The sequence below is a fragment of the Quercus robur genome, chromosome 11 (assembly GCF_932294415.1).
Source record: "Quercus robur chromosome 11, dhQueRobu3.1, whole genome shotgun sequence".
Lineage (NCBI taxonomy): Eukaryota > Viridiplantae > Streptophyta > Magnoliopsida > Fagales > Fagaceae > Quercus > Quercus robur.
This window is the reverse complement of record NC_065544.1, coordinates 38,893,057-38,965,145: the sequence shown is the minus strand read 5'-3', so window position 1 is coordinate 38,965,145 and position 72,089 is coordinate 38,893,057. Positions and strand designations below refer to the sequence as shown.

Below are 72,089 nucleotides of genomic sequence, written 5' to 3'. Positions count from 1 at the left end.
ACTTTGCCATTAGGGCACTGACAGAAATAACTAAAATGGAAGGCGTTTTTCTAAATAGGGAGTAAAAGCAGTGAAAATAAAAGATAGGAACCAAAGTGGGAATCGCATGAAAATGTAGAGACGAAAATGTGGTTTTCACCCTTTTGCTAATTAATGCTCCCTTAAACTCCCCTATAAAAGCCTAAGCATACCAGCCCACAAGACAAACCAACCCCTCTGAAATTTCTGATCTTCTTGTAACCTTGCTTGTGGTTCAACTCTCCCCAAGCTCATAAATCATTCTCCTTAGCCCACACTCACTTAACCTTAGACATTCCCTTTCTTTTTCTGCATATTCACATCCCATAAATGTTTCCTAATCAGTCATAAACATCTCTTTACCTATAAAAGCCTTAGCCTCAACATTAACTCCAACACACCACCACAAACTTAAATACCCACTCACTCAAAAATAGCCTACACTACACCATTCATGACCCACATATAGATATTCCAAAAATATTAGTTCAATATGAGTTGCACTGAGCTAGAATCTCTCTCTCCCTTCATTCCATTCTATTTTTTCCTCTTTTACTTGTAATTATGAAGCCTCATTTATAGATTAATCAGACATCACCGTTGGAGGTCTGTCATATTCACTGCTGGACCGTTTTTTCTCTTATGTACTTGTTATAATGGGCCAACTTCTATATTAAACAACTATGGAGGAAATGCATAATTTTTACCATGCAAATACATTTATTGATTTTCCAAACATCTACTGTTGGACGTTTCTCTTACTTACCGCTAGACTATTATTTAAGCACTTGTTGTGGTGGGCCATCCTTTGTGCTAGCTTATCTTTGCAAGGAGTATTTTGGGGCCTAATTATAATATTTGTTGGATGCAACCTAGACCTTGAGCAAAATGGGCCTTTACACTTCACTAATAGCCTTTAGGCCATATTCCAAGCCTAAAGTCAAGTCTTGGTCTTGACTGCCCTAACATCATATGGGCAACCAAAAAAAAAAACTCCCAGTCAAAATTTGTAAAAGTAGTATTAATAAATAATAATGTTAAGAGTCTTATAGCTTAGCTGATACCTCTCTGTATTTCTAATAAAGATATTCATGATTCAAATTTTGTCCCCCTATTGTAATTATCAAATAATAATAATAATAATATTATAATAATAAAATTGATCAAAGTTCAGTAGCAAGTCGTTGTTATACTTTTGTTTTTACAAAAACAAACACGCATACAAGAGAAAGGGAAAACGGTTCTAACATAGTCACACCACAAGTTCATTGTTATACTTGATCAATGAAAACGACACAATGTATTTTATTATTCATTGGAATATACTTTAGAGAGATTTTAAAAATCTTTCTTTTTCGATTAGCAAAGAACCACTCAAGCAGAAACAGTCCGAACATTGATGTCAAAGAAATACACATGGAAGGACATTCATGGCATTTTCCTTTGAGTAATGAGTAGGACCAATATTAGTTAGACGACTTCTGCGTTGCGTGTAACTCTAACTCATGTTAGATGCAATGATTTTTTTTTTTTTTTTTTTTTTTTTTTGAGAAATAGATGCAATGCACTTTAGAATTTAGAGGTTTTGTAGCCTGGTTTTTTTTTTTTTTTAATAGTTAAATCCATTTACAAAAAACCCTAAACTCCAAATCCATAAAAATTTAATACTCCCTCACAAGGACGGACCCAGTAGGAGGCCCAAGGGGACCTGGGCCCCCTGGCCCAAAAGAAAAAATTTATTATGTTTATTTTGTCTTTTTAATAGCTGACCCCTCTCTTTCAAAGCGTTAACCCTATTAGCCAACCCCTTTTAGCCAACACAGAGCTTAGCTCAATGCAAAAAAATAAAAAACTAAAAACTCATTAAACCCACAAAGCATCCACATCAGTGGATGCAAAAATTTTGTAAATTTGCACATTTAAAACCTACTTTTTTTATTTTACACATCTATTTTTACAAAACACCCATGTAGAGTTAAGAGCCCAACTCATGTATTAGGCCTTGAGCCTTGACCGAGAACATGAGCAATCTGAGGATGAGTGAATGGTAATGAATGGTTCAGACCCAGGACTCAATGAGCGAAATATAGATAGGAGGATAGTCCAAGGAGGAATATCTCCTCGGAAATGATAAGTACGTCTCAAATATGTTTTCCAACAATCACGATGACCTTCTAGGAAACTCCAATGATAAAGATGTGTATCATGAACATCTAAGGATGATGGGACCTCAGAAATATCTTAGGGAAAGCTACTACCACCGCATTGAATGCACTACAACTACTTTCATGGCGGCATTTATGTTGAGGAGACCCCTAAGCAGTGTTGTCTTGGCTACCACAACTCATAGAAAACTAGAAATGGTGTCTGATGGGACAGGCACTCAAGTGAATGCTCAAATGATCAACAAGTGTAAGATCAAGATGGTCCAGGGGGAGCTATATCATGTAAGAGACCCTCAGTGAGGTAGAGATCGGAAAAAATAGTGAGAGAACACTGTAGCAATCTAAATCGTACTTAGACCCAATTGTGATCAATTTATAAAAGTGAAACCTCCTCGGACTATAAATCCATTGATATCAAAATATCTTATTTGTGTTTGATTGTCATTTAATCCAATATTAGCCATTGTCCAACTCGCTAAGGCCTAGTTCTTTGACCCACTTTCTACAAATTCATTGTATTGGGCTCATTGGGCCAAGATCATACATCTTGGGCTTGAGCTGCAAAACGGGTCCTTACAATTGGTGCCATTTGTGGGGAGAACTTGTGTGATAGTGAGTATGACGTTTAACTATGGTAGGATCAGGTCCCCATCAAGAAGAATCCATAGGTTCCAGGTGATAGGATGACTTCCTTAACCTTGAACGCAAGCGAGATCGAGAAGGTAGCGCACACACCACACATATTGGTAAAAGTCATTCTCGAGTTGGGAGTCATATCTCTCAAGAGCAAAACGAAAGAGCCATGCAAAGGGAGATTGACAATTTAAAGAAGAAGTTGCGCCATGCACAACGGAAATGAACCCCTTCCAATTCTGACGTCTCCTTCAATGATGAAGAGGATGCTAGTTATAGGCAAAGATCGAGAACTCCACCAAGCGAGTCTTTCTCCTACGATGAGGAGCACCACCACAAGCGAAGATACAAGAGCCCGCCTTGTAAAGGTTTGGGAAACGACGCTATGAGCAAGGCGTTGAATCAAATCTCCAAATCACCTTTCACGTGCAAGATAGAGAGGGCAAAACTTCCTCGGTGATTCCATTAGCCCACATTCACCATTTACAATGGTCGAACGGACCCTGTAGAACATGTGAGCCAATTCAACCAGAGGATGGTTATCCACTTTAAGGACGAAGCTTTGATGTGCAAAGTATTTCCCTCCAGTTTGGGACCTGTGGCGATGAGATGGTTCGATGGTCTGAGGGCCAATTCCATAGATTCCTTTAAGGAGCTCACCCAGGCCGTTGGCTCTCGTTTTATCTTGTGTAGTAGGGTACCTTGGCCCTTGGACTCACTACTATCCTTATCCATGCGAGAGGGTGAGACCCTAAAAACGTACTCGGACAGATACTAGGAGATGTACAATGAGATAGATGGTGACTTTGACGATGTGGCCATCAATACTTTTAAGGTCGGCCTCCCTGCCGAGCGCGGTTTAAGGAAGTCTTTGACTGGCAAACCTGTTACTAGTGTGATCCAACTTATGGACCAGATTAATAAGTACAAGAGGGTTAAGGAAGACCAACAGTAAGGGAAAGGTAAAGCGAAGGTTATCCCTCAAGAGATGAAGGATTTCAGGTCAGACCGATTCAATAATAACCGACCTCGAAGGGATTTCACTGGACAGTCAGGGTCTGCCAACACCCAGACAGTTAATGCAGTGTTTCAAGAATCGGTGCATCACGTTCTGAAGAATATCAAGAACAAACCGTTCTTCAAATGGCTGAACAAGATGGTTAGAAACCCCATGAAGCGCAACCAAAGCCTTTATTGCCAATACCATCAGAACCAAGGACATACTACGAAGGATTACAGGAATTTGTGGGACCATTTGGACCAGCTGGTCCGAGAAAGGAAGTTGAAGCAGCTGCTGCACCATTCCCGTGGCCAAGTGGAGCAAACAAGTTCAGATCCCCGGAGAGATGCTTCTTCAAGACCTCCTCTAGGAACGATCAATGTCATCTTTGCTGCTTCCGTTAGGATCAGTTCTTGTCCCTCTAGAGTGATGTCTATGGCTCAGCTGTCCACTGAGGACAACAATTCAGAGCCAAAAAGAGCCAGAATAGAAATCCAACCGGTTATGGGCTTCTCGGACGAGGATAAGGTCAGAACCACCCAACCCTATAACAATGCTTTGGTGGTCACACTCAAGATAGGGGGTATGATGTGAAGAGAGTGTTGGTAGATCAGGGCAATGCTGTCGAGATTATGTACCCCGACTTGTACAAGAGGCTAAATTTGAAACCTGAGGACCTAACGGCCTACGATTCCCCTCTAGTAAGTTTTGAGAGGAAAATTGTCATTCTAAGAGGTCAGATTAGACTACCCATACAAATCGGTTCAAAAGTGATGGAGGTGGATTTCATTGTGGTAAACACTTATTCACCCTACACAGCTATTGTGGCCAAACCTTAGCTTCATGCCTTAGGAGCCATCTCTTCTACCCTACACCAGAAGGTGAAATATCCATCAAAAGGCCAAGTTAAAGAGATTGTGGGGAGTCAGTCCATGGCTAGGCAGTGCATGGTGGCTGCCATCTTACATCGGCCAGGAGTTGAATCCTCGGCCTTTGCTGAAAGAAGCTTATAGCAATCAAAAACTCCATTGTTGCCCAAGAATGGATCAATCGAGGAAGCGAAATGCGAAGATCTAGAAAAGGTTGTTGTTGGCGATGATCCGGAAAAGTTCTTTCAGGTCGGTTCCCAACTGCCTTCCTAAGATAGGGAAGAGCTAATTGTGTTCCTTAGAAAAAAATGTTGATGTATTCGCATGGAGTGCTTATGAAGCTCCGAGGGTGGACCCAAACTTCATTTGCCACCAATTGAATGTCAATCCATCTGTTACCCCCAAAAAAAACCTCCTTGGCGCTCATCTAGAGACCATTCTGATGCAGTCAAAGATGAGGTGACGAAGTTTAAGCAAGCAGGGGCTATCAAGGAAGTTTTCTACCCTGAGTGGCTGGCCAATACTGTGGTAATGAAGAAAAAAAAATGGGAAATGGCGAGTATGTGTGGATTTCAAGGATTTAAACAAGGCTTGCCCAAAAGATTCCTTCCCTATGTCTCAAATAGACCAACTGGTAGATGCCACTGTAGGTCATCCTCGGATGAGCTTTTTAGATGCCTTTCAAGGATACCATCAAATACCACTAGCCCTAGATGATCAATAGAAGACAACTTTTGTTACTCTTACTAGAAATTACCATTACAAAGTGATGCCCTTTGGCTTGAAAAATACGGGATCCACCTATTAAGGAATGATGACTAAGATGTTTGAACCACAGTTGGGCAAGAATATTGAGGTCTATATAGATGACATGATGGTGAAGAGCAAGGTGTTGTCTTAGTATGTGGGAGACCTCAGAAACATTTTTGAAATTTTGAGGAAACACAAGCTACGCCTTAACGCTTCCAAGTGCTTTTTTGGTGTGGGATTAGGCAAGTTTCTGGGCTATATGGTGACTCACCGGGGAATCGAGGTTAATCCTAACCAGGTTAAGGCAATAAATAGTCTACAACCACCTTGGAATCCCAAAGAAGTTCAAAAGCTAACTGGAATGACTACTGCCTTAAACCGATTTATCTCTCAGTTAGCAGATAGATGCAGACCCTTCTTCCTATTGATGAATAAATGGAAGGGATTTGAGTGGACCGAAATATGTGCTTTGGCCTTCCAGCAGCTTAAGGAATATCTATCTCATCCACCTATCATGTCTAGTCCTAAGATGGAAGAAGTTCTATTTGCTTATATTGCTATGGCCCCTCATGTTGAAAGTTTGGTGTTGATACGAGTTGATAGTGGCCTACAATGATAATGCCTTAAAATGTATACTTGTTATATATTTATGTGGGCGTTATCTCCTTATTATTATGCTTAATTTGTATAATTAGGCCATTTGCATTAGTCCCTATTATTTATCTTTACATAATTTCTTGAATAAAATGCTATTCATTGTGTGTAATTTTCTACTTTCAAGAAATTACGTGAGAAAGATGAGTTTACAGGAATTTGTAAGAGAATGGAGGCCAAAATAGAATTAAAGTGGAGCTAAAGGACCATGCTTAAATGTCTAAGGAGGTGCAGCTGGAGTGCTTGGATCGTTTACCATGATTGGAAGCTTCAAATAAGGAAAGAAATCAATGAGGCAGAATCTGAAAAGGAAAAATCTAATTTGAGTACTGATCAGTATTTTGGGCGTATCTCTCTCCTCAAAAATCCAATTGACACAAGGCCAGATGGGTTGGAACCATGATTTAAATATCTACAACTTTTTAGTTTTGAGTTTTTCGAAATTCTCAATTTTTGATGGCCGAAATTAACTCACAAATTATTACTGTAAACCTGGACGGAAATTAAAATAGTAAATGTTTTATTTTCTTTGGACACTTAGACATTAGGGTTTTGAAGGGAGGCTGTGTAGAACGAATTTTGGAGAGAAAATCTTGTATTTTTCTTCCTCTAATGGTAGCCTAAACTCTTTGCTAGGGCTAAGGGTTATGTTTCTTCTATACGGTATGAATATTCAATGTAATTATTCAATGTGATTCTTTCTAGGATTTTATCAATAACATATTTGATTGTTCAATTAGATTTCTTTTGATGTATTAGTTCTTCCATCCTTTCAATAAGTTCAATCATGTTTTTCTTATTGTTCAGATGAATTTCTAATAATTTCAAATAGAAATCAGGTTTTAAAGTAAATGGGTTTTTCTGAAAACTTTTCTAACCGCATTATTAATCGAGATTATCATGCGTTCTTGAATTGTCTCAATTCAACTGAATCATAAGTTTTTAATTGTATAAGAACAATCAATTATGAAATAGATATTTTCCTAGATCAAAAAAAATCTTATATCGATATAGGGAAACACCCTGATGCCCTAGTATTTACATTATTGATTTAAATAAGTTATCATTGTTATTCTTGTTTACAATTACCAAACAAAAATTATTCTTCATCTTCACCAAAAGTTTTTTTTATTACATTGTCTTTGAATTTATCCCGCTCCTTGTGGTTCGACCTCGGTACTCCGAGAATTATATTACTATGATCTCCTGCACTTGGGAGGGAGCAAGCATACAATGGCCAGTCTACTATATAAGCAAGTCACTACATGAGGCCGAGATTCGCTATCTACCACTGGAGAAAGCCAGATGCGATAGTGCATGGTACACGAAAGCTTCCCCATTACTTCCAAGCACATACGATCGTCGTCCTGACTCAACTTCCACTCAGGGCTGTACTTCGAAGTGCCGACTACACGGGAAGGATTTCTAAATGGGGCACAGTCCTAGGGGCTTTTGACATCAAGTCCATGCCTCGTACCTCTGTCAAGGGTCCTAGCGGACCTGGTGGTCGAGTTCACTGAACCCCTATTAGAAGAAATGGCAGCGACACAAAACATGGATGGAAAATCAGTTGGCACAATCTCCCTGCAAGAACCTTCATTCTGGAAGGTATATGTTGGTGGTGCAGCAAATCAAAAGGGCTCCAGAGTAGGGCTAGTTCTGGTTTCTCCTGAACAAATTTCTATTGAAAAGTCACTAAGACTAGGCTTCTCGACTACAAATAATGAGGCTGAATATGAAGCTTTGCTGGAAGGAATGTCCATAGTTCAAAGAATGGGAGGAAAGGCAGTAAAGATGTTTTTGGACTCAAGACTGGTCGTCGGCCAGGTGAAGGGTGAATTAGAAGTAAGAGATGAGAGAACACAATGGTACTTAAGTCAAGTTAGGCATTTGCAACCAAGATTTGAATCATTCAACCTACTGCACATCCCTAGAATTGGAAACACACATGTTGATTCCCTAGCCACGCTTGCAACCTCCTTGGAGAAGAGCTTACCTCAAGTTATCCTTATAAAAGACTTGTGCAAATCCACAGAGGTTAAGGGAAAGATGGTCCATATTCACCAAGTCAGAGTAGGGCCTAGCTGGATGGATCCCATAGTACTATTCCTGAGATAGGACATCTTACCGGAGGATAAATCAGAGGCTGACAAAGTATGGAGAAAAGCGCCTCGTTTCTGGCTATCCGAGGACCAAAAACTGTATAAGCTTTTTTTTTGGGCCATACCTACTCTGCATTCACCCTGAAGCGTTGGAGCTACTCCTTAAGGAGTTACATGAAGGGATTTGTGGAAGCCATACAAGAGGAAGATCTTTGTCTCACAGAGCCATCACTCAAAGCTATTGGTGGCCAAATATGCAGAAAAAAGTACAAGAATATGTGAAGAAGTGTGATCAGTGCCAAAGATTTGCACCAAATATACATCAGCCAAGAGGAGTCCTTAACCCTCTATCCAACCCTTGGCCATTTGCTCAATGAGGCTTAGATATCGTTGGCCCTTTCCCTAAAGCAGTAGGAAACAAGAGATATTTTCTGGTCGGTATGGACTACTTCACCAAGTGGGTTGAAGCTAAACCTTTGGCAAATATCAGGGACGTGGATGCCAAGAAATTTGTTTGGAAAAACATTGTCACACGGTTCAGGGTCCCTCGTACCCTCATCTCAGACAATGGCCTTCAATTTGACATAAAATCTTTCAGGAGATACTGTTGTGATCATGGAATCACAAACAGGTATTCCACTCCAGCATATCCTCAAGGAAATGGACAAGCCGAGGCTGTTAACAAGGTCATAGTGAACGGACTTAAGAAAAGGCTGGATGACGCGAAGGGAAGATGGGTAAAAGAGTTGTCCCATGTCCTATGGATTTATAGAACTACACCTCGCAGGTCAACATAAGAGACCCCTTTTTCAATGACTTATGGAGCTGAGGCTGTCATTCCTTTAGAAACTGGCTTCCCAACATTAAGGACCACCTCGTTCAATCCAAGCAGTAACAATGAGTCATTGGAAAAGAGCTTAGAATTTATTGAAGAAAAACGAGAAAGTGCAAAGGTTCAATTGGCATACTACTAACACAAACTCAAGCAAGGTTATGATGCCAACGTAAAGTTGAGACCATTAGTGCCAAGTGACCTAGTGTTGAGAAAAGTTCTAGGTACGGCAAAGAATCCAGCATGGGAAAAGCTTGGACCTAATTGGGAAGGACTATATCGTATCACCTCAGTGGCTGGTATAGAAGCATATTTTCTAGAAGACTTAGATGAGCATGTAATACCACGCCCTTGGAATGTAAACAACCTAAAAATGTATTATTATTAATGAAAGTTTCATTTGTTAATATGTTCATTTATTGTATAAAGGCATTGTACTTCCCTTTATCCATCCTATATAAGTGTTTAAACAGAACCTTAGTCATGCCTGAATCCTCGGACCAGATGCTTTGGAGAAATTAACACTCAATGACATCTATATAATTGTTTAAACAGAACCTTAGTCATGCTTGGGTCCTCGGACTAGATGCTTTGGGGAAATTAACACTCAATGACATCTATATAAGTGTTTAAACAGAACCTTAGTCATGCCTAGGTCCTCGGACCAGATGCTTTGGGAAAATTAACACTCAATGACATTTATTCACTCTTTTCTAAGTGTTAAACAGAACCTAAGTTATGTCAGGCTCCTTGGACCACATACTTTGGTAAAATTAACACTCAATGACATTTATTCACTCTTTTCTAAGTGTTAAACAAAACCTAAGTTATGTCAGGATCCTCGAACCACATGCTTTGGTAAAATTAACACTCAATGACATTTACTCACTCTTTTCTAAGTGTTAAACAAAACCTAAGTTATGTCAGGATCCTCGAACCACATGCTTTGGTAAAATTAACACCCAATGACATTTATTCACTCTTTTCTAAGTGTTAAGCAGATCTTAAATTGTGTCTGGCTTTTCGGACCACATATTTTTGAGAAATCAACACTCTGTAACACCCATTTGCTTTTCACCAACTGTCAAAACAAATCCAAGGTTATGTTCAAATCCTTGAATTGAAAACTTTAAGTAAGCTGAAGTTTCTATTTATTTACATAAGTGATGAGCAAGATGCAGGTTGTTTGCCTCTTTTATTTTCCCTTACAAAGTATAAGTTTATCAATTTCAACCTTCATTATAGAAGGTTCAATTCACAAGACAAAAGTGTGATACATAACTTTGTTTTTGGCACTTGATCAAATTACTTAGATTATTAGTAGCATATTATTATTGGCCTTTATTGAAGGCACAGTAACAACAGTTCAATGCTATGTATGATAATGATAAGCTTCAAAGTACATAAAGAAAAAGAACAAGAGATAAAGAGAAAAATGTTTTCAATAAACAAGAAGGGGAATACATTATATTCAGTGACAGAGTACCACTACCAAAAAAAACAAAACTACAAGAAAATCCTAAGTGCTAAGCCTTCGACTTGGGAGCGGGAGGATCTTCCTTCTGGCTCGGTTGGGAGGTAGGAGCATCCTTGGCCTTAGGATCAGCTTCTTTGGTCTTGGCCTCCGCTTCCTTCGCCTTTGCTATAGCTTCCTTTTCCTCGGTGGCATTCTTGGCTTCTGAGGAGGGCTTTTTCTCCTTACCCTTACCCTTGTCTTTACCTCCCTCAGCCCCCTGGCTTTGATCACCAGCCTGGCTGGATCCCTTCGAAGCCTCAGGGGGAGGGAGAGCATCTTCGATAGCCAAGGGCTACTCAGAAGTGTTTAGGGGGATGGCGGTGGAAGAGGGGATGGCACTAGGGGCTTCACGGATGTCTAGATGGTAGTATATGCTCCCCAGCTGCCTTAGAGTAGAGTCTACAGGGACTCTTGCAGAGCTAAGGGCCTTATCCCATGTCACGTCACAGTAATCCCTGCATACCTCGGAGAGCTCCTCGACAAGCCAAATCTCCGTCTCTTCCACGCCAAGTTGATAGGAGGCCTTTTTCTCAACCTCAATTGCCTCCTTGGCCAGTTCAGCCGCTTCCCTGGTCTTTTGCAACCCGGCCTTGAGATCCATGACCAGCTGCCTTTCGATAGCCAGATCAATCTCGGTCAGGTGCAGCTTTTGGTGTTGATCCTTGGCCTACCATTCCACAGTCTTTAGAACCACCTCAGTACTCCGACGGGCTTGGTCCACCTCTTTGAGCTTCTCGGACAGCATAGCCTGTTCCTGTTTAAGAGCCCCCAAAAACTTCTCAACATTAGCACGAGCGAGATCCACAACGTTAGCCTCATTACGGGTGTCGCGCACCCACTCCTTGACCACAAAAATTTGTTGAGCAACCTGCACAAAAACAACGGAAGAATCATCTGAGTAAAATAGTAGGGAAAGAACAAAAGCAAAGCTTAGCATTGAAATTGAAAGATGTCATAGACTGCTTACCATAGCGAGGTCTCTCTTTAGAGACAAGAAGAGGTCGTTCTGCTTAAAGTGCCTGTACGCCTCCATATCTTTCGGGAGGAGAAGAGACTACTCCAAGGCTTCAGCAAGGTAGCCTGCTCGCCCCCATTGGAAGTCCCTGACTGAGGCATTCCAAGGAATGGCAGCCCCATCCACCCCGAGCCGAGGAGACCAGAGGCGTTGCAAGAGGCGCATATCGGCCTTATTTTGCTCCTCCCGGCTATCAACAAAAGAAGAACTCTTATCCCGAGGATCTTTGGCCACCTTCTGCTGCTTAGCCCCCTTTTGAGAGCCCACCTCTCCTTTTTCGAGCTCCTGAACTGGCCTTTTCTTTTTTAGATCGGGAATAACTTTCAGTCCAAGGTCGACAGGAAGTGAGGGAGGGGGAGGAGGAAGTGTGGGTGGAACTTGGGACTTGGTGGCTTCCTTTGAAGTTGATACTTTATTCCGGGCCGCCATGAGGTCCCTTAAGCTCTTGTTGCCCTTGTTCAATGCCATCCCGTCTTCCTCTTCTTTAGAGGAGCTGTCTGGGCGAGTAATCACCAAAATGAGGACGTGAACACCAGAGTGCTTGTCAGTTTCGCCCTCGGCGTCCGAGATGGTAACTATAGGAACCCCTGGGTTCTCTTCTTCTTCGAAGTAGAATTTGTCTATCTCCTCCTCTAGTTATAAAAGTGAAGAGGCAATTTCCTCCTTAGGTGCTGCTGCTGCTTCAAGTAGAATTCGTTGAAGTGACAGTGCAACTGGTGGAAGATCATCTCGGGCTAAGAAATTTGGCCATAAAACGTCAATCCGAGCCAACCTTGGGTCACCCGCTCTTATGGCGTTGCCGACGTCTTGATATATCTCCGAGATTGGCTGGAAGTCCAAAATTAGGTGGACGGCTCTTAGCTGTCTGTCTTCACTTACAAAGATTTCGGATCTTAGTAAGTAGTTGAGAATGGCAACGTTGGTGTGGCTGAGCTTAGGAGCTACATGCCTCTTATCTGCAAAAATAGCCGAGAGGCAAAACGTGGTTAGAAAGTTAAAATCCATCATCAAAAGAAAGCAAAGTGAAAGGGAAATAACGACATTGTTAGGGTTAAAGAATCTAAATCTCTTGCTAAGGAACCTAACTTTAAGGTACCCCACCTGGCTCTCCCTCTCGAACTGGGCAGTGAAGGCCATCATGCCATGCATTCAAAGCTATCAGATAGTCGTCTTTCATACCCTTGTTAGATTTAGGCAAGCATGATACTAGTCTGACGACATCAGATCAGGACTTGAGATAAAATCCTGCATTTTTTAAGGAGTGGCACTCATACATGTGAACCACATCATGCCAGGTGAGCCCCAAGCGCAAATGCTTGTTGAGAGCATCAACACTACCTAAGACCCTAAATAGGTTAGACGCACATTGATGGGGGCATATCCTATGGTTGATAAGGTAATCTCGTGTTATCCTACCCATGGAGAGAGTCATTCCCCCTTCTATGGAAGCTATCATAGGGATGATGACTTCCCCCACTTCTCTATGTGACACTATTTGTTCTGGGGAACAGTATCGCAGAACAACCTCCCGCGAAATGTGGTATCTATTCTTAAAGGCCTCTATTTTGGCAGGGGAGTTTACTAAATACTTGAATCTACCCATCTGGACAAGTTAAAAGGGGAACGACTAAAAATGATAAAGGGCGAACTAAGAACTAGAAGGCCGAGGAGACAAGCCGAGGAGAAAAAGAAAATTTTAAAGAAATAGAACCTTACAAGAACTAAGATGTGCGTAAATCCCTGAAACTTTTAGAAAATTTTCAAGGATTTCTCAAAGGAAAGGTATGGGAAGTCTAGTCACTTAGGAAACTTTGTGAGTTTGAATGCTTAGGATCTCTGGAGAGTTTGAAGACTTGTAAAATGAGGAAAATGATTTCCTCGTATGCTCTATTTAAAGGACGAAATTGGGTGGGAGTTATCCCACTTAAAACCCAATGAGAAATACCAGCCATTGGATTAGCATCTAACCGTTGGATAAGGGGAACAACACGCCGCCTAGTGCAATTAATGACACCTCACGAGCTTCGAAGCGTTAGTAACAATCATGGGATGCATAAATGGCACTCCCACATGTGCAAGTCAAGGGACAGAATAATATTAATGCCAGAAAAATCAAAACCCCACTTTTCTCCTCAAACGAGAGGAAACAACCGAAGTTTTGAGGGGCTATTGTAGGATTAAGAGCCCAAATCATGTATTGGGCCTTGACTGAGAACGTGAGCAATCTGAGGACGAGTGAATGATAATGAATGGTTCAAACCCAGGACGCAATGAGCGAAATACAGATAGGAGGATAGTCCAAGGAGGAATATCTCCTTGGATATGATAAGTACGTCTCAAATACGTTTTCCAACAATCACGATGACCTTCCAGGTTGCTCCAGTGATAAAGATTTGTATCATGAACATCTAAGGACAATGAGACCTCAGAAATATCTTAGGGAAAGCTAGTACCACCGCATTGAATGCACTGCAACTACTTTCCTGGCCGCATTTATGTTGAGTAGACCCCTGAACAGTGTTGTCTTCGCTACCACAACTCACAGAAAACCAGAAAGGGTGTCTGATGGGACAAGCACTCAAGTGAAGGCTCAAATGATCAACAAGTGTAGGATCAAAATGGTCCAGGGGGAACTATATAATGTAAAAGACCCTTCGTGAGGTAGAGATCGAAAAAATAGAGAGAGAACACTGTAGCAATCTAAATTGTACTTAGACCCAATTGTGATCAATTTATAAAAGTGAAACCTCCTCGGACTATAAATCCATTGATATCAAAATCTCTTATTTGTGTTTGATTGTCATTTAATCCAGTACTAGCCATTGTCCAACTCGCTAAGGCCTAGTTCTTTGACCCACTCTCTACAAATTCATTGTACTGGGCTTACTGGGCCAGGATCATACATCTTGGGCTTGGGCTGCGAAACGGGTCCTTACAACCCACATCAGTCTATCTATTCTACACATTTATTCAATAAAATATTCATTCTTTTACCATTTTTTTATTATTTTCTCACTCATGGCCTCTCTCTCTCTCTCTCTTGCCAAACAAATCTGCAACTTCATCTCTGATTATCAGTCTTTAATCTTTGTTTTGGAAAATTTTCTTTCATTACCTTCTCTCATGTTCATGCTCTATAAGTTTTTGGGATTTCAATTTGGCTAATATGGTGGGAGAGTAAGGTGAGGTGAGAGCAGAGACAATGAGAAAGTCAAGTAAGAGTAAGAGTGAAAGCAAAGACAAGGAGAGAGGAAAAAGTATTAAAATGTTAAATGCACATACTACAGTAATTGTGCATATATGCATGGTTACTGTAGCAATTGTGCATAAATACACAATTTTACACCCACTGATGTGGGTGAGTTTGAAAACTTATTGGAAAGTATCTACTTTACAAATACCCTTAAGGTCTTCGCTTATTTACAAAAATACCAAAATATATATATAATATTTTATGATCAATCTATTTTATTTTATTAAAATTTAAATAAATAAATACCTATATATATCCTGTGCGTTATTTCGGAATAGTGCACCGATATACACTAGTAATGAAATATTTTATGGAATGATCTCCAAAACGAAATTTAAAACCTTAGAATAAAGCTATAATATATAGAGAGAGAAGAGTCTGTAGAGAAAATATAATATTGTTTAGTGTTTTACACTTTGACTGTTTGGTGTCTGAATAAATAAATAAATAAATAAAAACCTATATATATCATGTGCGTTATTTCGAAGCAATGTTCCGGTATACACTAATACCAAAATATTATGTGAAATGATCTCCGGAACAAAATTCAACTCCTTAGAATAAAGCTATAATATATAGAAAGAGAAGAGTCCGTAGAGAAAATATAATATTGTTTGGTGATTGATACTTTGACTGTTTGTTAGTAGTGGGGCAACAGTAAGGAATGGGCGACAAATAGAGATACAAAAAAAAAAATAGTCTTTTGTTTTTGTTGGTAGATAATTGCATCTTAATATATTAAGAAACAATAATTTTATTACTCTGATTCCCAAAGTTAAAAATCCTAAGAGAGTAACTGAGTTTAGACCTATTAGTCTTTGTAATGTGATTTATAAGATAGTTAGTAAAGTTATTGCTAACCGTCTTAAGCCTATACTAAACTCTATTACCTTTGAAACTCAGAGTGCTTTCGTTGCTGATAGATTGATTACAGATAATATTCTTATTGTTTTTGAAACTTTGCACCACATGAAGAATAGTTGTACGGGGAAGAATGGTTTTATGGCACTAAAATTGGATATGAGTAAAGCATATGACAGGGTGGAGTGGATTTTTCTGAAGAGTATTCTGTTAAAGATGGGTTTTCAGGAGTCTTGGGTGGCTTTGATTATGGAATGTGTTAGTACAGTTTCATATTCTATACTAGTCAATGGTGAGCCAAAAGGTGTAATCCAGCCTACTAGGGGGTTGAGGCAAGGAGATCCTCTTTCGCCATATTTGTTTCTGTTTTGTGCAGAAGGTCTTAATGCCATTCTTAGAAGTGCAGCCACACATAGGGACATTCATGGTTTTTCTATATGTAGGAATGGACCTAAACTCACTCATCTCTTTTTTGCAGACGATTGTGTGTTATTTTGTAGAGCCACCTTGGAGGAGTGTGAAAAAATCCAGGATATCTTAGCTTGTTATGAAAGAGCTTCCGGTCAAGCTATCAACAAGGATAAAACTACCCTATTCTTTAGCAAGAAAACAGATGCTCAGATGCAAGAGGCAATTAAATCTTCTCTAGATGTTCCTGCGATTCAACACTATGAGAAATATTTGGGGCTTCCTTCCTTTGTTGGTAGGGCAAAGAAAGCTTGTTTTACACAAATCAAAGAGAGAATATGGGCGAGAATGCAAGGGTGGAAAAAGAAGCTTCTCTCACAAGCTGGTAAGGAGGTCATGATCAAGGCAGTGGTTCAATCCATTCCCACGTATTCCATGAGTGTTTTTAAATTGCCAGTAAGCCTGTGTAAAGATATAGAAGCCATGATTCGAAAGTTTTGGTGGGGGCAAGGGGACTCGAAGAAGATTCACTGGGTCAATTGGAGTTCTTTGTGTTCTTCTAAATCTGTTGGAGGTATGGGGTTCAGAGATATTCAGAAATTCAATAATGCTTTGTTGGCTAAATAGGTCTAATGATTATTTCACAATAAGGATACTTTGCTTTATCGAGTTTTTAGTGCTAAATATTTCCCTCATGGTAATATTTTGGATGCTTCGGTCCATCCTAATTGCTCCTTTGCATGGCGAAGTATTTTGCACGCCTGTGAGGTCATCAATAGAGGTGCTATATGAAGGGTGGGAAACGGATTATTTATTGATATATGGAACCATAGATGGCTGCCTGAACAGGGACAGAGCAAGGTTGTTTCTCCTCGGCAAGGCGCAAAGATCAGTAGAGTGCATGAATTATTCTATCTAGATACAAGAGTGTGGGATCCGGGTTTGTTGGAGAGATGCTTTCTACCATGGGAGGCAGAGATGATCAAACGGATTTATGTGCATGATGGGGATGGGAAGATGTTTTGGTGTGGCCACTTACCCCAGATGGTAACTATACTGTAAGGAGTGCGTATCGTATGTTGGCAGCAGAGGGGATTAGCCAAAACCCGAGTTCGTCTTTTCCATCTAATGCTGAGAGAGTTTGGAAGGGCATTTGGAAGATTAAAACCCCTAATAAAATTCGTCACTTCATCTGGAGAGCTGCAAAGGATTCGCTGCTAACTAAACAAAATTTGAAGGTTAGACATATTTCGTTGGATGATACCTATGTGATGTGTGATGATCATCCTGAATCTTTATTGCATTGTCTCTGGCTTTGTCCCCATGCTCAATCGGTTTGGAGGTCAGAGATCACCTTTGCTAATCTGTATACAAGGAAGCACAGGAGTTTTTTCGATTTGCTGGATGACGTAATGCAAAACAGCTCAGGCTATCGTGTGGCTCTGTTTTCCACCATTGCGTGGAGTTTGTGGCAGCGACGGAATCGACTTAGGGAGAATCAAGGAACTTGGCCACTGCATGAAGTTGGTGAAAGAGCTAAAGCTATGGTTGTAGAGTTTCTAGAAGCAAACAAACATATCAGTAACCCAGGCTCGAGATTGGTAGCACGGTGGTCGCCTCCACCTGAGAGTTGTTATTAGATCAATTTCGACGCAGCTCTATTTGATCATTTGGGCTGTGCGGGCATTGGGGTGGTTATTCGAGATCATAGAGGAGAAGTTATGGCAACCCTTAGTCAGAAAATTGCTCTCCCTTAGTCAATTGCATTGGCAGAAGCTCGGGCAGCCCATAAAGCAATCACTTTTGCTCAAGAACTGTCTTTCTTTCGTATCTAGGTTGAAGGGGATTGTTTGGGGGTTATTCGTGCTTTGCAATCCCAGGGACAGTGCAAAACCTTGTCAATTTTTTCATGTTCGAAGGGGAGGAAATAAGTTAGCTCATGAATTAGCTAGAAGAGCAGTTTTATCTGCAGATACTGATGTATGGGTAGAAGATCTACCTGATGATTTGGACACTGTGTTCCGATCTGATTTTTATTAATAAAATTTCCTTACTGTTTTCTCAAAAAAAAAAAAAAAAAAAACAATAATTTTGTATATTTGTCTTGATTTATAATTTGTTAATACTATATGAATGCTTATTTGAAGTTTTTAGTTTTTTTTTTTTTTTTTTTTTTGGCTTATAGAAATCCTAGGTCAATCCCTGTTCCCTCAATCCCAAATTATTAGATCTCTATTTTATTTCGGGATATCCCAAATATATTACTCTTTAAAAAATTAATAAATAAATTCTCATACTTACTATTTTCTATTTTATATTATAAGTCAATATTCTTCTTTTTGCTAGAGTTTAAACTAATGCAGATATTTTTGAAATTTAGTACATTTTTATTTTAAAAAAATAATGTATTAAAATATTTTATCGAAACGTTTGAATTTTCTAAACAGGATATAGCATCTTGTAGTTGGGTGGAGAAGTGCATTACAATGATTTCTACTTGCAAGTGTATAGAAAGTTTAATACATATCTAAAGTCACCATAAAAAAAAAAAAAAAAAAAAAAAAAAAAAAAAAAAAAAACTATTTATCATTCGGCCCTACCATAATTGAGTCCACACAATTTCAATTACCATTGGGGGGGTGGGGGGAACTGTTTAGGCCTAAGATAGGTAGGCCCAAGGATTGGTCAAAGGGGTTTGGTCCAAGTAAACCAAGCCTTGTTTGACCCAACCTCTTTGATCAAGTCCTTAATAGAGAGATTCTAGACTACAACTATCAACTGACCAATGGGGCATTTTATTGATCACTGTCTTTCATTCAAAACAAGACCCCGAACTTGACTCCATAATCAAAACATTCAAGTCGTCATTTTTAGTTCATACCAAACTTGTGTGTAATTACACACAAAGTACAAACCACTAAACAACCAATTCCCCGTTACATCAAACCTAATTGGAAAAATCTATTGGAAGTATGTGATTAAATGAATAAATTTATTGTATCTTAATAATTTTAAGTTTTTAAAACAATTAGTAAATTAACATGATATCAAAGGCAAAGATCAAGAATAACTCTCATCTGCTTTAAAAGAAGTGTTTGGAAAGGATATCCATCTTCACATCATGCATTTATTATGAAAAGAAGGCAAAGTGGATGAGAAGAAGAAAGATACATTTTTTGGGACTATATGTACACTCTGCTAGCTTAAACAACAGTATTTTATTAATCCAGACATGATGGTACTCTTACACCCTACTACTTGAACATAAATAATTGGAACAAAACATCAACACACATTAATGGTGTCATTAAACTCTACACACTTCTCATTTCTCTAATCACATAATGACTCAGATTAAAATGTTTCATGGCAAAGAGAATCGATAACCCAACACATAATTCCTATTGTAAAAACCATCACAATTAGCTAGCTATAGCTTAGTTAATTAGCCATGTCTTGGTTAAAGAAAGAAGCCAACCTTTTCAGCAAGATCACTGCCTTCTCACAATCTGGGTTGAACAAATGGAACACGTGCTCTTCTCCTTCTGTCTCTACAATCTGCACCTCTCCATCCCAACCACTCTTCCTTAATGTCTCACAAAAGAGCAACCCCCTCTCTTTCAACACATCCTTCTCTGCAACACAAATTAGCACCCTGGTGCACCCGAGGCTCGACAACCTTGAATCCATTGCTGGGTTTATTCTTGGATCATTGATTCCACTTGTATTAGGACACACAAAAAGCCAATAATTGTCCACTTCACAATCTTTCCTGCCAAAATAGGTATGGACTAAACAAGCCCCTAATATTTTCAAGCCAGCCAAGTCTTCAATTCCAGCTCGAGCCACCATGTTATACACTATATTGCCTCCAGCACTATCTCCAGCCAGAAAAACTCGCTGGAAATCAGCATGGTCATTCAGCCAGCCTTCTGGGCCTTCATTGTTATGATGTTTTGCTACCCACTGAAGTGCAGCCCATGAATCTTCATAAGCTATGGGTATATGGTGCTCAGGGGCTAGTCTATAATCAACAGAGACTGTGATTATATTAGCTTCAGCTACAAGTGAAGTCATATAATTATGATATGTGGGACAGAATGGTGATCCAACTAGAAAGGCCCCTCCATGATAATACACTAAGAGAGGAAGCTTTTGGCCCGATTTGATGGTGCTAGGAATGAAAATACGTGCTGATAAGCCGGTTTCTTGATCGATTAGAACGTCTTTGGAGGAAACAGCATGATCAGAATTATTTGATGAAGGAACCTTGTCGGTGCCAAAGAATCTCTCTACTCTTCCATTTTTGTATGCCCGGAAATATGGACCAAACTCGAACACAACTACTTCAGTTGGTGTTGAATCCATTCTCGAAGGCTTGAAGCTGCGGAAGAAGTTCAATGCACCCTTGATAAATAATTGTTTCAAAGAGGAGTGCGCAATGATAAAAGCTTCTTTGATTCAAGGACTCTATCTATATATATATATTAGTCTGTGAGTGTTACACCTTTTCCGACACCCAAATTCACGGCCTTCTTACGTGTCAACTCTTGATTAGATTTCAGTTTTTTCATGTAGTAGACAGTAGACTCTTGTGAAAGTTTTGAAATCCAATACCCTATGGGGATAAGAATTAGTGCCCCTAACATTTTTTTTATTTAGTAAAGTTTACTGTAACATGGCGTAAAGTAATTGTGCAGCAGGACGTGAATATACCATACACGTGATACACTTGTATACTATTTTACAAGCCTTCAGCTAAGATAAAACTTTTGTACAGATTTTTATCACTCTTGCTGAAAAGTAAATAAAGCATTACTCAGAGTCACAGCCCCTATGGATAGAAAGAAAGAAAAGGTAAGAGTGACGAAAAGCAGTGGGGTTGGTCTTGGTCATATTGCAATTATGCTGTCAAAGTACTTTGCGACGAGATAGGAGCACGATGGGAACTGGGATTTGACGCAACTTTCTGGTGCATGACCAATTTGGTCTAGAGCAATAATCCAATATGATTACTTCTCGCATTTTGGGAAGAATTTGTTTTGGAGCTCAAAGCTTCTTAAAGCCGAGTCCTCGTATCATAGACTATGAAGTCTATAATACAATCTCTGCAAGAAGAATCAATTAGTGCAGTTACCACAGAGACTGAGAAGAGAGATTAGCAATCTGCAATTTTTTTTATGAGAATCTCTATTTTAAAAATGAAATGGCATAATTAATTATCTCAATTATAAAATCTTTTGTAGTGAAATTAGTAATAGCTTTGTTATTTTTGTTGCATAGATTGTTTAGATCATGCAATACATACATAGTCTAAATGACTAGTAACCAAAATCAGTGTAATTGCCATAGGTAGTTCACTTCTAAATAGATGCTTCATCTAGATAATATTACTCATGAAAAAAGAGAAAATACTCAGATCCCTTACTTTCTTTTCCCATATTCACTCATAGTTAAAAGTAATTTACCCACCTCACTACCTATTTCCTCCTTAAGGTTGTGTTTGAATACTTGAATTTGGATTTGAATTTTAAAGTGATGGATTTTAAATGCCTTAATTCCAAATCCGTAAATATTTAAGTATGTCGTATAGATTTTTAAAATTTTATGGGTTTAGAAATTATTTCAAATTTAAGGATTAATGGTCCGTTTGATTGGAGGGGTGAAAAAGTGAGAAAATAGAAGAAATTTTGTTTTCTCTCATATATGTTTGGTTGGGAGAATGAAAAAGTGGAAAGATAAAAAAAACTCATTTGTTTTGTTTAGAAGAAAAGTGAGGATAGAAAATAGAGTTTGTATAAATTTACCATTATGTCTTATTATATAAAACAAAAAGTAACACATCCTAATTTTTATTGAAAAATTGTGTACAAATGGGCTCTTCATGTAATATATATATATATATATATATAAAATCACACACACGCAAGAAATTCAAAAACCCAAAATATAAAATAAAATAAAATAAAGTGATAAAGAAATGAATGAGACAAGATTAAAAAAAATACAAAAAAGGAAACAAGAAAAGAAGAAAGATTTTTCAAAATTGATGGTGGGGCTAGGGGTAATTTTTTCCAAAAAAGCAAAACTTGTTTATATTTTCTTCCCAATTTCAGAAGATAGAGTTTTGGTGGGCCTAAGGAGAAAATTGTCGGACCCCATTATTTTATTCCCTATTTTTCCCTCCCAACCAAACATACCTCTCCCCCATTTTTTATCCTCACCATTTTCAGGCATTAGGGTCCGTTTGGTTTAGTAGATTTTAGGGATGATGGAAGAAAAAGGAGATCAAAATGCTTTTTGGGGTGTTTGGTTTGGTGAATTTTAAAAAGGCAAAATTGGTGGGGCCTGGGTGTGCCCACCAAAATTCTATCTCCCAAAACTGGGGAGAAAATAGAAGAGAAAATTGGAACAAAAAAGAAGGACCAAAAAGCCCACTTGAACTCCTAGGCATAGTTCAAAGGGTCTTCCACTATTTCGTATTTGCATTTTCTTATTTGGCCATTTATGTGGCCCACCTTTATGAGTTTTGGTGGGCCACAAAGAAAAATGCCAAACCTATTATTTTATTCCCTATTATTTACTCCCAACCAAACACGCCTCTCCCGTATTTTCTATCCTCCTTATTTTCACTCGTAAAGGTCTGTTTGGTTTGGTGGATTTTAGGAATGATAGAAAAGAGATGAGAGGAAATGCTTTTTGAGGTGTTTGGTTGGTGTTCTCCTTAAGCCCACCAAAATGTTCTCTCACCAAATTGGGGAGAAAATAGAAGAGAAAACGGAACAAAAAGAGAAGGACCAAAAAGCCCACGTGACCTCCTATGCATAGTTCAAAGGGGTCTTCCACTATTCCGTATTTGTTTTTTCTTCTTTGGCCATTTCTTCTTCCACTAGTTCAAAGGGGTCTTCCACTATGGTTCCTAGATCATGTTCTCATATGAGTCATACCAATAATTGAACTGTTGCTTAAGTTTTGTTGAACCAATAATATATTCTCCACCGTGTACGGTTATGTTGGTAGAAAGAATTTTCCTCAAAAAAAAAAAAGTTGGTAGAAAAATGCTCTTTTATTTTTAATGGACAAAAAAAATTAAGGTAAACTAAAGTTAGGTAGAACCTTTTTTTTGTTATTAAATAAGGCAAGACTAAAAACTATCATAGGTAAATATTTCAAAAAAAAAAAATGGTGGAGCCTTGTCTTAAAAGAATGTGTCATATCATTTCTTTTGGGCACCAATGTGATTTTAATAACAAAAATGCTTTTGTACGATGGTCACTCCATAAGTATAAGTACTTGTGGGGTGTGGTGTGTGGGTGGAGGGACAAGAGTCGAAGTTCAAGTCTCTAGGAGGGAATTTCACACACATATATAAATTTAGATTAGGATAAAATAGAATTTCTATCTTGTATAAAAAAAAATAACAAAAATGCTAGTATTACACACTTTGTCACAATTGTCCTACGTGACAGGCTATAAGTGACTTGTGGTAAAATTTTTGTGAAAGCAAGTGGTACTTGTATTATTATTATTTTAAAAACCATGCTAATATCAAGTTATATTTATGCCCTTCTTATTTATGCACCTTGATATATAATATGATCCTCTAAAAATGGATTAGGAGTGGTGACTAATAATAATGCTCCTTTTAGTGTTTGTCTGGCTAGCTTATTTTTTGCCAACTTATTTTACTATTCAGCTTATTTTTGCTACTATTCATGAGTCTCACTGCACTTTTTAATACTATTCATGGATCTTATTATATTACTTCAACTAACGTTTACCTTTATCTACAATACTTTCAACAAAAATTTTCAATTTCAATAAAATAAGCGGATCCGAAATAGACCCTTAGTCTAAGTTTTTTATTTCTCACGTTAATCATACCCTTCTTTTTCTTTTCTTTTTTTTTTCTTTTTTTTGCTAAAACTAAAACATATGTTCACTAAAAAACAAAAGAACAAAGGAGCCTATGGTTCCTAGATCATGGTCTCATATGAGTCATACCAATAATTGTATTGTTGCTTAAGTTTTGTTGAACCAATAATATATTCTCCACCTCATATGGTTAGGTTGGTAGAAAAAAATTCCTCAAACAAAAAAAAAGTTGGTAGAAAAAATGTTGTTTTATTTTTTATGGAAAGAAAAAATTAAGGTAGACTAAAGTTAGGTAGAACTTTTTTTTGTTATAAAATAAGGCTTGACTAAAAACTATCCTAGGTAAATATTTCAAAAAAAAAAAAAAGTAGAGCCTTGTCTTAAAAGAATATGCACCATTATCATATCATTTATTTTGGGCACCGAGAATGTGATTTTAATATCAAAAATGCTAGTATTACACACTTTGTCACAATTGTCCTACATGATAGACAATAAGTGACTTGTGGTAAAATGTGTGTGAAAGCAAGTGGTACTAGTATAATTATTTATAAAAAAATAAATAAATAAATAAAAAACCATGTTGCTATCAAGCTATATTTATGCCTCAATCAACAATTTAATATCAACTCACCACTTTTGTGTATTCTCAACAAACAAAAAAAAACTCATCACTTTTGTGGTGACTTATAAGTTCTACTCATGATTTAAAAATCTAGACTAGGCCGTCAAGTTCTCTCTAATTTTGTTAGAGCAATCGCATCAATCCATGGATAATCTTGCAAAATACAAAAAGCAGCTCATTTTACATATTTTGACCCAAAAAACACCCATATCAGTGGGTGTGAAATTGTGCATAAATGCACAAGAGTTACAGTAACCATATGCACGGTTACTATAGCTCTTCTATACATTATTTTAATAATTTCTAATTTCACTCCTTTTTTTCTCTCTCTTCTCCATCTTCAAAACCAACGCCCTCATCATCTGCTTCTTCCTTTGATACACACACTCCCGCAAATGCAAAATCAAAAATCAACCACAAAAATCAAAAAACAACCACAAAATCAACAACAGATACCACATAACCAAACACAACCACACACGGACACACCAACAAAGACAGAGAGAGTGGATTGGCGCTTGTGACGGATCAGCGCTTGTGGATCGGCGAGTATCAGTGCTTGGATCGGCGTGCTTGGATCAGAGTTCTTCTCGCCATGCTTGGATGAAGTTTCAAAGAGAAGAGTTTCTCGCTGTGCTTGGATCAGCGTTCTTCTCGACGTGCTTGGATTAGAGTTCTCCTCGTCGTGCTTGGATCGGAGTTTCAAATGGAATAGATCGACGCCATGCTTGGATCAGAATTTTAGAGAGGAGTTTGGAATAGAGAGGAGTTTTAGAGAGGAGTGAGTTTGTTGGAATAGAGAGAGTCTCGTGAGTGGAGAGAGAGAGAGTTTGAGATAAAATAATAATAATAAAGTGAGAAAAATGATTATTTAAATAAAATAGATGATAGAATAGATAAATTGATGTAGATGTTTTGTAAAAATGGGTGTGTAAAATAGAAAAAGTAGGCTTTTAGTGTAAAATAGAAGGAAAGTTTTATACTAACTGATGCAGTTGCTCTTATATGGAACTTTATCCATGTTGGTAGAATGCAAATGTTTTGGCCCATAGTGTGGTTGTTTGGGATCCTTACTTCTTTTATCCTTAGGCCAATTTCCATCTCTTTTCTCACTGCCTCAGTTGTGGGCCTTACAGCTCTAGCAAGAAGAGATGATCCTGGCCCTTTGGGTGTTTTTGTCGAATAAATGTGGTTATCCAATGGGGGAACTATTATCAAAATGGAGGGGCTTCTATTGGAATCCCTATCTAAATTCATAGTAATAAAGCCAATTATGTATTAGGTAGTACCTACATAACTAATCAAAATTGTCACCTATACAGTTGAGCACTATTTTGCAAAAAAAAAAAAAAAAAAAAAAAAAGTCTATTTGCTTTTTATCGGGGCGAAAATGTTTTCCCTCTGATAAATGTGTTTGTAGTTGTGTTGGGGGCCAAACCAAAACTCAACAATGGACTTGAAGCACGACCTAACGGCTATCGGTGAAACTTTTGAGAGATTCACCTTTTTTTTATGCTTTGGCCTAGGTTAGGCCCGGCAAAAGATTATGGGAAGGCCCAAACCATTTCCTACAGAAAACACATCAACACAAATGTAAAAACCCACTGCAATAAAGAAACATCCCAGCAGTAAAATATTCCAATAGTAAAATGTTCTAGCGATAAAATACTCCAGCAGTAAAATAAGACAAAACTGATAAAATGTTCCAACGGTAAAATATTCCAGCAATAAAATAAAACAAAGCTGAATAAACCACCAGCCATTAGTTACTTCATAAATTAAGGAGAGTGTCTACATCTTCAAAATCGTCATCCAAGGAATCCATCGAAAAAAATTCCTCCAATATAACAACATGAAGGAAAAACTCTATAGACACAATTACATTATAGCCTTCAATGGTAAAGAATAAACAAACACTATGGGGTCCATTATAGCGAATAATGGGGAAAATTTAGTGTGAAATGAAGGAAGAGAGAGATTTTCCAGCTAGCACAGCAAGATCACTATTATGCCCAGGTATGCTCATGAAGATAGTATATGTAGTAACTAGTGAGGGTCATTTTGGTAGTTGAGTAGTGAGAGTAAGAGTATTTACTATTTAGCAATGATGCTAGTACTTTCTGCTAGGGGATGGATAAGGGCCTACAGGTAATGATATGAAGGGCATTTATTATCTAAGGGCTGAAGAACTTAGTTTCTAATTTGGAAACTAAAAACTTAGAAGCTCAGAACTTCATTAAGAGCTTAAGAAGATAATTAGAGGAAGAGAAAATAGAGAAGTTTATGAGAGATTTGTTCTTCTCTATTGGTGCGTTAATGAGGGGCTTTATTTATTATTGAGTTTAAGGGGGTATTTAGCAAAGAATCTCAGCCAAAATCTATCTCAATTAGCAAAAAAATTTCAGAAAATCCATCATAGGATTTGGCCGAAAATAGTATGGTCAACTTTAAGGGATTTTTGTTGTTTTGGGTAATATCAGTTGGGGATTATAACTTAGCATTAAATGCTAGATTGTCCTCAGCCAATGAGATTAAAGCATGAATTAAGGCTAGTGATCTTAGTAATCTGCTACTAGTATCAAAGTTCTTAGGGCAAATTGTGTCACCCCAAGCCAAGTGTCAATCTTGGAGCCCTTTGCTGGAAACTCTGTTGAAGATCTCCTTGATGCCCTCCAAACCACATTTCCCTAAGTTTCCCCATTAGGGTTTATGTGCTTGGTTCATGAACTAGAAAATACATATTTTTGACAAGGTAGTGAGCAGTACAGTAGTGATTCCAAAAGTTTCCAAGGTCTAGTTGTGGCTTCCCTTTGCTCCTTGACTGAATTTGTTGAAGAGAAGGAGAGTGGCCGACTTCAGCCTTTATACATCAACAAAACTTTATGTCTTGGCAATCATCATTAGAAATTAGCTTCGCAAGGAAGGGTTTAAGGTCAGCTTGACATGTGTCCTTCTAACTTGATTTGACAAGCTAAAGGTGATTGTAGTAGGTCCTAGCTATCAATCTAGTTGTCTTGAAACTTGAATTGTGACCAGCCTAACCATTTTAGTCAACCACATGGGCCTTAGTTGCTGAGATTTGGCACATGGGCTGGACTATTTCAACTAGTCCTTGTTATTGGGCTTCTTGGGCTTGCACATCCCTACAAAATAAATAGTCTTGCCATAGATTTGCTATATACATGGGCTTTTGTAGTTACAATTTCTTATGGAAAAAATAAGCATACTCTTCATAAATTTTGTAGAAGAAATAGTTTTAAGAGATGGGTAATATGTCATAAATAATTTATGTTTCCCATGAGTTAGCATATTTGCAAGGAAATTTAGTATATCAAAATATGTTGTTGCCAAAGGTTAATTTTGGGCTTTGAGCATAATATATTACTTTTGCCAAATAATATTTGGGATTTGATAGAGTAATTGTTTGCCCAATAGTTTGGGGGGTTTTTGATAAAATGTTGCCAAAGTAATATTGGGCTTTTTGTAAAAGTTGCCAAAATAGTATTGGGCATTTTTTTATGATTGGAAGTATAATTTCCCTAGTTAGAGTTTGATTAGTTTTAAGTTTAAATTATGTATTGTTATGTTTAATTGTTGATTATTTATTTAATTAAGTGAATGTAATGATTGATTTTATTGCACTGTAAAGTTTTAATGTCCTCTATATAGTCATCTTTATTTTAGTTTTTTACTCCTCTTGACCACTTCTTTATTTTCCATTTTTCTTGAGAAGACTTTATTTTCCAAAAATTAAAAAATGAAAAATTAAAACAAAAATATTGTCTATACATATTCATCTTGGGCGGTTTTAATAACTAATAAACACATTCAAATACATAGTCATGATTGTATTTTGATATAAATTCAAAATCTCACTTCCAAAATAACTAAATATTATGTTTAAAAAAAGCGTAATGATCATACATCTGTAATGCATTGTTTATCCCATAATAGGTCCCATTCTTCTACCCTTTCTCGAGAGTCGATGACTATTCATAGTTATTACCTTGAGACCAAAGAAGCGATCGACCCAATACTTTATTTATGTCCTAGTTGATCCCGCATTGACATTAGATATTCAATACCTTGTGAAGTTTTTTCTAATACTCATGTACATAGTATTCTAGATATTCAAGAGGAGAAAATTCTAAAAGAAAATCAAGTTTTTGAAAAAAAATTACATAATCCAAAATCTAAAGCCACAAACCCAACTATTGTTCATGTACAAAATATTATAGATAGATATTCAATAATCAAGAACCAATTAATTTCTCCATCCACACAACAATTAGCTTAAAGCTAGATACTAATGGAATTTAAAAGGAATTTAGTCCTTTGAATTTTATCACTCCTAAAATCCCAAACAATTTCTCAAAAGCTAAACAATCTACAAAGTTATTCGTCAACCAAACAAGCCAACTAAGGTCCAAAACATAAAATTCCAGCCACAAGACAACAGTCTACTTAAACTAATGTACTTTGAAGAATTTAAGTTTCATTTAAAAAATTAAGATTAAAAAAAAAATTAATTGTTAGACCCCAAATTCCATACAACAAAAAAAAAAAAAAAAAAAAATTAAGATTTAAACTCTACTCTCTTTTCTCTTCCATTTTCACAGTTTTTGGGTTACCAATTAGTCCAATTAAATAGTAAACAACAAATTATTAATATTAGAAAAAGGAAATCTAATATAACTAATGTGTATTGAACCATAAAAAGCAAATTATCAAGCACCACTCAAGAAAAACAAAATATTTTTTCCCCTTCCTTCAAAAGTTTCTAAGAAAAGAATGGTTACCAATTGATCAAGTTTTGAAAAACCATAATTTAAATAGACTATCCTAAACCCTAGGATAGTCTACCATATAGAGCTCTTCTTCTTTTTTATGAACCCATATAGAGTTCTTTATATCCTCACATTCCTTTTAAAATAAAAGACTAAGATTCTACCATATCATCAATCCACTACCATAACCATTATTTAATGCTATAAAAAAAAAAAATCAAATTTATTCACCTTATCAAAATTATGAGGAAAATATTAATGCAAGGAAATCACCACGGTGGCCCTGATGGTTTTGCAAAAGAAATCAAACACAACATTCTCTAAGTAATAAAAAAATTTCAACTAAACCCATACTATTTTTTTTTTATTGAAAATATTGTCAATGCATTGTCATCTTGCGTCATCACTTTGTTCTCCATCTCTACAAATATACCTTTCTATTATTTTGAGTTTGTTTTTTTGAAAAACTTAGGTGCATTTGATTGATATTATTCCATTATTTGTTTTGAGATAAAAGATAGAAATACTATGCTTTTTTCAAGCAATCTATATTATTCAAACTTTCGTATAGTGTGTTAAGGTTTTTTTTTTTTTTTTTCTACAACTAAAATTTTTAAGTTCCAAAATTAATTGTTTAAATTTCTCATTTTCTTAAGAAGATTATCATGATAACCAAACCTCATCACAAATTTACAATTGATATTACTCAAATAATTTATAGAGACATTCAAATACATAATCAACTCACTTCTAAAATATCTAAAAATTAACTCAAACCAAAATTATAATAGGGATAGAGAGTACATGTGATAAATAACTCAAAAAACACACCACCAAAGTGTATCATCCAAAGTTAGAGACCAAAAAAAAAAAAAAAAAAAATCATCAATCTAAAATAGAGTTGCAAGAAAGAATTAATAAGAGAGAGAGAGAGAGAGAGAGAGCAATTACCCTTTTTGGAAGAGAATGTGAGACAAATAACAAAATTATATAAAAGAAGATGAGTAGAAGAATATTTAAAAGAAAATATATAGTTGTAAATACCCAATTATCCAAGTCATGCTATATAATAGAATAACATTAAATCATTCTGTAATTTCATAGGATAACATATAACAAACAAAGAAAATAAAATATAAATATAAAAAATTAGAATATAACCAAATCATATCAACCTAAAGTACAATTAAACATAAAAACTCATTAATCTAAAGAATTAAACATCCACAAATATATATATATATATATATATATATATATAAAGAGAGAGAGAGAGAGAGAGAGAGAGAGAGAATATTCACCTTTTTGTGAAGCAAAATATGGATTGAATGGAAGAGAAAATAACAAAATTTTATAGTAAAAAAAAAAAGGGGAGAAGAAGAGTCAAAATAAAAGGAAGATGAAGGGATGTAGAAATTGTAAGGTTAAGATATAGAGTAGTGGATAGATAAAAAGGTAAAAGTAAATAAATGTTGGAGAATGTATAATTGTAAAGTGGCGCTGATGATATGACTTAACAAGAGCGCAGCAATATTAAACGCTGCACTTCAACTTTTAGAGATATATATATATATATATATATATATAGATGAATATCAAACTTCTTGTTTTATGCATACCATGTGCTTCTTTAATTACATAAGTGGTAACATAATCCAATCAAAATAAGTTTTGATATATTTATTTAGAGCATTCATGTCAACTCGTGTAAAATAACGTAAATACTAAAATTTAGCCAATACAACTCAAAAAAATACTCACGTCAATTAATTAACTAGTGAGGCAAAATGAGATTTTGCTATAGTTCTAATCCAAATTTAAGAGGCACTGTAGTTTAGGATAATCAATATTTTACATATCTTTTTTTCCTGACCACGATCTGCTCTCTCTCCCTCACTATATCATTTTCTTCTTGCTACACCAATCAACCAACAAGGATGGCTCCAATACCACCGATTCTACCAACAACAGTAAAATATTTTCAATCTAGTGGATTTGGTTAAGCTCAAGGGCAGGGACGGAGCTATAGGTTAGCATTGGGGGGCCATTCCTCCAACCCTCCCCACACACCCCCCCCCCCCCCCCCCCGGCACAGGTGCCCCCTGAGATTTTGAAAAACCAAGCCTATTGCATATATATATATATATGCAATGGGCTTAAGTTACAATTTAGGCCCAAGAAAAATTAAACCTACCCCCCCAGTCTCCAAACTCTTGGCCCCTTTAACAAAAAAAAAAAAAAAAAAAACACCACAAACAACCCAAATAAAACGACAAATCAGGCCAAACAATTTAATGTACGTGAATAGCAGACATTTCTTCTCTCTTCCTCCATACCCATTTATATTATTTGTGTCTCTGTTTGTGACTGTATTTGTTAGGTTCTAAAGACTTAGGATCTTATGTATTTAAAACTCTAATGTGTATTGTTGGAAAACCATGATCAAAACAAGATGTTTAGTCATGTTTAGACTTGCTCAAAGTTGGTTCATTTATGTAAAGTTGGAACAAGCTGATGCAGAAATCATTTATGCTTCTCGGCCTAGTTCGATTGATCAAAGCTTAGGCTCGATTAATCGAAAATCGGGTCAGATGCGTTTTCTGTAGAATTCCAACTCAGCCCTAGTTTTGTTTTGAAATGTTTAGGGTTTTCTAATTTGCCCTAGGTATATAAGACAAACTCTAGCCACGTTTTAGTATTGCTCATATTGCTATTTGTGTAAATCTCTTGTGAGATCTGTGAGGAGCTTTCCTTTACACAAGTTTAGGATTATCAAGAAGAAGATTTCTTCAAGAGCTTGATAATCATTCAATTGCTGCCATAAGAACTTAAAGAAACACAAGCGGGTGTGCTTGTACTTTCTAAAGAATCCAAAAAAGAAGAAGTCCGTGATTTCGGAGCTTGCACATGGTCGTGTCAGTAAGTTTCTACTGGTGGGTAGCAATAGGATGTTAGTGGTCTAAGTCCTGTTGAACAACTTCGATTCTTTCATAGTGGATTCAGGTTTACCTTGAGGATAGTTAGGTTAAATTCTCCCCAGGTTTTTACCCGTTTGGTTTCCTGGATGATCATATCATTGTGTTATTTATCTTTCCGCTGCTTTGCATGATATGATTGTTTGATTGTGATAACCTAGATTTAGAATTTGAACTAAGTAACAACTTGGCTAATTACCTAGGTTAATCCAATTGTGTTTTTAAGGGATCTAAAAACTATCAGTATTGTTGTTGTGTTTTTTTTTTTTTTTTTTTCTTTGTGAAATATGTTGCAAAATTGTGAAGTGTTGAGTGTGTGTGAGCGTGACCTATTATCACTTACAAAGAGAATAGATAGAGTGAGTAATTACTAAAAAGTTACATAGTAAAGTTAAAGAATGAAAATAATTGTACAATTAATAAAAAACATTTTGTTGGCTAATGGGTTGTTGAGGGAAATGCATTAGCTATAACAAGCTAATAAATTTATAAATTGAAAACTAAATTATGAATTGATAAGTAATAAATTTATAATTAATTTCTTATGCATACTGTCCACATTCTTATATTTGTCTTTATTTAGTAATAATAATTTGTCTATTTGTTCTTATAAAAAAAAAAAAATATTCATTTTGTGAGATTCAATCTTAGAAGAATTTTGCCTCCCCTAACTCGAAGCTCTAACTCCATCCCTGCTCAAGTGTCAAGACAGGCAGTGTTGCAAGAAGAACAGGCAATGGCTTCACCAACTAATCCTACCACCCGCTCATGCTCAAGTTCAAGCCACGAAGACGGAGGACTGAGGAGGTTAGGGATTGGTAGAGACAAGAGAGAGAGAGAGAGAGAGTTGATTTGGGAGAAATAATAAAAATTTGCGTAAAAAAATAATATTTCAATGAAATAGAGTATAAAATAGATAATCAAATGTGGGTGTTTTGAAAAATGATTAGCTAAAATAGACAAAAATTTATGCTAAAGTTGATTTGAATGCTCTTATGGATATAAAATCTATTATATCAAGGTTCGTCCTCACCAATACATATAGAATCCAAGTAAATCATATAATCCTTTTTAACTTATTCTAGTTGTTAAAAAATTTCATCTTTCCCTTCCATAGTTGAAAATGTATATTGTTGGGTTGAGATAACTTAACCCCGGTTAATTAATTCAATTACTCAAGTTAATTAGTTAGGTTAAATTGCATGCAAATCAATCTATGACTAGTATAAAGAATCTTACCAACTACCCTGACCTATCCCAAAATACCAACCTACAATTGAACCTTCGCTCCAATACCCAATTGGACTTGATCTTGTAGTAGCCTTCCTTCCTTTGATGCACAAATCTCCAATCTATCACTAACCATTTATACAAATCCCAGTACGTGACTAACTCCAGCAACTTGAATAATGTTGTTAGCTGCAAAGTTCTTCACTTCATCAATAATGAAGATCAAGAAGCACTTGGTTACAAAATTCTATGGCGTACAAACGTAATAGCTTCTCTTAGAGAAATTAAATCCCTTGATCTCTGTATCTGTGTGTGACGGCTCTTAAAATAAGCTTTATATATGTCTAGGGCTATGAGAAAAGAAACCGTAAACAAATACATAAGCTTGGGCCGAATTTCAAATATGGAAAACTGAAAATCGTAATTTTCAATAGATCGAGCTGTTGTCGAGCTATCTATCTAGCTCCACATTAAGTCTCGATAGCAGGCATCTGTCGAGCTATCTGTCGAAACTTAATGAACAGCTTTTCTTCACTTATTTCTTGGATCAATCCTCATGACTTTTAATACGAACACTTAATATGTTTTGAACAACATATTTCTTGATGTATTAAACTCATCTTAAATCTACCTAATTACAAGTAAAATGCATTTTGTCTAAGGATTATCCAATTACATAAAATATGACCCTAACATATATTATCTATAATATATGACATATAATAAAATTGAAATTGTTTGACTTTGTTTAGGTTGATCTTTTTTAGTGTTTATTTGAGAACAACTTATTTAATTTTTTTTCTTAAATTAAATAAAATTAACTAATTAATTTTTTTTGCTAAAAATACTATAATAAAAGGAGTTTGGCATTTTAAGCAAAAATCATAGTAAGACCCACAAATAGTTAATTAGATTTTACTTTTTCACCGAACCATAAAAATGAGGACCTGAATGGGCTCAGCTACCTATGCTAAAAAAAGCTTCTTTTTGTGGGATCCGTAAATAATAATAATAATAATAAAAATAAAAAGCTTCCATTTGTGTGATCCGTAAATAAAAATAAAAATAAAAGCTACTTAAGAGTTAAGCCAACTTTTAACCTTATTTCAAAACCACACTTCTAAACTTAGTTTCTTTCTTTCGATTTTCCAAAATAAATAATAAAAAAAGTTTCTTTCTGTCCCTGTAATTTTTTTCTTAAACTTTTTTTTTTTTTTTTATCTCTCATAAGTTTAGCCCATAACAAGGAAAAGAAGAGAGAGAGAGAAATATATAAGACTGAGTGCCCCACTAAGAGCATTCACAATAAAGTAGTCAAAATAACTAAAAATTTGGTTTAGCGCCATCACACTATAAATATCCCCAACATTGCTGTCCTTCTTTTTTCTTTTTTAAGTTTTTTGTAGTGTTCCCATAAAATAAAATAAAAATTGTAGTGTTTATTTTGTAGGATATATTATTTTATTGTATTATTTATATTATTTTAATGTGTTGTATGCTAAAATATAACATTTGATATTGGATGTATTGTAAAGTAAGTTGTTAAAATAGATAAGATAGCTTTTTGAATTGTTAAAAACTATATTTTTTAGATGTTTTATTGTGAATGCTCTAAAGAAAGAAACAATTTTTTTTTTCTTAAAATTTCTTTCTTTGGCTTTTGCTTTTGTATTTGCTTTTACTTATAATTTTGGTTTTAGGGTTTAGAGTAATTTTAACTTTTTAAGGATATTGCACATTTAGTTTCACAACATGTTTCAATAAAAAAAAATATTGCACAAATTAATTCGTGTGATTGTGAGTAATAGACATTTTTTCGAACATTCAATAAAAGGTTTGTTTAGTTAACAAATATTAACAACTTAGCAAACCACGCCCATATGTCATGATTGATGTGTTATGTGCATCTTTACATAAGTGGTAACATAATCCAATCAAAACAAGCTTTGATATATTTACTTATGGATATAAAATCTACTATATAAAAGTTTGTGATCCTCGCCAACTTGGATAAAATCCAAGTGAATCATATAATTCACTTTTATCTTATTCTAGCTACTTTAAAAAAAAAAAAAAAAAAAAAAAAAAAATCATTCTCTTCCTTAGTTGTAAAAGATATCTTATCTATAATCTATAATATATATATATATATATATATATATTAGAATAATAATGTATAAAATTGTAGGTTTTCAAAAGATTATATGGCACAATACTAGAAGGTCAACTAAAGGTGAAACGGATACAGATTTATTTATTTATTTTTACTAAGCTATGGTTTTATATATATATATATATATATATATATAATTGAATTTAAACTTTATTCTATATTTAAACCTTCCAATAGAATTTTGGTACATCATATTTTCTTTTATAGAATAATATATTACATATACAAACACAATCATGATAATAAAGGTTTTCTTAATAACAACCATTATCATTAAATTTCAGATTTACAAAAAAAAAAATATATATATATATATATATATGTGTGTGTGTGTGTGTGGGGGGCCCAATAGTTTGTGGCCCTGGCCCATTTATTCATTAGGGTCTAAAGACCCGAGCCGAGAAGGGTTATAGCCCAGAATCGGTAATGCAAGTACCAAATGGCCTTGGGATACAACCGAGGACGATTCAGTCCTCGGTATGTCCGAGATCTCACAAGAAGAAATGGCAAAAATGGTATGGAAGCAACTTGGAAAAAAATCTAAAATATCTGTGTCAATAAAAAAGGGTATGCTGGAAAGTATAACGACCAAGGAAAGCTGCCCTTACTGCCATTCAATACTCTGCACCTGACAGAGCCATACTCTCCAGCTTTTACAACCACTCCCAACCACTCTGGATATGGGTTGATGGGACAAGTATCAGTCTTGGAATGTCGATCCTACACGTGGACGAAGGATAGAAAAACACAGGCTAGTATAAAAGGAAAAGTAAGCAATCCATAGAAGGGGCTGGGAAAAATGGCCAAAAACCAGAGCCTCCCAACCCGCCTCCAGGAAAAAGACTCCTAGGGCGAAAATAACTTAACCATGTATGAACACCACGAAAAACCCACCGTTTGGTGACCAAGGCCTAGCCTTTCAAACCCATGCTCTACAAATGATATTGTTTGGGTCTTTTTACGTGCGAACCCAACACTGCTACGGTTCGTTACAAATCGTGTCCTTACAATTGGTGCCGTCTGTGGGGAAGGCTCGTGTGTTGGCATAGACGGTAGGTCGAGACGGTTTCCTTATCATTTCTAACAGCCGGTTATAGAGTTCTAGCGTAAAGTTCCACTAGGGGCTATGATTCTTAACTAGAGGCTACGCTTCGTAGCGTCAATCGCATGGATAGCTCTAGGGGCTTGGCCGAGGAGCTAATTCCCCTAAAGCCAAGGCCCCATGCCAAAAACTGAGTTTTGGACAGAACCAAGGTATTGTATGGTCCTTAGACTCAAACCTATGAAAAGGTCAGCTACCTAATAAAAATTTTAAGTTGCTCAATCCTTGGCTTAAATACCAGAAAAAGGTTAAGGCTATGAAAGTGGTTAGGAAGATGGTGAAACGCCCTATTACTCAGCAACCTAGAGGGGCTGTTCATTTTTGGGTTATATGTCTTCGGATGATTACCTCCTACACTGCGCCGAGCATTCAGTAGTCATCTCGGCTATTTTGGGGTAAGTGTTGTTTTCTTTTAGGTCGGCATCATTGTGCCAGACAACTCTATTAAATTCATGATAATATATTTTCCTTAGCAAGAGTTTTTGACCCTAAGTATCATTAGTTCAAGTCGGTATTATTGTGCTGAACAGCTCTCATAAGTTCATAATAGTACATTTTTCTTTGATAAGGGATTTCGGTCCTAAGTATTGTGCTCTCACGTCGGCGGTATTGTGCCAGACCGCCCCAATAAGCTCATCATAATATCCTGTCTTTTTCTTCTTAATATGGGTTTTAACCCTAAGTATCATTTGTTCGATTCAGTATTATTAAGTCGGATAGTTTCAATAAACACAGAGTAAGATCTTTCTATTAACTGAGATTTCGGTCTTAGAAGTCGATCAAAGTGTAAAAATAAAAATGATTCACAAGATAGTACGTCTATTCACGGCGTAACCATTTCAGAAGTAAAGAGATAGAACATGTGAAGTAAAGCAATAACGACTTTTATTAATATAAAGATGTATTACAACGTACAAAGAAGGGCTTAAACAAGCCTATACAGAGGGTGGATTACAAAAACAATAAAAAAAATAAAAATAAAATAAAAAACCACAACAATACAAACAAATAAACAGTCAGATGCCTTTTTAAACTCGTCTCCGAAATCCTTCTAAATTCTGCCTCAGTAGCGCCCATATTGAGAGGAGGACCTTCTTCAGAAGAAGAGGGAGGAGATGAAGAGAAAGAAGGAGGAGAAGAAGAGGGAGGAGATGAAAAGAAAGAAGGAGGAGAAGAAGAGGAAGAATGAAAAGCACCAGGATGGATCTGGTGGTGGAAATAAGAAGAAAGAGAGGCAAAATGAGGCACCAGTGAACGAAGAGAGGAAGAAGTAAGGGCACTTAGTCCCTACGTCAGTCCTGACTCCTAACACGCTGGTGCCATGTTAGCTATGCTCATGAGAGAGCGGCTGGTACTGATAATAGGTGACCTCAGCTCAGTCGCGTCGAAAGTTTGACGTGACGAGCCCCTGCTTCGGATTTTGGCTAAAAGGAGGGTAAGAAGGATCTTGAGTCTCCGCCATCCTTGCCCTGACCGAGCCATTTTTAGTTTCGTAAGAATGTGGTGTTTCTGGGAGGGGTATAGTTCTTTCATTACTTACTCCTATCTCGAGTGTATCACAAGTTAAGATACAACTAGTGGATAAAGTAAACTCTGGAGGAAGCTAAAGGTTTCAAATTTCAGAAGGATTAAAAGGGTCTCTGTACAAGAGAAATAACCTCTTGCCTTCCTTCTTATATGAAGGGTGGAGCGGAAGGTATTTAATCCGTCCAAATTTCCAAGAAAATCTGTAAACGAGAATGTACCCGTTCCACTTCCTCACATCGTCAACAAACCGTCGAATTTAAATAGTCTCGTAAATGTAAGTCATTAAAGGCGCGTTTCGGATAATCAAACGATGGGGACGCATTGTGAATGAATTCATAGGAATGTCTCGTAGTCCGGTATGTTTCTTAGGCAGATGAAGAGACACCAGCATTAATGAAAGACAGAGTTAAACGAGCCGTAATAAAGTCTCGGCGTTACCAAAATCCTTCTCTCCCGACCAAGAGGTCGGACAGCAGGATTTTGAGGGGCTATTGTGGGGCCCAATAGTTTGTGGCCCTGGCCCATTTATTCATTAGGGTCTAAAGGCCCGAGCCGAGAAGGGTTATAGCCCAGGATCAGTAATGCAAGTACCAAATGGCCTTGGGATACAGCCGAGGACGATTCAGTCCTCGGCATGTCCGAGATCTCACAAGAAGAAAGGGCAAAAATGGTATGGAAGCAACTTGGGAAAAAATCTAAAATATCTGTGTCAATAGAAAAGTGTATGCTGGAAAGTATAAAGACCAGGAAAAGCTGCCCTTACTGCCATTCAATACTCTACACCTGACAGAGCCATACTCTCCAACTTTTACAACCACTCCCAACCACTCTGGATATGGGCTGATGGGACAAGTATCAGTCTTGGAATGTCGATCCTACACATGAACGAATGATAAAAAAACACAGGTTAGTATAAAAGGAAAAGTAAGCAATCCATAGAAGGGACTGGGAAAAATGGCCAAAAACCAGAGCCTCTCAACCCGCCTCCAGGAGAAAGACTCCTAGGGTGAAAATAACTTAACTATTTATGAACACCACGAAAAACCCACCGTTTGGTGACCAAGGCCTAGCCTTTCATACCCACGCTCTACAAATGATATTGTTTAGACCTTTTTACGTGCGAACCCAACACTGCTACGGTTCGTTACAAATCGTGTCCTTACAATATGAATAAGAGATTTAAAAAATTATATATGACCTTTTTTTTTTCTTAGAGATATTTCAACTTATGAAATCTGTTTCTAATGATTGCTCTTTATTATCAAACCAAAACTTAGTGTTTGGTATAGGTGGGGATCAAACCCCAAACCTTTTATTCGACTATAAAAGGCTTCATCAGTTATGCTAATTGAAACTCACAAAATAATTATTACATAAATATGCAAGGAAGGCATATCACAAAATTAACAATTTGCCTCTCTCAAAAATAATAATAAAACAAATTAACACTTGGCTACAAAAGTAAAAGAGGGGGAAAAAAACCAGTAAAGATAGCAACATGTAATGCATACCTTAAATTAGACACTAGCCAACCAAAAGAAAAAACACTTGATTCTCAAAAAAAAAACACACATACATACAAAAAGTTGAAAGATACTTATCACTGTAACTTCTGTCAATTGTGAAACTGGTAGTTCTAAAGGAAGTGGCTTATATTAATATTATTTATCATGTAATAGAATAGTTGATCTAGATTTATGAAAAAGAAAAAAAAAAAGTGATTATGCCAAGTGATTATCTCCTCTTTTTAAAGCTACACTTTCGTTAATTATTAAATTAATTTATATTTATATTTTATCTTTATAATAATAATTATTCAAATATATTTTCTCCAAACAAAAAATAAGATTTAAAAATAGTTTAACTTAAATAATCTTTTACTATCTAAAGTTTAAAGAAATTTAATTTCTATTCCAACTAAAAATCTATTACCAATAATTTCTTAAATTACACACCCACTATTTATAATACTAAAAACAAAAAGTCTTATTATTAGAAATTTGAAGGGTAGAAAATGAATCAACCAATGATCACCTTATCTTTCTCTGCCCCATCTCTCTCTCTCGGCAAATTTTTAATCCCTCGGTTGCGTGCTCTGCCCCAGCCGCACACTGTTGCACAATTTTCTCCCCTGCATAAAAACTTTCCCCTTTTGTCTTCCATAAATCATAGAAAACCCACTCTCCAAATTGTAGCTGCTGCTTCTTCTCCATCTTCTCTTGCTATGGATTCAAGCGCCAGTACTGAAATAGCCCATGACCACTCTCCTTTTCTTAAGATCTATAAAGACGGTCGAATAGAGCGAATTGCAGGCATAGAGATCGTACCCCCATCTCTGGATTCCAAAACCGGTGTTGAATCCAAAGACGTGGTTATCTCACCCGAAACAGGCGTATCTGCTAGGCTTTACATTCCAAAAACCACAAAGGAATCACAAAAAAAGCTTCCTCTCCTTGTTTACTTTCATGGTGGTGGGTTTTGCATCGAAACCGCTTTCTCTCCACAGTACCACAACTACTTGAACTCGTTTGTGGCTGAAGCCAATGTTGTTGCGGTCTCTGTTGAATATAGGAGAGCCCCAGAACACCCTGTTCCTATTGCTTACGATGATTCGTGGGCTGCGCTTAAATGGGTTGCGTCTCATACTGATGGAAAAGGTCCTGATGAATGGTTGAAAAACCATGCAGATTTTGAAAGTGTGTTTTTTGCTGGGGACAGTGCTGGGGCTAATGTTGCTCATCACATGGGGTTGAGGGTTGGATTAGAAGGACTTGCTGGTGTTAAGCTTGATGGGATTGTTTTAGTGCATCCATATTTTTGGGGCAAAGAACCAATTGGTGGGGAAGATACTGACGCTGAGAAGAGAGGAAAGGTTGAAGCTTTGTGGCGATTTACATGTCCAGCAACGAGTGGCGCTGATGACCCGTATATAAACCCAGGTACGGATCCAAAACTAGGGAGTTTGGGGTGTAAGAAAGTGCTAATTTGTGTTGCTGAGAAGGACATGTTGAAGGATAGGGGTTGGTATTACAGTGAGTTATTGGGTAAAAGTGGATACACAGGGGTTGTGGAGGTTATGGAAGCAAAAGGAGAGGACCACGTGTTCCATTTGATGAACTCAACTTGTGAAAATAGTGTTGCCTTGCTCAAAAGGATTGTTTCTTTCATCAATCAGGGTCAGGCTTGAAATGGTTCTATTCTATATCTGTCTCTCTTTCAATAGTCTCGTTAGGGGTAGTATTTCAATTGAAAAATAATTAGTTTCTATTTAGTTATGGTACTCTGATTGAGGTTTGTTCAATAAAAGAAAGAGACAGATAATTCAGAAAAGTGGTGAACAAATCTACTAAAGAGGTAGTTGTTTGATTTGATCAATGAAGATAAGATCTCTATTTAGCATGATTGAATGAGCTTTTTAGATCTATTACAGTTTTTTGTTGTTAAATCATAATGCTTTTATATAAACAATTTGATGACTAGTTTCTCCAAATAAAAAAACAATTTGATGACTTCGGACTAACAAATACCAAATCCACTGTGCTGATTTCCAGTTAAATTCATCGTTTTTACTATGAGGTTGTATTAATTAATTGCTTATTGCGACCATTATGAAAATTGTTGATAGCAGATATATATAGAAGTTGCGGTTTCTGGAACTCCCATCTATTCTGGTTTGGGGTCCAATACTAAAAACAGATTCAGCGCGCTGCACTAAACTAAAAACACACATCCATATCATGAGAAAAAAACCACGTAGTTTTATACTTTTGGCTAATTTTGCTTGCATGATCTTCAAATTTAATGTGTTATTAAGTAAACCCAGAAATTTCAGAAAAAGATTAGCCACGGATTGACGAAGTTGTCCTAGAATAGTGCTACAAACAGCTCGTAGAACTCCACATATATATTTTCTAATTTGTTGGTAAAGTTTTTATGATTATATCGATGGAGTATTTGGTATGAGAGAATCCACGTTACCCTCAACATCCATTTTGGTGTATAAGATGCCTGTAAAAAAAAAAAAAAAAGGTCATTCAAAAACTCTCAAAAATGGTCATAAAAATAAAAAACTCTCAAACATTCATGGTCCAGCGTACATAACCTCATTACACTTTATTCTTGCAAGGAATCTGCAATATCAGATTTGTGGGGCCCAATAATTGGTGGGCTAGGCCCACTTGCTGATGGGGAGTCCAAAGGCTTAAGCCGAAAAAGGTCATGGACCGAGCTCAAGAATAATAAGGCCCAATTGGTCCGGAGAAGCAGCCGAGGACAGTGCAGTCCTCGGCTGACCCAAAGATCCACCAAAAGGAGGGGCAAAACGGTAAAAGGACATACTTGAAAGGAAATCTAAAATATCTAGGAAAGGCTGCCCTTACTACCTTCCCCATGCATAGCTCTGCGCCTAACAGAGCCTTATCCTTTAGCTTTATCAACCACTCCCAACAACTCTGGACTTGGACTGACGGGACAAGTATCAGTCTTGGAAAGGTTGACCCTACACGTGGACGAAGGAAAGTGAACACAGGCTAGTATAAAAGAAAAAATAAGTAATCTGGAGAAGGGGGCTGGGAAGACTGGCCAAAAAAGAAGGGCTCCCAGTCCACCTCCAGGAGAAAGACTCCAAGGGTGAAAGCACTTTAATCACATATGAACACCACCAAAACCACCGCAGGGTAACTAAGGCCTAGCCTTTCGAATCCACTCTCTACAAATGATATTGTTTGGGCTCATTCATGTGCGAACCCAACACTACTGCGGTTCGTCGCGGAACGTGTCCCTACAATTGGCGCCGTCTGTGGGAAGGACTTGCGCGTTAGCTCGAGCGGTGGTGAAGTTGAGCTTCTATCGAACAAGGGTCTATGAGGATGCCTTTATGACCGGCAACACAGTGTTGTTATGCCAACATAAGTTCCCACTAGGGGCTATGCCTCGCAGTGTCAATGGCATGGACAAGTCTAGGGGCTTCAAACATCAGGCTAGCTTCCCCCACCTTGTTCGAGGAGCTAACCTTCAGAAAATAAATAAATAAAAAGAGAATACAAGTTTTGGACAGAACTAAGGCCTTGTATGGTCCTCGGACCCAAACCTCTGGGGAAACCAACTACTTACAAGAAAAATACAAGTTTTGGACAGAACCAAGGCCTTGTATGGTCCTCGGACCCAAGCCTCTGGGGAAACCAACTACTTAAAAAGAGAATACAAGTTTTGGACAAAACCAAGGCTTTGTATGGTCCTCGGACCCAAGCCTCTGGGGAAACCAACTACTTACAAGAAAAATACAAGTTTTGGACAGAACCAAGGCCTTGTATGGTCCTCGGACCCAAGCTTCTGGGGAAACCAACTACTTAAAAAGAGAATACAAGTTTTGGACAGAACCAAGACCTTGTATGGTCCTCGGACCTAAGCCTCTGAGGAAACCAACTACTTACAAGAAAAATACAAGTTTTGGACAGAACCAAGGCCTTGTATGGTCCTCAGACCCAAGCCTCTGGGGAAACCAACTACTTAAAAAGAGAATACAAGTTTTGGACAGAACCAATGCCTTGTATGGTCCTTGGACCCAAGCCTCTAGGGAAACCAACTACTTACAAGAAAAATACAAGTTTTGGACAGAACCAAGGCCTTGTATGGTCCTCGGACCCAAGCCTCTGGGGAAACCAACTACTTACAAGAAAAATACAAGTTTTGGACAGAACCAAGGCCTTGTATGGTCCTCGGACCCAAGCCTCTGGGGAAACCAACTACTTACAAAGACAATACAAGTTTTGGGCAGAACCAAGGCCTTGTATGGTCTTCGGACCCAAGCCTCTGGGGAAACCAACTATTTAAAAGAAAAAACTACGTTACGTGGACCTAAGAATCTCCCCGAGGAAAACTCTCCATTAACAATTGGGTTAATTCCTGAACTACATGGATTCTGTAGTTTGCCCTCGGATCCTCAACACCAAAGGAACTAGTACGGAATGGGGCAACATGTTTCCAAAAGCATAAGCGAAGTCATTCAATGCTCGGTCATCCCTTTGGATGAATTATTTAGAATTTGTCGTTCTCAGACAGTATTCTCGCACTTATTACAGAACGTTCAACCATTATCTCGGTTAGTTTCCTAAGTTCAACTTACTATGAATTGTTATTATTGTGCCTGGTAGTGTCGGCAAATTAGAATTAGTTGGATTGTATTTCACGGGTTCTTGCTTTAAATATCGCCGAGAAGAAACAAACACATGGGGCACACTCATTCACAAAGTGGTGTTGCCAAAAGAACAGTATTCAAAACAAGTAAATAAGTTTCCATTTTCACTAAAACAAAGAAACAGTACAGCGTACAATGAAAAGATGGAATCAGCTTATGTCAGAGCTCACTACATAATTGGAAAGGAAGATATAAGAGAATAAAACAAAGCAGAAGAGGCAATACAGACGAGAGGTTAGCTTCTAAAGCTAACCACATAACCAAAAAGAAAGAAAGATACAAGAAAATAAGATAAAGCCGAGGAAGTGGATCAGAGGAGAGGTTGGCTACTGCTCCAAGACCTTGTTCTTCCTCAATGCCTTTATATGCCCATAACTCAGGCAGCAAAAGAAACCCAACTTGAGCCTCACACCGCTGAAGGAAAGGTGCAGGGAGCTGGAAGTTGAGAAGCCTTCACCAAGAATTTGCCTGCGACAAGGCAGAGACGCTGATGGCGGAGAATCTTTCTTCTGACACACCAAAATTCTGGCATGAACAGAACCTGCTTCGGATTTTGACTAGAAGAGGGAGAAACACCCTTTCCCCTTTGTCGAAGTGGAGTACTCTCTTAAATTTATGCTTCCTTTGCCCGTACCTCACCATTCTGAGTCCCAGGAGGACACGGCGCCTCTGTGGCGGAGAGAGTTTCTTCTCCCCAACCCTCGCCTCAAACATGTTATGCTAAGGGGGGATAGCACTGGATATGGGAATTGTGATTTGGGAGGAAACTGAAGAATTGGTGCGAAGGTGAAGTAACTTTCTCTCCTATTTATTTAAAGAGATAAGGTGGTGGCATTTAATTCACGCAGCGTCCCAAGGAACGCTACAGACAAGATGGCTCTGACTCAATCTCCAACGCCACCTGCAATCAGGGGATTAAAGGAGTCTCTGGAAGGTGCACCTCGAACATTGGGACGCCAAAAAGTATTGCGTGACCAAAACCTACATAAATACCCTTTAAGTTATGGGCCTAGTGAATTGCGGCCCAGGCCCGTTCTGCATGGGGGCCCAGGGACAATGGCCCACGCCGAGAAATAACCGTTGCCGAGGACAGCCTCCTGCTCGGCACCTCGCGAAATACCTGAGGAGAGGGAGAAACTGAACTACAGCCTTCGGACTCAAGCTTATGGGGAAACCAACTGCCTAGGTGACAAAACTAGGTTTTGGACAGAACCAAGGCGTTGTGTAGTCCTCAGACTCGAGCCAATGGGGAAACCAACTGCCTAGGTGACAAAACTAGGTTTTGGACAGAACCAAGGCGTGGTGAAGTCCTCGAACTCAAACCTATTGGGACGCCCACTACTCATATGGGGAAAGCCCTCGGCTCAAATACTTTAAAATGTTGAGGCCGATAAAAGTGTTAGGATGATGGCGAGACACCCCACTATTTGGTAGCCTACGGGGGTTGTTCATTCTTGCGGGAAATATGTCTTCGGATGATTATATCCCACACCGCATAGAGCATCCAGTTCTAATGTCGGCATTGTTTTGGGTAAGTATCGTTATTCCCAGATAGGCATTGCTGTGTCAAATAATGCTATTAAAGTTATGGTGACATCTTTTTATCAGCAAGTATTTCGGCCTTAGTTGTCATTGGTTCAAATGCTATACTATTGTGCCGAGCAGCGCTTGTAAACTTGTAAAAACATAAAAACAGAATATGCGAAGTAAAACAATAACAATTTTTATTAATATGAAAAATTATTACCACATACAAAGAGGGGCTTAAACAAGCCTATACAAAAGGTAAACTACCGAAGCAACAATAGTATTCGCAATACAGATAAGTAAACAGTCAGGTGTCTTTTAAACTTGTCTCCAAAGTCTCTTCAATCTCTACCTCAGTATTGCTCCTATTGAGAGAAGAACTTTCTTTAGAAAAAGTTGAAGGAGAAGGAAGAAGAAAATGAAGGACAAGGAAGAAGAAGATGGAGGAGATGAATGAGGAAGATGGAGGAGATGAATGAGGAAGATGGAGGACATGAGCAGAAGATGGAGGAGATGAATGAGGAAGATGGAGGACATGAGTAAAAGAAGGAGGAGAAGAAGAGGGAAAAGATGAGAAGGGAGAAAGAGAGGCAGAAGGAGACGCCAGTGAATGAAGAGAGGAAGAAGCAGGGACACTTAATCCCTGCCCCAGTCCTGACTCCTAACACACTGGGGCCATATTAGGTATGCTCATGAGAGAGCGGGTAGTAATGACGATGTGTGTCCTCGGCTCAGTCACGCCGAAAGTGTGACGTGACGAGTCCCTGCTTCGGATTTTGGCTGAAAGAAAGGCGAGACAAATTTTGAGTCTCCGCCATCCTTGTCCTGACCGAGCCATTTCGAGCTTCATTAGAACACGGTGTTTTTGGGAGGGGAACGGTTTTTTCATTGCTTATTTCTATGGAGAATATATTTCAGGTTAAAGTATGACCGAAGAGTAAAAGTAAACTCAGGAAGGAATCTGAGGTTTTTAAATTTTGGTGGGGTTAAAGGGATTCATCTGTGGGAGAAACAACTCTTGTTTCTTCTCTTTATATAGGGGACGAAGAGGAGAGTACTTAATGTGTTCAGATCTCCAAGAAAATCTGCAAACATGAATGCGTCCGTTTCATTCCCCCACACCATCAAAAACCGTTGAATCTGGGAAGTCTCGTAAAAGGAAGATATTAAAGACGTGCTTCGTATAACCAAACGGCATAAGAGCATCATGCGCAAATCAAGGGGAATCTCTTGCAGACCGGTACATTCCCTGGTCAGGTGAAGAGTCGCCAGCGTTAGTCAAGGGCTGAATTAAATGAGCCCTAATAAATGCTCGGTATTATCAAAACCCTCCTCTCCAACCAGGATATCGGACAGCAGGGTTTTGAGGGGCTATTGTGGGGCCTAATAATTGGTGGGCCAGGCCCACTTGCTGATGGGGAGTCCAAAGGCCTAAGCCGAAAAAGGTCATGGACCGAGCTCAAGAATAATAAGGCCCAATTGGCCCGGAGAAGCAGCCGAGGACAGTGCGATCCTCGGCTGACCCAAAGATCCACCAAAAGGAGGGGCAAAACGGTAAAGGGACATACTTGAAAGGAAATCTAAAATATCTAGGAAAGGCTGCCCTTACTACCTTCCACATGCATAGCTCTGCACCTAACAGAGCCTTATCCTTTAGCTTTATCAACCACTCCCAACAACTCTAGACTTGGACTGACGGGACAAGTATCAGTCTTGGAAAGGTTGACCCTACACGTGGACGAAGGAAAGTGAACGCAGGCTAGTATAAAAGAAAAAATAAGTAATCTGGAGAAGGGGGCTGGGAAGACTGGCCAAATAAGAAGGACTCCCAGTCCACCTCTAGGAGAAAGACTCCAAGGGTGAAAGCACTTTAATCACATATGAACACCACCAAAACCACCGCAGGGTAACTAAGGCCTAGCCTTTCGAATCCACTCTCTACAAATGATATTGTTTGGGCCCATTCATGTGCGAACCCAACACTACTGCGGTTCGTCGCGGAACGTGACCCTACAAGATTACCCTGTACTGATATCACATGGAACACGCGCTAAATTTTCAACTAAAAAACATGCATCTCTGTTTTCTCATAATTAAGCCAAGATTGATTTACTTTCTCATGTGCTATTCTCAACCACACAATTGCTAGGTATTCTGTTCTTTTTTTCCTTTCCCTTGCTTGTCTTGTCCTTGAATTGTTTTGTTGGGTAGAGGAAAATTAGAGGGAAGGAAAGTTATGATTTAGGTAAAGATGGACTGTATCTATTTCCTCCTGCTTTTAATAAAACTCCTTCGTCGTCTTCTGCCTTTGTTGGTGAACGTACTTCTCCAAATCAAAGGCATTCACGACTTGGACATCCTGCCTTTAAAGTTGTTCGTCATGTTCTGTCTAGGTTTAGCTTGCCTTTTAGTTCAAATAAAATTGTTCGCTCTTGTTCTGTTTGTTTCAGTTCTAAGAGTAAACAACTTCCTTTTGGTTTGTCATGTACTCAAGTTAATTCTCCATTGGAATTCAACTATAGTGTTTTCAACAAAGTTGTTCAGATTCAAATCTTTTTTGCCCATTTTAACTATCAAATTATATACATATAGATACATACATACATACATACATATATATATATATATATATAAATAAAACAAGGACCAAACCAAACAAGAAAAAACTTATTTATAATTTAATGTTATATGGGCATGTGTAATAGAGAATTTTTTGGGAGATTAGTTGTATATTATACTAAAAATGATCTTCTAAGGAAAAATAAAACATTTCACAAAATTTGGAAGGAGGATGATTTAATATAGTACTGCCCATGTTTGAGGAAACTTAATAATATGGCACTTATTTGTTTATAGGGTTGAGTGGAGTTGAGTATTAAAAATTCAAGATTGTTCATTTGATTTTATTTCTAATATGACTCGAGTTCAAACTCAACAACAACTAGATTATATGTTCAACCTTTATTCATTTATTGTCGAATAAGTTTGAGTTTGTTTATAAACTAAATTATTATTCCCATATATAGTAAATATAATTAATAAAATTTGTAATCACTTCACAAATTTATGCTAATAACTAATAGAAAAATTATAATCTAAATTATATTATTTGAGTTACTTGATGGAATGATTTTATTTTATGAAATTATAAAAATTGGATTCATCAACATTGTATTGCTAAAAAATATACACAATTTTTACCACAAAACAGACCGTTTATATTATCAATAAATTAGAAATAATAATTTGATAACTTATTTACAAACTCACATATTTATACTATGGGGCTAGAGAATTTGTGACCCCAGCCCACTTTACATTAGGGCCCAAGGTCCGAGCCGAGTAGAGGCATTGTTGAGAACATACAATAAAAGTCCAAATAGCCTAGAGATATAGCCAAGGATGATTCTGTCCTCGGCATCCCAAAGCGCTCCTGAAAGAAAGGGCAAGTACGGTATAAGAATAGTTTAGGGAAAAGCCGAACACCTCCACATTGATGGAGAAAAGACCCCTGGACAATATGGCGACAAAGGACAAAAGAAAGGCTGCCATTACTGCAATTAAATACTCTGCGCCTGACAGAGCAATACTTTTCAGCTTTTACAACCACCCCCAACCACTTTGAGTATGGGCTGATGGGACAAGTATCAGCCCTGAAACGCTGAACCTACACGTGGACGTTGGAGGAAGGGTAAAGGCTAGTATAAAAAGGAAAGAGAAGCAATTCAGGGAAGGGGGGGACATATTGTCTCCCAAGCTATTGAATCCTAAAAAAGGAGAACAATAAGAACATGAAGCTCCTCAGACGAGGTCTAAGGGCCGGAGCCGCTCAGGCTATGCCGGGGGAAAGGTCTTATTAGATACACTAAGTTTACCTTCATGCAAACTACTATGAGCACCATGACTAACCACTGTTCGGTGACCAAGACCTAGCCTTTCAGCCCACGCTCTACAAATTTTATTGTTTGAGCCTTTAACGTACGAACCCAATACCAGTTTGGGATCGTTACAAATTGAGTCCTTACATATACATTTATACATATAATTATATAATTTGATATATACTTAAATTGAACCTTATGTTTACCCATGTATTTACAAACACATTATTATATTTGAATTTAATTCATTTAATAATTGAACCTAAACATGAACTTGAACTTGGCTCACTTACTAAATAAACAAATATAAACAAATTCTTCTCAAACTTAAACTGTAGTGCTCATAAACGATTTGGTTCATTAATTTATAATCCTACTTACTTAAGGCTAGTTGCTATGCCTTTTTCTTTTCTTTGCTACATTAAGTTTAAAGGAGATGAGGGGTCAAATTCCTATTAAGGACATCTAATCAAAGGTCACAATTTTTAAAACTAGTATTAATAAGTAGTAATGTTAAGAGCCTTGTAGCTTAGTTGATACCTCCTTGTTTTTTTTTTTTTTTTTTTTTTTTTTTTTTTTTTTTTTTTTTTTTTTTTGAGAAATACCTCCTTGTATTTCTAATAGAGATGTTCTTAATTCAAATTTTGTTCTCCCATTGTAACTATCAAGTAATAATAATAATAATGATATAATAAAACTGATCAAAGGTTACTAGCAAGGTTTTTTTTTTTTTTTTTTTTTTTTTCTTCAGAAACAAACACACATAGAGAAAACGGTTCTAATACAGTCACACCACAAATTCATTGCTATACTTGACCAATGAAAACGACACAATGTATTTTATTATTGATTGGAATATGCTTTAGAGAGACTTTAAAAATCTTTCTTTTTCGATTAACAAAGAACCACTCAAGCAGAAATAGTCCACACAATACGGTCACACCACAAATTCATTGCTATACTTGACCAATGAAAACGACACAATGTATTTTATTATTGATTGGAATATGCTTTAGAGAGACTTTAAAAATCTTTCTTTTTCGATTAGCAAAGAACCACTCAAGCAGAACTAGTCCACACATTGATGTCAAAGAAATATCACGTGAAAGGACGTTCAGGGCATTTTCCTTTAAGTAGGACCAATATTGGTTTAGACTCTAGAGGACTTCTACGTTGCGTGTAACTCTTAACTCATGCTAGATGCAATAATTTTTTTTTTTTTTTGGAGAAACAGATGCAATGCAATTTAGAGTATTTTGTAGCTTTATTTTTCCTTTTTTTTTTTTTTTTTTTTTTTTAGTTAAATCCATTTACAGAAAACCCCGAATCCATAAAAAAAATGTAGTACTCCCTCACAGACAGACTCAGTAGGGGGGCCGGGCCCCATGACCCCAAAAAAAATTATTATGTTTATTTTGTCTTTTTAATAGCTGACCCCATTAACCAGCCCTCTCCAGCCAGCCCAGAGCCCAGCTTTTTCCCAAAAAAACTAAAAAACTAAAAAACTAAAAACCCATTAAACCTACAGTTACATACAAACCAAATTCAGGAAAATAAAAATTAGAGAAGGTCGAGAGAGAGCTAGAGACTGAGAGATAGAGGATGGAGAGAGCACAGTGTGAAACCAAGGATGTGAAAAAAAAAAATAAATAATAATGGAGCCAGACAAAGAGACAGTGAAAAGAAACATACAAAAACTGTCAAAAAGAAAGAAGAAGAGTAACACCGGTAGGAGTGAAAAAGTGAGTTTGGAAACTTCTTTGGAAAGTATATACTTTGGAAATACCCTAAAGGTGTTTGCTTATTCAGAGAAGTACCAAAATTTATATATAATATTGGTAAAAATGTAAAATTAACCATTTAATTTTTATTATTTTTTATTTTAGTCCTTTAATTTTTAGTTTTGTTAATTCAATTTTTTAACTTTCAATTTTTGTCAATCTAAAACTCCGTTATAACTTAGTTGGTGGCTGCCATTAGAACCCGCCGTTTTTTTTTTAATTCAAAATTAAAAGAAAATAAGAAAAATCTGGAAAAAATATATATATATATATATTAAGCGTCGTTCCCCTTCCCCTGAATCAAAAAAAAAAAAAAAAAAAAAAAAAAAACCAAAGACCCAAATCCTTAACGAATTTGGGGAAATGGAAGAGAGGCTGAGTCAAATTTGAGAGAGAGAGAGACCGAGTTCGTTTGAGAAAGAGAGACTGAATCGGTTTTCCAAGATGAAGGTGACTAAATCGGTTTTGAAAGTGACTGAAGTCTTCTCACTAGACTGAATCCCAACACTTGTTCGCCGAAGCAGAACGGGTCTAGTGTTCAGGAATTCACTAGCCAATTATATGGACTTGGGACTGGGAATAGGAGTAACAACCAGGTGGAGTGCGGTGAAGTCACTTCCACATGTTTGGAGAGTAACTCCAGTTCGTGTTCAGATGAGACATTGAGCCACCACGGTGACAATGACACTTCTCATGATGCTGATGCATCCGCCTCTGCCTTTGGCGCTGTTGAGACGTCCCGGGTTATGATGGAAATTCCCAAGGATGTTCGGTCTACTGGAATAAGAAAAATTACGTTTAAGTTTAGTAAAAGAAGAGAGGACTATGATAACCAGTTGTGTGCTTCAGTGGTGTCTCAGCCTAAGACTAATGGGGTTGCTAACGGCATGTCATATGGAGTCCATTTTGAACGAGATTATTCGACGACGATGATTGATTTTGGTAGGGGCATGGTGGGAAGGAGTACCTCGGACCCAGAAAATCGGGTTTAGGTAGTTCTAATAATGAGTTTTTTAGGCATTCGATGTTTCTCTGTTTTGATTTACATTAGGGATTTGTTTCTTTGTTTTGCTCTGATTCAGGGAAAGGGAAACGACGATTTTTTTTTTTTTTTTTTTCTTCAGAATCTTCTTATTTTCTTTTAATTCCAAATTTTTTAAATAAAAAAAATAAAAAATAAAAATAAAAACTCTACAAAACAGCGTCGTTTTAGGAATTCTAACGGCAGCCACTAACTAAGTTGTAACGGAGCTCTAAATTGACAAAAATTGAAAGTTAGAGGACTGAATTGACAAAACTAAAAGTTAGAGGACTGGAATAAAAAACAATGAAAGTTAAAGGATCAATTTTGCATTTTTGTTTATAATATTTTATAACCAATCTATTTTTTTATTATTAAGATTTAAATAGAAACTTATATATATTTCGGAAAAGTGCACTAGTATACACTAGTACCAAAATATTATGTGAAATGATCTCCATAACAAAATTCAAAACCTTAGAATAAAGCTATAATATATAAAGAGAAAAGAGTCTGTAAAGAAAATATAATATTGTTTGGTGTTTGACACTTTGACTGTTTGGTGTTTGAATAAATAAATAAATAAAAACCTATATATATCATGTGCGTTATTTCGAAGCAATGCACCGATATATACTAGTACCAAAATATTCTATAGAATGATCTTCGGAATGAAATTCAAAACCTTAGAATAAAGTTATAATATATATAGAGAGAAGAGTCCATAGAGAAAATATAATATTGTTTAGTGATCGACACTTTGTCTGTTTGTATATAGTAGGGCAACAGTAAGTAATAGGTGACAAATAGAGATGCAAAAAAAAAAAAAAAAAAGTCTTTTTGTTTTGGTTGGTAGATAATTGCATTTTAATATATTAAGAAATAATAATTTTGTATATTTGTCTTGGTTTATAGTTTGTTAATACTATATGGATATTTATTTGAAGTTTTTAGTTTCTTTTTCGCTTATAGTCGGGCCCCCTAACATGAAATCCTGGATTAATCACTACTTCCTCAATCCCAAATTATTAGTTCTCTGTTTTATTTTGGGATATCCCAAATACTCTTTAAAAAATTAATAAATAAATTCTCTTACTTACTATTTTCTATTTTATATTATAAGTCAATATTCTTCTTTTTGCTAGAGTTTAAGCTAATGCAAATATTTTTGAAAATTTGTAAATTTTTATTTAAAAAATAATGTATTAAAATATATTATCAAAACGTTTGAATTTTCTAAACAGGATGGCATCTTGTAGTTGGGTGGAGAAGTGCATTGCAATGACTTCTACTTGCAAGAGTATAGAAAGTTTAATACATATCTAAAGTCACCATATGGACCTGATTGGTAGAAGGATTTTTGTTTTTGTTTTCAAAACAGTATGAAAACAATTTTCAAAAAATTGAACTTGAAACTAGTTTTCAGATAATAATTTTTATATTATACATGTTTGGCTCCCACTTTTAAGAACAATTTTCAAAATACTAAAAACAAAAAATAATTGTTTGGGAGACCATTTCTATTTTTGAGATTTAGTGCCCGTTTGGATAGCACGTCTCACTGCGTCCGCGTTTTCCTCTTTGTTTTTTTTTTTTTTTTTTTTTTTTTTTTCAGCCGCATATTGTTGACTTTTCAGCCATGAACAGTGACTTATATACTGTTCATGGGTCCCACAAACTCCACTTTTTATCAACTTTTTCATTAAAAATGGGTCCCACGGCACTATTCACACATTTAAAAATTATTTTGCTACAGTGTTTTCAGTTTCAGTTTTCAGTTTCAGCAAAAATAAGTTCAATCCAAACGGACCCTTAAAAAAAAAGAAATTACAAAAAGTAACACGTAGAATCTATAGATTACATTTTTTTTGGTGGATATAAGAAAATCATGTACATTTTTTTAATGACATTTTTCAAATTTGAAGTGTGAAAATTCTTTTTGTGATAAAGATAAGCTCCTTAATTTAAGAGATAAAAGAGTTTGGACAAATATGTAGGGTCTATTGTTTTCAATTTATTTACAACTATGCCATTAAAAACATTTTCTGTATCGGAAAATGTTTTCAAAATTCTTTAGCCTTTTTTAAAATCCTATTCTAAATTAGGAAAATAGGTTACAATTTTTTGAAAATTGTATTTAAAAAATATTAGTCAAACGATAAATTCAAGTGTGGGACTCATCATATTATGGATTGCAAAACAAAAAATTACATTTAATTACTCTTACCAAACAGTCCTATAAGACTCTAAAAACGAAAACAAAAGCAAACCAAAAAAAAAAAAAAATACCATTTATCATTCGGCCCTATCATAATTGAGTCCACACACTTTCAATTACCATTGGAGGGGAAAATTGTATAGGCCTAAAATAAGTTGGCCCAAGGATTGGTCAAAGGAGTTCGGTCCAAGTAAGCCTAGCCTTGTTTGACCCAACCTCTTTGATCAAGTCCTAATAAAGAGATTCTAGACTATAACTATCAACTGACCAATGGGGCCTTTTATTGATCACTGTCTTTCATTCAAAACATGACCTCGAACTTGACTCCCTAATCAGAACGTTCAAGTCACCATTTTCAGTTCATACCAAACTTGTGTGTACTCTGTGTAATTACACACAAAGTACAAACTACTAAACAACCATTTACCGCTACATCAAACCTACCTAATTGAAAAAATCTGTTGGAAGTGTATTATTAAATAAATAAATTTACTATATTTTAATAGTTTAAGTTTTTGGAACAGTTAATAATTTAATATGATATCAAAGACAAATATCAAGAATGCCTATAGTCTACTTTAAAAGAAATGTTTGGAAAAGATATCCATCTTCACATCATGCATTTATTATGAAAAGAAGGCAAAGGGGAAGAGATGAAGAAAGATACATTTTTTGGGACTATATATACACTCTGCTAGCTTAAACAACAGTATTTTATTAATCCAGCCATGATGGTACTCTTACACCCTACTACTTGAACATAAATACTTAGAACAAAACATCAACACACATTAATGGCGTCATCAAACTCTACAAACTTCTCATTTCTCTAATCACATTAATGACTCAGATTAAAATGTTTCACAGCAAAGAGAATCAATAACCCAACACATAATTCCTATTGTAAAAACCATCACAGTTAGCTAGCTATAGCTTAGTTAATTAGCCCTGTCTTGGTTAAAGAAAGCAGCCAACCCTTTCAACAAGATCACTGCCTTCTCACAATCTGGGTTGAACAAATGGAACACATGCTCTTCTCCTTCTGTCTCAACAATCTGCACCTCTCCATCCCCAACCACTCTTCCTTAATGTCTCACAAGAGAGCAACCCCCTCTCTTTCAACACATCCTTCTCTGCAACACAAATTAGCACCCTGGTGCACCCGAGGCTCAACAACCTTGAATCCATTGCTGGGTTTATCCTTGGATCATTGATTCCACTTGTATTAGGACACACAAAAGGCCAATAATTGTCCACTTCAAAATCTTTCCTGCCAAAATAGGTATGGACTAAACAAGCCCCTAATATTTCTATGCCAGCCAAGTCTTCAATTCCAGCTCGAGCTACCATGTTATACACTATATTGCCTCCAGCACTATCTCCAGCCAGAAAAACTCGCTGGAAATCTGCATGGTCACTCAGCCAGCCTTCTGGGCCTTCATTGTTATAGCGTTTTGCTATGCCCACTGAAGTGCAGCCCATGAATCTTCATAAGCTATGGGGATATGGTGCCCAGGGGCTAGTCTATAATCAACAAAGACTCTGATTATATTAGCTTCGGCTACAAGAGAAGTCATATAATTGTGATATGTGGGACAGAATGGTGATCCAACTAGAAAGGCCCCGCCATGATAGTACACTATGAGAGGAAGCTTTTGGCCTGGTTTAATGGTGCTAGGAATGAAAATACGTGCTGATAAGCCGGTTTTTCGATCGATTAAAACGTCTTTGGAGGAAACACCATGATCAGAATTGATTGATGAAGGAACCTTGTCGGTGACAAAGAATCTCTCTACTCTTCCATTTTTGTATGCACGTAAATATGGACCAAACTCGAACACAATTTCAGTTGGTGTTGAATCCATTCTTGAAGGTTTGAAGCTGCGGAAGAAGTTCAATGCACCCTTGATAAATAATTGTTTCAAAGCGTAGAACGCAATGATAAAAGCTTCTTTGATTCAAGGACTGTGTGTGCGGAGGTAATGAACAAGGAAAGTGTTAAAGCTTACCGATTATTCTTTGTGATTATATATATATATATATATATATGTGTGTGTAAGTCTTACACCTATTCCGACGCTCAAATCCACATCCTTCTTATTATGTCTCCGCTCTTGATTGAATTTCAGTTAATATTTGAAAGTTTCGAAATCCAATCAAAGGTTAATATAAACAGGGCATGAATTTTGGTATAAAAATGGATGTGTCCGTAAAATTTTTTTTATTTAGTAAAGTTTACAGTAACATAGCACGAGGTAAGTATATAACATAACATGAATTTATCATGAGTAATGCTAGGACCACTGAAATTGGCACTATGCCAATTTCGGTAGTCCTAGCATTACATACCGTGATACACTCGTATTCTGTTTTGCAAGCCTTTCAGCTAAAGATCAAACTTTTGTACAGTTTTTTTTTTCACTCTTGCTGAAAGGAAATAAAGCATGACTCACAGTCAGTCAGTCAGTCACAACCCATATGGGTAGAAAGAAAAAGTGAGAGTGAGTCCCAGGCCGGCCCAAGACAGTTCAAGGCCTAAGGCGGAAATTTTAAAGGAGTCTTTTATATCTAAATATCACTTAAATAATATTTACAGTAGTTTTTTTATTATATATTTTTTATTTCAAATTTATTATTAATTCATACTTATTAATATGATTAGGTGGCAAAATAGCTATTTTTCCAAAAATAACAAAATTTATATAATTGCGGAAATTAAAAAATACTATCTCTAAGAGACTTCCCAAAACAAACAGGACTTTATTCTAACTTTTAAACTAAATGTTATTAAGGAAAAATAAATATTATTATAAATAGCAAAAACATTGTTTTCAGGGCCTTAACAAAGGAATTTGCCTAAATTTAGGCCACGCTCGAGGCAACAAACTCGAGTATGAATTAGAATATCGTTTCCCTTCAACCTGCCAAATTTCATATAATTCCAACATCATCATCAGTGTAATTGTGATAGGTAGTTCACTTCTAAATAGATGCTTTGTCCAAATAATATTATTCATGAAAAAAGAGACAATAATCAGATCCCCTGCTATCTTTTCCCATATTCACTCATAGTTAAAAGTGATTTGACCACTTTCCTACCTATTTACTCCTTAAGTTTGCAATTAAATACTTGAATTTGGTTTTGAATTTTCAAATGATGGATTTAAAATGCCTTAATACCAAATCCATAAATATTTAAGTATGTCATATGGATTTTTAAAATATTATGGGTTTAGAAATTATTTCAAATTAAAGGATTAAGGGTCTGTTTGGTTGGAGGAGTGAAAGTTTGGTTGAAGGATAGAAGATATTTAGTTTTCTCTCATATATGTTTGGTTGAGAGAGTGGAAAATTGAAGAGATGAAAAACTAATTTGTTTGGTTGGAAAAAAAAAATAGAAAAAAGAGTTAACATAAATTTACCATTATGTCTTATTATATAAAACAAAAGGTAACATTTTATATTTTTATTAAAAAAATTGTGTATAAATGAGCACTTCATTTTATTAATAAAAAATAAAAAAATAAAAACACAAGAAGTTCAAGAACCAAAAAAATAAAATAAAATAAAAGTGAGAATTAAGAAAGAATGAGACAAGATAAGAAAAAAAGACAAAAAAGGAAAGAAGGAAAAGTGTTCAAAATTTGAATGCAGGGCTGGGGATAGTTTTTCCAAAAAAACGAAACTTTTTTTATCATATTTTCTCTCAAATTTGGGAAGATAAAGTTTTGGTGGGCTCAAGGAGAAAATTAATAATCTCACTATTTTATTCCCAATTTTTCCCTCCCAACTAAAAACGTCTCTCCCCCATTTTTTATCTTCCTCATTTTCATTCATAATGGTCCGTTTTGGTTTGGTAGATTTTAAGAATGATGGAAAAGAGAGGAAATGAAATGATTTTTGGGGTGTTTGGTTAGGTGAATTTTAAGAAGATAAAACTAGTGGAGTTCGAGTGTTTTCTCCAACCACCAAAATGCTATCTCTCCAAATTAGGTAGAAAATAAAAGAGAAAACATGGAACAAAAGAGAATGACCAAAAAGGCCATGTGACCTCTCTTGTGCATAGCTCAAAGGGTATTCCGTATTTGTGTTTTCTTCTTTGGCCATTTCTTCCCTTTTTTTTTTTTTTTTTTTTTTTTTTTTTTTTTTTTTTTTTTTTTTTTTTTTATGTTACTCATATGTTTCTTTTTCTTTTTCTTTTGGTTTTCTGCTTTTCTTTTTTGGTTTTTTACTTTTTCTAGTATTTCTCATTCAATTTTTGTTGATGTTGTTGTTCATTTGTTTTGGTTTTATTTTTTTGGTTCATCCATTTTTTTTGCCCCCTCTAATTTGTAACTTTTATTTTATTTTTATCTAATAAACGCATATGAGTATATTTGTATAGACTACATTTTTCATCTTCTCATTTTTTTTCTCTCAACTAAACAAAGAAGTTTTTCATCTCTCCACTTTTCTATCCCTCCAACTAAACACACATGAGAAAAAACTAAATATTTTTTATCCTCTTACTTTTTCATCTTTCCACAATTTTCTGTCTTCTTACTTTTCTATCTCCCTAACCAAATAGATCTAAAGGTTTAAAATCTTTGATAGATTTGTTAAATCCAAAATTTTGACCCTTAGTAAACTATCAAAATACTTCAAACGAAGTGTTTGGATTTTAATAACTCAAAATCCAAATTTATATGCCCAAATCTTGTCATCCAAACATACCATAACAAAAAAAAAAAAAAAAAATTCATATGACTTTAATCAGAGATAACACAATTTCATACAAATTGGCTTAGCATGCTGTAAATGTAATGCGTTTCATCAACCATCAACACCGCGAGTTGATATTTGTTCTTGTCACCTTTATTATAATGCAATTAAGCTCATCACAAACTCAGAAATATAGCTAATAACCTGCTATATATTAGGTAATTATTGCTAATACAAGTTCATTAGGATCTAAGACATTGGCAAGTATATGTCAAAAAAAAAAAAAAAAAAAGACATTGGCAAGTACTAAGAGCCTTTTCTTGGTTTATGAAAAAAACATAGGCTAGCTAAGTACTAAGAAGCCTTGTCTTGGTTTATGAAAGAAGCCAACATTTTCAACAAGGCCAGAGCCTTCTCACAATTTGGGTTGAACAAATGAAACACATGATCCTCTCCTTCTGTCTCCACAATCTCCACCTCTCCCTCCCACCCACTCTTCCTCAACGTCTCATAATAGAACAAGCCCCTCTCTCTCATATCATCCTTCTCAGCAATAAAAATTAGCACCTTGGAGCACCCTAGCCTCGAAAGCCTCGAATCCTCAGCCGGGTTTATCCTTGGATCATCGAAACCACTTGTTGTTGGACATGAAAAAAGCCATGATCTGTCCTCCACGCCAGTATGAACACTTTCTGTTTTACTAACGTAAGGTTGAACCAAACAAGCTCCTAATAATTTCACTCCTTGGAGACCTTCAACCCCAGCTTGTGCTAACATGTTGTGCACAATATTGCCTCCAATACTGTCCCCAACCAGAAAAAAACGATGAAAATCGCCATGTTCTCTCAGCCAGGCCTCAGGGCCTTGACCATTATAGTGAGAAGCAACCCATCGAAGTGCAATCCATGAATCTTCATAGCCTATTGGCACAGGGTGTTCTGGGGCTAATCTGTAATCAACAGAAACTGCAACTATATTAGCCTCAGCTACAAGAGCAGCAACATGGTTATGATATGTTGGACAAAATGGTGAACCCATAAAGAAGCCCCCACCATGATAGTACACTAGAATAGGCAACTTCTGGCCTGGACTAATGGTACTTGGAATGTAAACTCTGGCTGATAGGCCAGTTTCTTTAATAATTTCAACATCTTTGGTGGAAATGCCACTTTGGGAATTGATTGATGGAGGGACTATATCGGTGCCAAAGTTTCTCTCCACTCGCCCATCTTTGTATGCTCGGAAATATGGGAGGAATTCGTGTACTACTTCACTTGTCCCTGAATCCATCCCTGAATCCATCGTTGAAGCAAGGAGGATATGAATGCACCTTTATATATAATATGATCCTCTAAAGAAACAAAGGAGCCTATAGTTCCTAGATCATTTCTTATATGAGTCATACCCATAATTGTACTGTTGCTTAATTTTATTGAACCAATAATATATTCTCCACCATGTACGGTTAGTTTGGTAGAAAAAATTTTCCCCAAAAAAATTTAAAAAGTTGGTAGAAAAAATGCTGTTTTATTTTTTATGGAAAGAAAAATTTATTATTATTATTATTATTATTATTATTTTGAGAAACTAGCATCTGAATTAATTAACTGAAATCAACCAAAATCGGCTAAAAGTACATCATCGATTTGTGGTGGAACATCCTTCATCCACACAGAGAACATTAATATGTCTCGCATATTTTGCTAAAGAATGAGCTACTGAGTTACCCAATCTGCGGGTGTGTGAAAAAGAAATACAATTGCATGAGTGTAAATAATGCTTAATAGAGGAAATTAAATGGCCAAAAGAAGAGAAAGATTCCTCTTCCTTTCTTAAGGCAGAGATGGCCACCTTTGAATCTCCCTCGACAATAAAAGAGGGTAGGTTGAGGTCCATTGCTAGGGTGATGGCTCAGACTACTACTAGTGCTTCCACTTCATCTGATGAGAATGGGAGGAAAAAATTAAGGTAAACTAAAGTTAGGTAGAACTTTTTTTATTATAAAATACGGCTTGACTAAAACCTATCTTAGGTAAATATTTCAAAATAAAATAAAATAAAAGTGGAGCCTTGTCTTAAAACAGTGTCGATTCCAGAAATTTTTCTCAGGGTGTTCTTGGGTGGGCTTGCTCTATTACAAATTTTTTTTCTTCAGATTCTCTGTTACAATTTTTTCTTTTTTAGATTTTAGTTCAATTTTTTTTTTTTTAGCCTTTTCTTTTTGCTTGAAAGCAATGTTATGAATATTATTTTGGACCCTGTTTCGGTTTGTTTAGTGAAACGGAATATTTCAGTACCAATCTATTTCGACGTACCATTTCAGGATGTTTCGGGGTTTCTAAAAAAAATTAAAAATAATATATATTTATATTTTCTTATACAACATAAAATTATTGATCCAAATAAGTAAACTTCAAATAAAACAAATAGTTTAGTTTTTCTTTTTTGACACTCAAATCATTTAGTTATTACATAACAATTACTGTTTTAGAATATTAAAACATAAATATGTAATTAAATAATGAAAAACAACAACCAAAAATAGTACAATAAGAGTGTATATATGCATATCAAGGGAGTCAATACCGTACCGGAAGCCGTTTCAATTTAGTCAAAGAAGTGAAATATTTCGATACCGGTGTACCGTTTCGAAATTATTGCTAATTATATATATATATATATATATAATTATTTAAAATGATAAATTTACATTTCAAAACTTAAAAAACCAATAATATATATATATATATATATGAAAATATGGAACCTTTATTACAATAGGTGAATATAAGTACATTGATGTGAGAAGGGTATAGAGGGAACCATTTACGAGGACTTGAATCACTTGAGTGAAAGGCTGAAAGCTTGCCTCATGGCCATCTGTCCAAAGCTTTAACCCATATGTCTTTTCACTTGGTCACATAACCATGCGGAGGTAAAGAGTGAAGATAAAGACAAAGTCCTCTCACTTCCCATCTCAATTTAAATTTCCATCAGAAATTCACGTGGGGTGAAAACCAAAAGGTGAAATGGAAAAAAGAGAAGAGGCTTGACAGATGTGTTGGTGAGAGTGAGACCGAGAAGAAGGAGAAGCAAAAGTAGCAACAATGGTGTTCTGCAGCAACAACGTCTACTAAATCTGGTTTTACAAAACCCTCTTCTTCTTACTCTACTTCTTTTCAACCCTCTTGTTTCCCAAAAATTTGCAAAGAAGTCAAAACTTTTGTTTCGCTCCGGTATCTAGTTACCGGCCAAAACCCTCTTCTTCTTTTCTTTGTTTTGCTTGAAAATGGAACAAATAAAAAAAAAAATTTATTTGACGGTGTTCCTAATTTTGTTCAAGGGTGTTCCTAATTTTTTTTTAGAGGGTAAACAAATAAAAAAATTTAATTATTATATATATATATATATATATATTTTTTTTTTTTTTTAGGTCAGGGTGTTCCTGGGAACACCCTGACATGAACGTGGCGTCACCACTGAATGTGTACCATTATCATATCATTTCTTTTGGGCACCAAGAATGCGATTTTAATAAAAATGCTAGTAGTATACACTTTATCACAATTGTCCTATGTAACAAACTATAAGTGACTTGGAATAAAATGTGGGTGAAAGCAAGTGGTACTATTATTATTATTATTATTATTAAAAAAAAAAAAAAAAAAAAAAAAAAACCATGCTGCAATCAAGCATATTTATGCCCTTCTTATTTATGCACCTTGATATATAATATGATCCTCTAAAGATGGATTAGGAGTGGTGACTAATAATAATGCTCCTTTTAGTCTACGTTTTCTATTTCTCACGTTAAGCACGCCCTTTTTTTTTTTTTTTTTTTGGCTAAAACTAAAACACATGTTCACTAAAAAAACAAAAGGACAAAGGAGCCTATGGTTCCTAGCTTTTTTTTTTTTTTTTTTTTGGATAAATGGTTCCTAGCTAGATCATGTTCTCGTATGAGTCATACCAATAATTGTATTGTTGCTTCTATTTCTCACGTTAAGCATGCCCTTCTTTTTTCTTTTCTTTTTTGCTAAAACTAAAACACATGTTCACTAAAAAACAAAAGAACAAAGGAGCCTATGGTTCCTAGCTAGATCATGTTCTCATATGAGTAATATCAATAATTGTATTGTTGCTTAACTTTTGTTGAACCAATAATATAGGGGCCGTTTCGTTGAACCAACAACCATTTTTGTTCACTAAAAAACAAAAGAACAAAGGAGCCTATGGCTCCTAGCTAGATCATGTTCTCATATGAGTCATACCAATAATTGTATTGTTGCTTCTATTTCTCACGCTAAGCATGCCCTTCTTATTTTATTTTTTTATTTTTTTTTTTTTTTGCTAAAACTAAAACACATGTTCACTAAAAAACAAAAGAACAAAGGAGCCTATGGTTCCTAGCTAGATCATGTTCTCATACGAGTAATACCATAATTGTATTGTTGCTTAAGTTTTGTTGAACCAATAATATAGGGGCCGTTTGTTACCATTGTTTAAACAATAATTTTCAATGTTTAAACAACATTACAAGTATTTTTACACTTTTTCACCCATATGTATTTTCAAAAAATATAAACAATATTACTAGAAATCTCTTATCAAACGGGCCCATATTCTCCACCACATATTATGAGGTTGGTAGAAAAAAAATTTCTCCAAAAAAAAAGTTGGTAGAAAAAAAGCTGTTTTATTTTTTATGGAAAAAAAAAATTAAGGTAAACTAAAGTTAGGTAGAACTTTATATAAAAAAATAATAAAAAAGTTAGGTAGAACTTTTTTTTTTTTGTTATAAAATAAAGCTTGACTAAAAATTATCATAGGTAAATATTTCAAAAAAAAAAAAAGTAGTGGAGCCTTTTCTTAAAAGAATGTGATTTTAATAACAAAAATGCTAGTATTATACAATTATCCGACGTGACATACTATAAGTGACTTTTTAGTAAAATATGTGAAAATAAGTGGTACTAATATTATTATTATTTTTAAAAAAACCATGTTGCTATCAAGCTATATTTATGCCCCAATCAACAATTTAACATCAATTCACCACTTTTGTGTATTCTCCCAAAAAAAAAAAACTCAAAAACACTTTTGTGGTGACTTATAAGTTCTATGCATGATTTGAAAATCCAGACCAGACCAGACCGTCAAGTTCTCTCTAATTTTGTTACATGGGACTTTATCCATGTTGGTAGAATGAAAATGTTTTGGCCCACAGTGTGGTTGTTTGGGATCCTTACTTCTTGTATCTTTGGGCCAGTTTCCATCTCTTTTCTCACTGCCTCAATTGTGGGCGTTGCGGCTCTGGCAGGCCCTTTGGGTGCTTTTGTAGAATATAGGTGGTTATCCAAGGGGGGGAAAATCACAACTATAAACAAAATGGAAGGGCTTCTGTTGGAATCCCCATCTAAATTCATAGTAATAGGGCCAATTATATATTAGTTAGTACATATATAACTAATCAAAATTGTCACCTATAAAGTTGAGCACTATTTTGCACACACACACACACACAAAAAAAGCCTATTTGCTTTTCAATAAGAAACATGCTCAATATTATTTGATTGAATAGTTAGCACTGTTATTTCTTATTTGAAGAAACCCTCATCTTTAAATTGATATTTTGTTCATGAAAAGCAAGACAACAAATCTAGCATTTACTATGATTTCAAGTAGTTGTCATGAATTCAAGTTGATTATGTGTTTTATTTTTCTTGAATATTTGAACAAAAAGGAACTCCAGATATTTGATATATTTCTATTTAAAAGAGAGTTCAAACCAATAACAATTTCACGGCTCCACTTACCACAAACCCCAATTAAATTAGTTCTTAGGAATTTAGGAGAGCTTTAAGTATTCTTTTCTAGAAATGGTTCTTATAGATTTTTATTCATGATATGTGAGCAAAATAATCAACCTAATGATATTAGAAAAGCTAGGACAAATATATATATATATATATATATATGTATATATATTTAATGTAAATTCATGGACTTGGAAAGAAATCATGCTTAATAAATTTTTCTTTTTTTCATTTAACAATCTTTTGACTGCCAATATGATATATAAAGACAACTACTACAAATATTACTATACCCTTGATCATGAAAATATCGATTGTTTATTGAACACAATAAATTGCATGAAAGTACGGTATTCTTAATCAAGTTTTCTTTTTTTCATTTAACAATCTTTTGATTGTTAATATGATATATAAGGACAACTACTACAAATAATAGATATTATACTCTTGATCATGAAAATCAGTGGTAGTTCTAGGAATTTTTTTTAGGGTGGTCACTAAGAAATTTAAATTATATAAAATCTAATAAAGAGGAAACTTGAATATATCAATGCCACAAAAAAAAAAAAAAAAAAAAAAAAAAAAAAAAAAAACACACACACACATGCACACACACACACACAAATACATTAAATATTACAATTTTTTTGTACTAACAAAGGGAAAGAAAAAAAATAGACTAGTAAGAAACAAAGTGGAAATTGAAAATGCTTAAATGAGTATAATAAAGTGATCACAACAATTTCATAACAAATCTTACGCAACAAGCTGCTATTGGTAGGTAAAACATGTCAATGTTGAGCCCAAATTAGAATTAATAATAACTTACCACATAATATTTATTGTGAAAATATTATAAATGTAGCATTACTCTTATTTTTGTTGAACTCAAATTCTTGTGATTTTCAAGTTAGGGTGTTTAACATTTTTATTAGGATGGTCAAAATAGGTTAATTTAGTATATAATATATATATTTTTTTATAAGTATATGTAAGGACCAGATTTGAGACTCAGTCCAGAATGAATGGACTTAGCCCTAAAAAGCCCAAAATAATGAATTTGTAGAGAGTGGATTAAAGAACCCGGCCCTAATGAATTTGACAACGGCTAGTATGGATGTAGAAGATGATTAAGCAAGAACAAAGAACATAGAGCTGAATGAATTCACCATCTGAGGAGGTAAGTTTTCATATAAATCAATTAAACAGAGTACAAGTGCAATTTAGATTGCTACGGTGCCTTTTCTCTATCCCCCCCCCCCTTATCAATAGAGGACCTCTTACATTATACAGGTCCCTCAGGATGATCTCGATCCTATATCTGTTGATTATTTGAGCCACTACTCGAGTGTCTATCCCATCAGACACCTCTTCTGACCTTCTGTTAGTTGTGGTAGCCAAGGTAAGACTGTTCAGGGTCTTCTCTACATAAATGTAACCAGAAAGTTAGCTGTAAGGCATTAAATGCGGTGACAGCAGCTTTCCTTTAGATATTTCCTATCTCTCATCCTACTTGTATGTTCATGAGGCACGTCCCTATTACTGGAGCTTCCTTGAAATTCACCTTGAATTTTTAGGAAACATATTTGAGTTGTACTTAGTCTATCCGAGGAGACATTCCTCCTCGAACTACTCTCCCATTCGTATTTTACTTATTAGATTCTAAGCTTGACTCTGCCACCTCCATTTATTTGTCTTCGGATCACCAAGCTCTCAGCCAGAGCCCAAGGCTCAATATATGGGCTGGGCCCTTGACCCTACAGTATATATATACATTTTTTTAAGTCAGGGCGGTCACATAACATATTTGTTTAAACTAATTATTTATATAATTTTTTTGCTAAGCGTAAAAAAAAAAAAAATGGCAAGTGAGGGTGGTAGGACCACCCTCACATACAAGTGGAGCTGCCACTAATGAAAATATTTATCTTTTATTGAAGATAATAAATTGCATGAAAGTAGGTTATTCCAAATTCAGGAGTCCAAAAGTGAAAAGTTTATAAAACATTATTAATAGAAAAAAAAATGCGGATAAAAGATCCCACTAAATTAAATCAAGTTCATTAATTTAAGGAACAATGAGAATTATCCATCTCTCTCAATAGCTTTATACATTCAAAATTTATGAGTCTTTCTTAATTGCATTGATTTATTCTAAAGATTTAATTTCAATTGGAAGTTGGTCATGCACAATGTATGAGGATCCCGCTAAACATCTATTGTTGAATGTTTAATGGGCTCAACTCATAATTAGAGAATTCATAGATTCAATTCAAATTTAATTCATAGGTTTAAAACATGTTTCATGTATCTAAGAATTATGTCTTTTTGAATATACACCACTGTCAGTTTCTTTAAGACATTCTCTCATTTCCCGTGTGTGTGTTAAAATACTTAGTATTCTTAAAAAAAAAAAAATCATATTAAATACATTCATATGAAACACTATAAAGATTATTAGAAGAGTAATGCTAAAGACACAAACTATTTTACAACATTTTTACAAACTATTGATGTGACCAACTTCTTATTAGTTTTCATCATGGCCTATCATTAACACCACTTTTACATTTTCTAATAACCACCCACCACAACAGCAGTTTGTAAAATTTGTTGTAAAAAAGTTTGTATCTCTCGTATTACTCTAAAGACACAAATAATTAGAGCGGATAAAATTTCCTTTAAAAAAAATTAGAGTGTGTATATTAATATCATAACATACGAACAATAACAAGTAACAACTAGCATTTTTTTGCTTTCTCAAAAAAAAAAAAAAAAAAAAAGCATTTTTCTAGGGCCTAAATCTGATAAGGAAGAAACTATATATATATATATATATATATAGGTAAAACTGAGAGAACATTCAATTAGGTTTTAAGTTGGATTACAATTGTTGTCTAATTTTGCGCCACGTATCCAATTTAAGTTTTTTTTTTTTTTTATATAAATTTTTGTTCTAGGTGAGTTAATGAGGTGCAAAAGACAAAGGGTATAATATAAATAAATTATCAAAAACTCAATGAATAAAAAAAGAAGAAGAGTAAACTCATGTGTATATCCAAAACAAATTAAAATAAAAAAATAAAATAAAAGAGAGAAAGAGAAAGTATAAATTGAATTCATATACGTTTGTAATTGTAATTTCTTTTAATTGTACCGTGTATATGCACAAATTATACATTAGTTTAGGAATAAAATATTTGCCGACACAATTATTCAATTATTGGGTAATAATCAATATAAGTCTTTTTTTTTTAAACAATATAATTCTAATATTGAATCAAGATGAACTCTTGTTTGGTGTCAATGTAAGGGATATAAAGGTTCTGCACGTGTAATAAGATGGATGTGAAATTGAAGGTAATGCATGTGTAATAAAATGGAATTATAAGAATATTAAGGCTTCTACCACCGCCCCATGTAGGCGAGCTGGTACCCTGCCTGTATAGAGACCTGTTGCTCGGTGGTTCAAGCCCCCGCATTTACCTAGCCAAAAAAAAAAATATATATATATATATATATTATAAGGCTTCTTTTAATTTTTTTTTTAATTGTAATAAAAATTTGAAGAACAAATTCAATTTTCAATTTGTTTATGATTTATGAAATTTCTCTAATAATTATCTCTTCTTGATTCATTGAAGATATATATATATATATATATATATATATTTTAGGAATTAGAGGATAATCTAATTTTGGTAATTATTTTATTTTCTTAATCATTCTTGTGTATCTCTTGCACCACACAGCAAGAAAAGACCAAGCTCACCCTCTTAACTATATTTCTCTGGGCAAGAATTCACCATTTTGTCACTTTCAAAACCACCCGTCCACGCTACACTATACTCTCTAGATATTTCCCTCCACTCCCAATATATAAAAACAACCCCAACTCTGTCTTTAACAAATTCTCTTAGCTTAGGGTTCTTCTATTCTATTCTGTTCTGTTCTGTTATCCAAAATGGACAGAACAGTTCTACTAGTTCGTTCTCTCTCTTCCAACAGATTACTCTTCCGCTCTTCTCGCAGACTCTCTCGCTTTTCCTCTTCTCTCGCCCCAAAACGCCACCGTATAATCCCCAATCCCGCCGCCAGAAAATCCTCTCTCCGCCACCGATTGCTCCGCGCCACTTCATCATCCTCCTCCCCCGCCGCCGCCGCTTCCTTCAACGTCAGAAAACACTTCTCCTCTCTCTCCCCACGCGCCGTCGCCACTCCCTACACTCACTCTCCTTCAGGTAAATTCTCATTTTTAAACCCTAAGAACTGTGATATATGTTTTTGGAATTTCATCGAGCTGAAACGCAGCGTTTTGCAGAGTTTTCAGGGGTTGACAATGAGGCTGCGGAGAAGCTCGGGTTCGAGAAAGTTTCCGAAGAGGTCATCGGAGAGTGCAAGTCGAAAGCCGTGCTTTTCAAGCACAAGAAGACCGGCGCCGAGGTCATGTCGGTGCTGAACGACGACGAGAACAAGGTCTTCGGCATTGTCTTTCGCACTCCACCGTAAGTATTCTCATTGTGCCGAATTTAATCTACGAGTTGCTGTTTTCGGTTTTTGTGTTTTGATGTAAATGGTGAATTTGATTCAGGCATGTTCTAATTTAGAAACATTTCAATAGGAGTATAAAAATGAATATATGCAGACTACGATTTTTTATTAGAAATTGAATTGTATTAGCAGTAAAGAATGTGATTTATTGTCAATTAGTCATTTCTAAGGCTTCTGCTTTTTTTTTGGAATAGAGGGAATTCGGTCTGCATGAATTGAATGTGAGACGCGACAGAGTTTAAATTAGGTTTAGCATTGGATCAAGCCACTGCCACCAATGAGCTATATAGCTCAACTGGCAGTTCCTCCTCCCATAATAATGGGATGGAGGATGAGGTTACAACTTACAAGTTCAAGTGCCCGTTTTGGTTCAGCGTTTTTTGGCCAAAAAGTACGATTGTAATTCTGATTCCGAAACCTGTTTTCAGGCAAAAATACTCCCTGAATGCATGTGTAACTCAACCAAAAAAAAAAAACCATTGGATCAAGCTAGTGCTTTCTTATTTATTTGGAAATATTTAAAAAGAAATAAAATAAAGGATTGAGTGTGGAGCAAATTTATGGCTGGATGTTGGGATTTTTTTTTTTTTTTTTGGGAGCTACAAGCAGTTTTATGGAAGAACAATTACACTGTTTTGAACTCTTGTGGAAATTACTCTCATTAATGTTTGAGTGATAGTTGCTCAAGATCTAATCATCCTCTTGTATCCAAATTTTAATGTAGAAATGATTCCACTGGGATTCCACACATACTGGAACACAGTGTATTGTGTGGGTCAAGAAAGTATCCCTTGAAAGAGCCATTTGTTGAATTATTGAAAGGGAGCTTGCACACTTTTCTGAATGCTTTCACATATCCCGATAGGACTTGTTACCCAGTTGCTTCAACAAACACAAAGGTAAAAGCGAGCTAGAATGGAATTTGGGAATTTAGATGTTTTAAATCTTGGGTCTAGTTTTGATTTTAATGCATGGTCGTTTATTTCCCCGAAACAGGATTTCTATAATCTGGTAGATGTATACCTGGATGCTGTCTTCTTCCCTAAATGTTTGGAGGATTATCAGACTTTCCAACAGGAGGGTTGGCATTATGAGCTCAACAATCCTTCAGAAGATATATCTTATAAAGGTCATTAGTTCTGTTGCAGATTGTTCTGGAGTGTTTTTATACCTTTGGGATGAGTTTCAAGCTTCATATAATGCATTTACTTTCCTTCCTAAATGATTTTGTTCATATTTGTAGGTGTTGTTTTCAATGAGATGAAAGGTGTCTATTCTCAGCCTGATAATATATTAGGGCGGGCAGCTCAACAGGCAAGTCTCTTGTATATATATATATATTTTTTTTTTCTTAGGCTTTGATACCTTTGCAGAACAAGTGGTGCATTCTCAATTAAATTTGATCTGTCGGAAGTTTATTGATCAGTCCAGCCAAAGGATCTTCTTTTACCATGTGCTGATAATTTGACTGTAAAATTTTTTTTTTATCCCATCTGTACTGGTTTCACTTTTTGTATTTTTATTTATTTTTATTTTTTTTCATTTTTATTATGCATTGATCATTAATCAATCATTTGTGTGATGGTCTCTCTCTCTCTCTTTCTCGCTGGTACTGTGTTATTGTGTATCATACTCTAGTAGTTCTTAATGATATGGCAGATTTTATAAGTAGATTGAAATGAATCATACTTAGAAACTCACACATAATACAAAATCATAAACTACATGGTTTAGAGCAACATTTTTTTTATGTAAACTATTTGAGGAGAGAAATCTGCTGTGGTAAAGGACGTATTCAAGTATCAGGGGGGCTATTCTGTCTTGTGTGATGTGGACTATTTAGAGAGAGAAGTCTGCGTACCTTTGAAATGAAAGACCATTTTTGTTCAACTTAAATTGCAGCTAGCGGGGGCACTTTCTGGGTGGTAGCAAGCTCATTCTCCATCTTTTGGTCTAGTTTCAGACATTTTAAAGTTTATGGACATGCTCTTGGTTAATTTATGCCCATTTGGTATAGCTTGTTTTTC

The 72,089-nt window shown here is 35.8% G+C and overlaps 3 protein-coding genes and 1 pseudogene across 3 annotated transcripts in view; 2 read left to right on the top strand and 2 right to left on the bottom strand.

Moving 5' to 3' along the window:
• Positions 1-19,275: 19,275 nt before the first annotated feature.
• On the bottom strand, positions 19,276-56,859 carry LOC126706338 (probable carboxylesterase 2; annotated as a pseudogene).
• Positions 40,364-41,772, top strand: LOC126706336 (probable carboxylesterase 12). The gene has a single exon (XM_050405755.1). The coding sequence runs from the start codon at positions 40,385-40,387 to the stop codon at positions 41,555-41,557; it is 1,173 nt and encodes a 390-aa protein (XP_050261712.1). The 5' UTR covers positions 40,364-40,384; the 3' UTR covers positions 41,558-41,772.
• A 2,935-nt stretch (positions 56,860-59,794) lies between the features above and the next one.
• Positions 59,795-61,057, bottom strand: LOC126707116 (probable carboxylesterase 2). Its single transcript, XM_050406715.1, has one exon. The coding sequence runs from the start codon at positions 60,995-60,997 to the stop codon at positions 60,050-60,052; it is 948 nt and encodes a 315-aa protein (XP_050262672.1). The 5' UTR covers positions 60,998-61,057; the 3' UTR covers positions 59,795-60,049.
• An 8,250-nt stretch (positions 61,058-69,307) lies between these two features.
• Positions 69,308-72,089, top strand: part of LOC126707388 (presequence protease 1, chloroplastic/mitochondrial-like) — a 10,503-nt gene continuing 7,721 nt past the window's right edge. The window contains exons 1-5 of the mRNA XM_050407001.1: positions 69,308-69,752; positions 69,833-70,016; positions 70,787-70,961; positions 71,059-71,191; positions 71,306-71,376. Coding sequence (XP_050262958.1) covers positions 69,476-69,752; positions 69,833-70,016; positions 70,787-70,961; positions 71,059-71,191; positions 71,306-71,376 — 840 coding nt within the window. The 5' untranslated portion in view covers positions 69,308-69,475. The remainder of the gene's footprint in view (positions 69,753-69,832; positions 70,017-70,786; positions 70,962-71,058; positions 71,192-71,305; positions 71,377-72,089) is intronic.

Coding starts and splice junctions, on each gene's coding strand:
- LOC126706336 (XM_050405755.1), top strand. CDS start 40,385: ATGAATCAACCAATGATCACCTTATCTTTCTCTGCCCCATCTCTCTCT.
- LOC126707116 (XM_050406715.1), bottom strand. CDS start 60,997: ATGGATTCAGGGATGGATTCAGGGACAAGTGAAGTAGTACACGAATTC.